This window comes from Staurois parvus, unplaced genomic scaffold (assembly GCF_062004578.1).
Source record: "Staurois parvus isolate SC_StPar_1 unplaced genomic scaffold, SC_StPar_1.0 ptg000657l, whole genome shotgun sequence".
In the NCBI taxonomy this organism is placed as follows: domain Eukaryota; kingdom Metazoa; phylum Chordata; class Amphibia; order Anura; family Ranidae; genus Staurois; species Staurois parvus.
Window position 1 is genome coordinate 107067 of NW_028318453.1, and position 72089 is coordinate 179155.

Genomic DNA, 72089 nt, shown 5'->3' on the forward strand with positions numbered 1-72089 from the left:
CCTTGCCCATTTAGTTTATCCCCCCCTTTCCCTGCACATTTTACAACCTCCAATCCACAACTGTCAGACATTCCTGTCATCCAATCTCCTATCCGCTATCACTACCATCTACCCTACTCCTAGTTTAGTCACAGTTTTCCATCCTTTGCAACCACACTGTGTCCAATTTAAAGGTCCCCTTCTGCCACCTAGCAACTTTCCAACCTTCACCCCCCCCCCAGCTGTCACATTAGCTTCCAGCCCTGTCTACCTATCCCATCCCTCAACCACTCATCCCACCCCAAGCCTACACCCCTGCCCCTCTATCCTAACCTCCACCCCCCTCCCAACCACAGCGTGATTTCCCCCATCCCTTGTCCACAGCTCCTTTTCCACTTGCCTTTCTATGACAATAGGTATCTGCATCGGCGTGTACTAGAAAAAAGTATCGGTGCTCGGTGTTAAAAAAATGGTATCGGTGCACCCCTACTGACAACACATCTCTGCCTGCCCAGTGGTCACAGAGGTTTGGATGAATTCTGAACCTTCAGAAATCATCACTGGAAAGAACTCATCACCTGGAGAATCTCCGTCTGCATCTGGGTTTTAGGCCAGAGGGTTCCTTCTTCAGGAGAAGCTTTAGACCATCTGGTCTCTCGTACAAACCTTTTAATCAAGAAGCCATCTATCTCTTTGCTTCTGCATGAGAGTCTTGGGTCTGATGGTAGAGTCCTTTGAGGCAGTTCCCTTTGCCCAATTTCACTCCAGACATCTGCTATGTACTTTTCTGTCATAGTTGGACAAGCAAGTCTGGTCTCTGGACAGGGTGATTGGTTGACGCCAAGGACCAGACTATCCCTGGCTTTGTGGTTCAGGAATCTAACTTGGGAGTTGGAAGTCCTTTCTTCCCATCTTTTGGAAGATTCTCATAATGGACACTAGCTTGTCAAGCTAAAGCAGGAGGTGGGGAAAGTCTTGAAGCTTGAAGTGATTTGAAGAAGTGCATGTATGGAAGTCCGAGGGCTTTAGAACATGTTTATTTTCACTGGCTGCATGTTTTTTCTGGGGCAGTGACTAGTTTCTTTTGAAGGGGATCTCTGAGTAAATGTTAAAATCATCCTTTAGGACTTATTCAACCATGTCAGTTAGTTGCAGTTTTTTTTGTGATGATATTTTCCGTAGTGCAGAGGTTCAATTTCCCCCTAATAATTGTTTTTACTCTTTTTGATGTTTTTGTACATGAGAACTTATTTTCCCTTGCTCAGCGGTAGGTGTGGAGGGCAGGTTGACTCCCACAGACTTATGTGGTTTAGCGTTGTATAATGCTCCCCCTCCTATTAAAACCACTCACAGTTGGTTTCCAAGAATGTCTTGTCATTGGTGTTTTGAGTGTTTGTTTTTGGGTTTCTTTTTTGCCACTCCTCTCCCATAACTCTGAGCAAGGGCATGTACTAATATGGAGGGTTTCCTGTCTCCTACTTATCCCCAGTACTCATAGGAAAATGGAAGTCAACGTTCATATTCCACCTTCACTTCCACGTTCTTTTGTGTCTGATATTGGGGACTGCTTCTTCCAGTGAACAATAGTATGTTTTGGTTTGTTTTCAATTTTATTGCACTCTTTAGTTGTCATTAGCAGTACAGCTATGTGTGCAAACATTGACTAGATGGTGAACACACAAAACATGTTCAGCCCAAATTCATGCACTTAAGATCTCAGATCAGCCCAATATATAAACTTCAATCCTCAGATCGCCCCCAGTTCCTGCACCTTCACACCTCAGATCACCCCAACGTATAAACTTCAAATTTCAGAAACTCCCCAAATTCCTGATCCTTTACGTCGCAGATCAGATCCAATTCCTGCACCTTTACTCCTCAGATCACCCCACTTCCTGCACCTTTACACCTCAGATCACCCCAATTCCTGCACCTTCACACTTTGACCCAATTCCTGTACCTTCATACCTCATATCAGTCCCAATGTATAAACTTCAGATCATCCCCAATTCCTGCACCTTCTCGCCTCAGATTGGACCCAGTTCCTGTTCCTTCACGCCTGAGATCATTCCAATCCTTGCACCTTCACCCCTAAGATCATTCCAATTCCTGCTCCTTCACACTTCAGATCACCCCAATTCCCGCACCTTCACCCCTGAGATCATTCCAATCCCTGCACCTTCACACTTCAGATCACCCCAATTCCCGTACCTTCACCCCTGAGATCATTCCAATCCCTGCACCTTCACCCCTGAGATCATTCCAATCCCTGCACCTTCACACTTCAGATCACCACAATTCCTGCACCTTCACACTTCAGATCACCCCAATTCCTGCACCTTCACACCTCAGGTCACCCCAATTCCTGCACCTTCACACCTCAGATCACCCCAATTCCTGCATCGTCACGCCTCATCAGATCACCCCAATTTCTACACTTTCCTACTGCAACCCAATTCCTGCACCTTCACTCTTCATATCAGACCCTTTACCTTTAGGAAAGCAGCGTACCTCCTGTAGATGGGCTTTTAGTGACCACAGGGAGGTGGGTGGGCTCAGACTTTGTAAATGGTCGCCTAGTGAGCTGTCAGTTTGCAGCCAATGACAGCAGATGCCGACACAAACAGCATTGTTTTCTTGCCTGGGCACATGCGTCGGGGATAGCCAATGCCTGCTTTAAAAGGACTGAGTGGTCCATGTGGGTATTTTGACATATTAGTACTGAGGAAACTACTTGAGTAGTGAAACTAATAAGGTTTTTGTTTATGGGGGTCTGAATCGAGTATTACTGGCCAAGTCAATTTTAGCAAATTTTAAAGCATTTGTAACATTTTTTTTTTTTTAAATAGCAAACATATTATACCTACCTGCTCTGTGCAATGGGACCTTCCTCCACTGGGGCCCCCTGCTGGTGCTCCTGGCTCTTCCACTTCTCAGTGTGCCACCATAGGAAGCTGCTTGTGGCACACCTGTGGGCAGAATTCCCAAGCGCACGCTGCCTGCGTCTATAGACAGAGACAGTGATGCGGGGCCCCGCCCTCCGTTCCCTCTTCACAGGATTTGAGTGACAGCAGCGAGAGCCAATGAATCCTGCTGCTCTCGGCAAAGCCTGTGAAAGTGGGAAGAAGGGTAGAGAGCCGCTGCAGACAGGCACAGCGCTGGATCGAGATCAGGCTCAGGTAAGTCTAAGGGGGGTGAGGGGGTGATACCAGGGAATGCATTAAGGTAAAAAAAATGTTTAGGTTTTATAACTACTTTTATCCACCTTGAGGCTGAACGCACCCTTTGTGTATGTGGGTTGCAGCCTGTTTCTTTGCACCTTAACCACTTCAAGTCCAGACACTTTTACCCCCTTCCTGTCCCGGCCAATTTTCAGCTTTCAGTGCTATCACACTTTGAATGACAATTGCGCTGTCATGCAACACTGTACCCATATGAATGTTTTAGCATTTTTTTGAGACAGATAAAGCTTTATTTTGGTGGTATTTATTCACCACTGGGATTTTTATTATTTTTGCTATGTAAATGGAAAAAGTCCAAAAATTTAGAAAAAAATGTTTTTCTTATAAAATTTTGCAAATAAATAATATTTCATCATAAATCTTGGCCAAAATTTATTCTGTTATCTTTTTAGTAAAAACAAAATAACCCAAATGAGTTTATAACTAAAAATTATAATTTGTAAACTTTTGTTTATGTTTTTATTATTATTTATGTTTTTTTTTTTTTTTTACATACTGTCATCCTAGCAGTACAGTGTCACCATGGTGACACTGTACTACTTGTGGGGGGTGATGAATATTTTTTTTTTTTTACACTGATTGCTTTTACACCCATAAAGGCTGTAAAAGCAATCATTTCTCCTTCTCTCTGGCTGCATTCTTGCAGCCTTTGAGAACTACTGTGTGAGCTGTGATTGGTCACAGCTTCTCACATGGTACAAGGCTGTTGTGAATAGCCTTGTACCATGTGATCTCTGTGATCATTCACAGATTTCACACGTAGTAAGCAATGATGTCAGAAGTGACATCTTGCTTACTACTCTGCATGTGATCAGTGATTGGCCCATCTCTGCGAGTTCCCGTACGACGATCAGTGTTCCACTGTGTTCCAGGGAGCGCGCACAATCAGGGTGCGGGGAGGCCGTTTAGAAACAGCCACCCGCCTCTGCACTGCTACCGTCCGGCTGTTTATATACAACGGCCGGACGGGAGGTGGTTAACCGGTATGTGCTATAGGGTGCATTGCCATGCAGCACACATACACGGAAAAAACAATGCATGTAATAAATAACACACATGGCCTAACACCGCCTTACAATGCACTGAAACTCAGGTCCATTTGCCCTTACGGGGAGCTGGAATAAAATAGGTGAGTATTTGTTATCCTATGAATCCTTTTGGAGGGCACACGTGACCTTGGATAGGCAAGTTTGATACAAATTGTGTCACCGTGCCACAAAAAAGAAAAAAAAAAACACGTAAAACTGTCAATGGGCCCTTATGGATCGGACCAAATGGATCAGTGCAACCTCTCTCCAAAAACTTCTGTCCAAACTGTGGGACAATCAGAACCGTTGACGTTGAATGTATTTGAAAGATGACGGCCTTGACTGTCTTGATGAAACGGAGGCTCAGGACTAATACGGAATTCCAGCATGGTCATTAGAAAGTTGGGTAACAATTCCAACCATCCAAAGTGTTGATGTAATAATGATTTTTGGGCTGCTAAATTCCTTGTTTGATGTTACAGCCGGGATACTCGAGCTGATTCTGGTCTCTGTCATCCATATCATATTTTGTAGATTCCTACAATGCTCAAAGGTGATAAGTTGAAACTAAACTTTGGGAGATGTAAATTCTGTATATTATGGCAGCTCCGTATTTATTTATGCATCAGATTTTTTTTCAAATATAAGCAGTGTAAATACTTGAATTTGGCCTCTTGCAATCCACCTATACAGCAGAGTGCAGACTGGGAGAGGGTGAAGCAGCACAAGATGCCAATCAATTATACTGCAATACTTCTATATTAACAAGGTCTTGTTGATGAGAGGAGAGAGCATAGTAATAGAGAGGTGAGCTCCTTACTGTGCCGCTTTCCCCTTTCACTGTCCAGACAGAGGCTTGAGGAGGAACAAGACCTTAGGGGTTACCTAAAGTGTTACTAAAACTACAACAGTAAAAATCAGTCTGTATATGCAGTAAAGCATGCTTGTTATACTCACTGTGGAATCTAAGGGGTTAATCCTCTGCATTGTGTAAAAAGGATGTTTGATCCTGTCTTCTCTGATCCTCCCCTTCTACTGTCCCCAGTCCATCTGCTAATAGAACAAAGCCTTGGGGGTAAGCTGCATATGATCCCTTTGGTATGTATTGCTAGAGTTTTTTTTTTTGGGAGAGTGCATGTTATCAGCACAGGGCCAATCGGCGCTGTTCAGACAGAGGGTCAGGGGTCCTGCAGCCTCATAGAACAATCCTCCTACAGGCTTTAACTAGTGCTCTGCTGGACACTGATAGAAGTCACAAGACTGCTATATACAGCTGATGAGGAAAGGTATTTAGCAGTTTGTATTTATGAAAATAATAGCATTTTTATGTTCTGTGTACTGTGGGAGGCCAGATACAGTGAATGCAGGGGCCTGGGAGATCAGATATAGTAAATGCAGGGTTCTGGGAGACCAGATATAGTGAATGAAGGGTCCTAGGAGATCAGATATAGTGAATGCAGGGGCCTAGGAGATCATATATAGTAAATGCAGGGTTCTGGGAGACCAGATATAGTGAATGCGGGGTCCTGGGAGACCAGATATAGTGAATACAGGCTCCGTGGAGACCAGATATAGTGAATGCAGGCTCCGTGGAGACCAGATATAGTGAATGCAGGCTCCGTGGAGACCAGATAGAGTGAATGCAGGGTCCGGGGAGACCAGATATAGTGAATGCAGGCTCCGTGGAGACCAGATATAGTGAATGCAGAGTCCGTGGAGACCAGATATAGAGAATGCAGGGTCCTGGAAGACCAGATATAGTGAATGCAGGGTCCTGGGAGACCAAATCTAGTGAATGCAGGGCCCTGGGAGATCAGATATAGTGAATGCAGGCTCCGTGGAGATCAGATATAGTGAATGCAGGCTCCGTGGGGACCAGATATAGTGAATGCAGGCTTCGTGGAGACCAGATATAGGGATTGCAGGGTCCTGGAAGACCAGATATAGTGAATGCGGAGTCCTGGGAGATCAGATATAGTGAATGCAGAGTCCTGGGAGATCAGATATAGTGAATTCAGGGTCCTGGGAGATCAGATGCAGTGAATGCAGGGTCCAGGGAGACCAGATATAGTGAATGCAGGGTTCCGGGAGATCAGATATAGTGAATGCAGGGTCCGTGGAGACCAGATATAGGGAATGCAGGGTCCTGGAAGACCAGATATAGTGAATGCGGAGTCCTGGGAGATCAGATATAGTGAATACAGGGTCCTGGGAGATCAGATATACAGTTGTGAATTCAGGGTCCTGGGAGATCAGATGCAGTGAATGCAGGGTCCAGGGAGACCTGATATAGTGAATGCAGGGTTCTGGGAGATCAGATATAGTGAATGCCGGGTAATGGGAGACCAGATATAGTGAATGCAGGGTCCTGGAAGACCATATATAGTGAGTGCAGGGTCTGGGGAGACCAGATATAGTGAATGCCGGGTAATGGGAGACCAGATATAGTGAATACAGGGTCCTGGGAGATCAGATATAGTGAATGCCGGGTAATGGGAGGCCAGATATAGAGAATGAAGGGTGTGGATCAGATATAGTGAATGCAGGGTCCTGGGCTTAGTAACACTTTAAAGTGGTTCTAAAGGCTCAAGGTTTTGTTTTTTTTTTACCATAGTCATATCATTCTATGCATTCTGCATGCATTTTCCCCCAGTCCCCCCCATACTTACCTGAGCCTGATCTCATAGGATTAAAGACAGCAGTAGGAGCCATGGGCACGGCCATGTAGCGCTCTATGTGTCAGTGGACACATGAAGCACGACTTGGGAGAGAGCCCGCATGAGTGCCCCCATACCAAGCAGCTTGCTATGGGGGCACTGGCAGGAGACTGGGCTGCTCTGGGCAAAACCATTTCACAGAGCAGGTGAGTATAACATGTTTGTTATGAAAAAAAAAACCTTTGGTAGCTAGAACAGCTCCCATGTATATTTTTTTCTGTGTATTTAGCTGTCTGCCTGGAGTTCTCCTTTAAACGAAGAGCAAAATAGCTTCTGATTAGTACCTATAATGTGTTTGCTTGTTCTGGTCTTATTCAATATTCAGTACCGTATACATGACTTTCATGACATAGGCAAATACACTCTTTTCTTTTTTTTCTTCAAACTTAGGGCCAGTTCACACCAGAAAGCAGAACAGGAAAGGCGCGTTTCATGCAAATTTCCCGCACTGCAGGTGAACGCGCTGCCCTTGCAAATGTATTGTTAATGGCATCCCAAATGCAGCTTGCAAACGCAATGCATTTGCAGCCACAAAATCGCACGGTACTGCAAGCACTGCTTTTCCCGTGGTGCAGTGCCTATTCAAATAAAACACACCGCAGTTAGTCAGCAAAACAGGATGATTGTTGTACGCTGCACCTTAGCGATTAGTAGAGCCACAGGCATGCAAATATGCGGCCCCATGGAAAAAAGCCCAGTTCTGCAAGGCTGCATATTAGTGTGATGTCACTGCCAACGGGTTGAGTAACCCCCTTTTACATTTTATAATTAACTGTCTGCTGGTGACCTGTTTAACCACTTGCCCTCCAGAGGATTTACCCCCCCCCCCCCCCCGACCAGGCCATTTTTTGCGTTATGGAGCTGTATTACTTTAACTGACAATTGCGTCGTCATGCAATGCTGCACCAAAATGAAATTGATATCCTTTTTTTCCCACGAAGAGCTTTCTTTTGATGGTATTTGATCACCTGTGCGGTTTTTTTTTTTTGCGCTATAAAAAAAGGCAGACACTTTTTTAGAAAAAATAATATTTTTGACTTTTTGCTATTAAACATGTCCAGTAGAGAAAAATTTAAAAATCAAATTTCATCATAAATGTAGGCCAAAATGTATTCTGCTACATGTCTTTGCTAAAAAAATCCCAATATGTATTATTATTGTTATACAGTATTTATAAAGCGCCAATAGTTCGCTCAGCGCTGTACATTACAAAGGGGGACAGATTAGGTGACAGAACAATAACAATACAATGCAAAACATGAGGGGATTGAGGGCCCTGCTCTTTCAAGCTTACAATCTAGGAGGGAGGGGATGGTGGCACAGGAGGAGAAAGCTGTGGGGGACGGAGTGGTAGGAGGTCGGCAAGTTAGCAGGGGGTGGGGTAGGCTTCCCTGAAGAGGTGGGTTTTCAGGGTGCACCTAAAGGAGAGGAGAGTAGGTGATAATCTGATGGGTTGGGGCAGGGAGTTCCAGAGGATGGGTGACACCCTGGAGAAGTCCTGGAGGCGGGCATGGGAGGAGGAGACCAGGGAACTAGAGAGAAGGAGGTCTTGTGAGGAGCGGAGTGTGCATGCTGGGTGGTACTTGGATATTAGGTCAGTGATGTAGTTCGGGGCAGTATGGTGGACGGCTTTGTACGTCAGTGTTAGGATTTTGAATTTGATCCGTTGCGCAATTGGAAGCCAGTGGAGGGATTGGGAGAGGGGGGTGGCGGACATGGAGCGGTTGGAAAGGTGAATGAGTCTGGAAGCCGTATTCAGGATCGACTGAAGCGGGGATATGTATAAATTAATTCGTTTACGTGAAAGTTATATAGTTTACAAAAGCGGTATATATACTGGAATTGTTTTTTTTTTTACTAGTAATGGCGATGATCAAGGACTGCGGAGTTGCGGTGGGCATTCTGACACTGGGGGGAACTGAATTGCTGTCACTGACATCCCCAGTGATTAGTGCTAAAAAAAAGCACTGACATTGTACTAATGGCACTGGGCAGTAAGGGGTTAACATGAGGGGCGATCAAAGGGTTAACAGTGTGCTGTTTCACTGTAAGCTCTGTGTGTGCACTTCATTTTAATCACAGCAGTGTGCATGAGCTGACAGGGAGGTGAATTGTATTATTTACATACAGTTCTCCTCCCTGTCGGCAATCCTCGACAATCACCAGCTGGGACCCGGTGATTGACAGCCAGGCGGCCGTGAATGGTTGCGCGGGTAGGGGCGCATGCCCCCTACCTGGAAATGAAAGATAACGTATATATACAGTTGCAAGAAAAAGTATGTGAACCCCTTGGGATTACGTGGATTTTTGCATGAAGTGGGCATAAAATGTGCTCTGAACGTCATCTAAGTCACAACAATAGAAGAACACAGTCTGCTGAACATAATACTACACAAACATTAGATGTTGCCATGGTTTAATTGCACATAACATGTAAACATTCACAGTGCAGGGAGGAAAAAGTATGTGAACCTTTGGACTTAATAACTGGTTGACCCTCTTTTGGCAGCAATAACCTCAACCAAACGTTTCCTGTAGTTGCAGATCAGACCTGCACAACAATCTGGAGTAATATTGGACCACTCCTCTTCACAAAACTGTTTCAATGTAGCAATATTCTTGGGATGTCTGGTGTGAATCGCTCTCTTAAGGTCATGCCACAGCATTTCAATCGGGTTGAGGTCAGGACTCTGACTGGGCCACTCCAGAAGGTGTATTCTGTGCTGTTGCAGCCATTGTTTTGTTGAATTACTTGTATGCTTTGGGTCATTGTCCTGTTGCATCACCCATTCTCTGCGGAGCTTCAGTTAGCGGACAGATGGTCGTACGTTTTCCTGCAAAATGTCTTGATAAACTCTGGAATTTATTTTCCCATCAATGACAACAATCCGTCCAGGCCCTGAGGCAGCAAAGCAGCCCCAAACCATGATGCTCCCTCCGCCATGTTTTACAGTGGGGATGAGGTTTTGATATTGGTGTGCTGTGCCTTTTTTTCTCCACACATAGTGTTGTGTGTTCTTCCCAAACAACTCAATCTTGGTTTCATCTGTCCACAGTATATTTTGCCAGTAGTGCTGTGGAACATCCAGGTGCTCTTTTGCAAACTTCAAACGTGCTGCAATATTCTTTTTGGACAGCAATGGCTTCTTCCGCGGTGTCCTCCCATGTACTCCATTCTTGTTTAATGTTTTCCTTATTGTAGATGTGTCAACAAAAATGTTATCATGTGCCAGAGATTTCTGTAGGTCTTTAGCTGACACTCTAGGATTCTTCTTTACCTCATGCAGCATTCTGCGCTGTGCTCTTGCAGTCATTTTTACAGGACGACCATGCCTAGGGAGAGTAGCAACAGTGCTAAACTTTCTCCATTTGTAGACAGTCTGTCTTACCGTGGACACAAGAACATCAAGGCTTTTGGAGATACTTTTGTAACCCTTTCCAGCTTCATGCAAGTCAACAATTCTTGATCGTAGGTCTTCTGAGAGCTCTTTTCTGCGAGGCATGGTTCACATCAGACAGTGCTTCTTGAAACCAGTAAACCCAAAACAGGTGTGTGTTTTTTAAGGGCAGGACAGCTGTCAGCAACACATCCAATATCATCACACTGATTGGAGTCAAGGTTGGCTCACTCCTGGCTCCAATTAGCTCTGGGAGAAGTCATTAAGCTAGGGCCTCACATACTTTTTCCTCCCTGCACTGAATGTTTACATGTTATGTGCAATTAAACCATGCATCTAATGTTTGTGTAGTATTACGTTCAGCAGACTGTGTTCTTCTATTGTTGTGACTTAGATGACGTTCAGAGCACATTTTATGCCCAATTCATGCAAAACTCCACGTAATCCCAAGGGGTTCACATACTTTTTCTTGCAACTGTATACGAGATTTTGCACACCCGTATCGCCCTGTAGCAGTGTATCTGCTATAGGGCGGTCGGGAAGCGATTAAAAAAAAAAGCATTTGATCAACACTGATCTTGGTGTGATTGAATGCTTTCAAAGGCAGAGGAGGGATTTGGGGATCTTATTGACTCCAGATCCCTCCATAACCCATTTTCATTTTCCACAGCGTTTTGTGTTTTTCAGAAAGGCACTACAGTCCATTTAACATGATTTCCTATGGGACAGGTTCACATCTCCACATTTGCATTTGATGGGATTGTAAAAGGGTCAGGACGCAAAAATGTTTATTTTTTGGTTCTATAGACTTCAATGGAAATGCTGCAGAAAAGCATGTAGTGTGTTTTTGATGCATTTTGCGTTTTAAATCTGTCCAGCAACAAAAGAAAAACCCGCAAAACACATCAAAAACGAGGCAAAGTAGATGCTATAACTTTCACACAAAGCAATCAATATACACTTATTTGCATTTTGTTACCAAAAACATGTAGCAGAATACATTTTGGTCTAAATTTATAACTAACTTTGAGTTTACTAAATATTTTTTATAGCCGAAAGTAAAAAATATCGTTTTTCTTCAAAATTTTCGGTCTTTGTTTATAGTGAGAAAAATAAAAAGCACACAGGTGATCAAATACCACCAAAAGAAAGCTCTATTTGTGTGAAAAAAAAGGACGTAAATTTCGTTTGGGTGCAGCATTGCATGACCGCGCAATTATCAGTTGAATTAGTGCAGCGCCGAGTAGCAAAAAGAGGCCTGGTCATTAAGGGGAGTAAATCCTCTGGCGGGCAAGTGGTTAAAGGGTGACATGTTTTGTATCATCATCTCTTATATTTTACCAGAAAAATTAGTTGTTTTTTTTGCATTAAAATGTTAACTGTATTTTTTTTTTTAATTTGCATTTGATAAAACAGCTGCGCAAATACTGTGTGACACCCACCAATTTATGCTCTAGGACCTCTGCTTTTAAATCCCCTCCCCCCAAAAATAAATAATAATAATAATATATATATATATATATATATATATATATATATATATATATATATAAAATATTTGGGGGCTCTAAGAAATTTTCGAGCAAACTGATTGTTCCATGACACCAAAAGTGCCAGAAAAGCCTTGGTCTTTAAGGGGGTATATCGTGTTTTATCAATACGCATGAAATCCCGGTAACTTCTATGTGCGGTACCAGCTGCCATCATATTCCCCTCATAACAGCTTTTATATCCTAAACTTCCAATTAAGCAGGCTGCACAGTGTAGAAGCTTCTGCCAGTACATAACATGGCGCTTCTAGCACCCTGAAGTATGAACGTGGCTCAGCACGCGATCGACCAATGAGCATCGGAGACTCTAAGGCGCCAACCGTCCCCTCATTGGCCAGAGACAAAGCGGAACTTAGCTTCGATTAGCTGGAAGTTTTGGGCACGAAATTCAAAGGTTTTTTAACTCGTCTGAGCAGCTGGCGCCTTTTATATGACACAGGCAGACAGTGCGGGCAGTGGACGGGCTTCTCTGGAGTGCGCGGTCAGGGGCGAAACTCCAAGAATCGCCCATAGGCATTTGTTTTATTATTTTATTACAGCCGCGGGTTTTAAACAGTGATATTAATTTTATATGAAAGGGGCAGCATCTGATCACAGTGCCATCCGGGATTTAATCCGAGCCGGGGGGGACGAGCGGGAGTCTTGTAAGTGAATTGTATTTCATTTTTATTTTTTTTGCAGCTCCAATTTTATTTGCTAATTCTAAGGGATTTAATTATTATTGATTTTTTGAGAAGTCTCCTAATACAGAGGAAGGAGGGAAAGTGATGTTGGGGCTCCTGCTGGTGTCTCTGTGTATAACAAAGCCTGCTCCCCCTCTGATCACATCACTCACACCCTTTAACCCCCCCCGATCTCTCCTCTGTCCCCCCCGATCCTCTATAATCCGCCTTGTATTGGTAGTATTGATGAAATGTCTCCCACCCGCCAAAACATTCCCTCCACCATCTTGTGATCCCGTGATGGGGGAGGGGAGGTGAAGTCTGCGGGTGTACTCTGCCTCTTTCTATACTTCATAACCCCATTCATACACATCCTCTGACACTCTTCATATGTTGGAATATTTTTATGGTTTATAATCGAAGTGTATATGGAGAGACTGTGGGGGAGGGGGGAGTCTCGGCTGTCTGGTGTATATTGATAACAGGCTGACCCTTCCATGGACATTTCTTTCATTATAGACAGCTTTAGTATCTGCTCAGGCCTTTAACAAATGTCTTTTTATTTTTCTACTTATTAGATTGTAAGCTCCATGAGCACAGCCTTCTGTATTGTAATTGTACTACCCCCCCTTTGTATTGTAAAGTGCTGTGTGACCTGCAAAACAAAAAAAGTATCAAAACAAAAAAAGTGACAAAGCAAAATCCGGGCAGACTCGATGGACCATTTGATCGTTTTTTTTCTGCTGTCAGTTTTCTATGTAACTGTTGGCGCAATATAAATCCTGTATGATCATTTATACAGCACCATCGGTTAGCACATCGCTTTACAATCTACACAATCAGTACAATGAAATACAAGAGGGGCCTTGCTCAGAAGAGCTTACAATCTAATAGGGTGCTGTCACGCCCTGTGGTTTTTGTTCTGCTCTAACCTTCCATAAGAAAAGTCCAGTCAGTATGTTTAGTGCTGAGTCTTCCGGACCCAAAATATAAACATGTCTGTGCTAGACATTCCAGGTCCATTCCCACCATTGTCCTGAGGTAACATTTACCGCCAAAATGCTTATGTTCCCCAATGTATTGCGCCTTCTGTGCTGTGATCAGAAGACAACTGTCCCGTTTGTGTGTTTCAGCCCCTTCATCGTCGGTGGGGTGTATGAACGTATGACTATGATGTGGTGTTTTAGGGTTCATTCACTTTAGGGTGCATAGAACGTAAATTCCGGCTGGATGCGATGTACAGCTAGCTATGGAAGTTTGTGGCTGCACACACAAATATACACACACTCACTCTTACCTAAACACGTCTGCGTACAGATGTATAACTGGAGGGAAATTTCTGCTTCCAGAGCTATACACCCACGTGATTGTGCCACTACTTGAAAATCTTTATTATTACAGGTACGTATGTAGCGCCACTAATTTATGGAGCACTTTACATACCGTATTTTTCACTCCATGAGATGCACATGACCATAAGACGCACCTAGATTTTAGAGGAGGGAAACAAGAAAAAAAAATATTCTGAACCAATGGACTGCAGACATAGTACAGGAGATGGCCGGGAGGCTGCGCACAGGCTACAGGAGATGGCCGGGAGGCTGCGCACAGGCTACAGGAGATGGCCGGGAGGCTGCGCACAGGCTACAGGAGATGGCCGGGAGGCTGCGCACAGGCTACAGGAGATGGCCGGGAGGCTGCGCACAGGCTACAGGAGATGGCCGGGAGGCTGCGCACAGGCTACAGGGGATGGCCGGGAGGCTGCGCACAGGCTACAGGGGATGGCCGGGAGGCTGCGCACAGGCTACAGGGGATGGCCGGGAGGCTGCGCACAGGCTACAGGGGATGGCCGGGAGGCTGCGCACAGGCTACAGGGGATGGCCGGGAGGCTGCGCACAGGCTACAGGGGATGGCCGGGAGGCTGCGCACAGGCTACAGGGGATGGCCGGGAGGCTGCGCACAGGCTACAGGGGATGGCCGGGAGGCTGCGCACAGGCTACAGGGGATGGCCGGGAGGCTGCGCACAGGCTACAGGGGATGGCCGGGAGGCTGCGCACAGGCTACAGGGGATGGCCGGGAGGCTGCGCACAGGCTACAGGGGATGGCCGGGAGGCTGCGCACAGGCTACAGGGGATGGCCGGGAGACTGCGCACAGGGGATGGCCGGGAGGCTGCGCACAACACAGGATGTCCGGAGACTGCAGACCTTTGGGGAGCGGGGTGACCATGTCCGCGGAGTTGTCCTCCCTGTAGTCTAGTGGGACATATGGCAGGTCCCAGAAGACTACAGGTGGCTATTCACAATGCGCAGCGAGCACCCAGCTGTGAAGCCACAAGCTGCCACAGCCGGGTGCCCACACTGAAGATGCCGGAGAAAGCAGGACACCGCTGGACCGAGGAACAGGTAGGACCAAGACCAAGGAGCAGGTTCTTCTGCACAGTAGAGCCGAGTGGCTGGCCCGGTATTCTAACACGGCGGTGGGAATACTGGGCTGGCCACTCCATATTCACTCCATAAGACGCACAGACATTTTCCCCCATTTTTGGGGGGGAGAAAAGTGTCTTATGGCGCGAAAAATACAATATATTGTGCATTCACATCAGCCCCTGCCCTCAAGGAGTGTAGAAACTAAGGTCTCTAAGGCAGGCCATAGATGATGCAATTTTTTTTTTCCTGCAACCATGCTCAATTCCCCCATCAAAACAGTTGATGGGGGGGAATACCTCCCAGAGAGTTATTGTGTTCTCCTCGTAGGGGGAGAGCTTGGATTGACTTGGGTACAGTCAGCCTGCCCATTCATGGAGTAAGGCCCCTTTCACACATGCATTCCGTTTTTTTTCCAAGCATACCATGTTGCACCCTATTGTCCGCAATTACAGCGGTCATATCGGTGCGGTTCTGATTGGGTTGGAGCCGCACTGATTTCTAAAGTATTGCGTGCACTACTTTTGGTGCGAGTTGCATAGACATCTGTGTCAGGTGTCTTGTAAATTACAACTGAAATCGGTAAGTCACCCGACTTTGAAATCGTGCAGCTTCACTGTAAGTCGCACGATTTCAAAGTTGGGTTTGATGTGACTGGGGTGTTGATCTCAGCCGGTCTGTGCTGAACTGGCCAAGATTTGAACCATTTCTGGCTCTAACTTACATTCATGCATACACATCATGCTAGGATTCATTTCTAATTGAGACAGAAGACTACTAAAGGCCCAATCCTGCAACAACCCCCCCACCTTAAAGTGACTGTAAAGGCTCAAGGTTTTTTCCCTTCATGCATTCTATGAATGAAGGTAAAACCTTCCGTGTTTATCAGCCCCCTTAATACTTACCTGAGCTCCAACGGGAGACAGCGATGTGCATGAGAACCTCAGCTCTGCAGAAACTCTCATATTGGCTGAGACAGCAGTGAGAGCCATTGGCTCCTGCTGCTGTCGATCACAGCCAGTAAGCCAATAAGGATGCAGAGCGGGCCAGCTTGGGTTCCCCCATAGCCAGCTGCTTGCACTTGGGGTAGGAGGGAGGGGGCGGGTGTGCCGGCATGGTATCTAAGAAGAGGAGAATCAGGATTGCTCTGTGCAAAAGTACTGAATAAAGTAACCACCTGTGTGCATCAGCCCCCCCTAATACTTATCTGAGCCCCATCGGGAGACAACACTGTGCGCAGGAACTCCCTCATATTGGCTGAGACGGCAGAGAGCCATTGACTCCTGCTGCTGTCAATCACAGCCAGTGAGCCAATGAGGAGAAGGCCGTGCTGCAGCTCTGTGTGTGAATGGACAAGCAGAGCAGCGGTGAGGCTGCTTGGGTGTCCCCATAGCAAGTGCTTGCTCTGGAGGCAGGAGAGAGGGGCCAGGAGTGTTGACAGGGGAACCAAAAAGAGGAGGATCAGCTTGCTCTGTGCAAAACCACTGAATAGAGCGGGTAAGTACATTTTTTTTCTTTATGGAGAGAAGCAGTTGACAACAGCATTGGCTCGAGATTGGGCTTGTGTATTTGGGGAGTGAGGGGGCAATACTTAAAAAAAAAAAAAAAAAAAAAAAAAAAAAAAAGCAAAGCTTTAGTGTCACTTTTTCCAAAAATAACAAATATGCCTATACTTAACTGCTCTGTGCAGTGCTTTTGCAAAGAGCAGCCCCGATCTTTTGTTTTTTGGGTCCCTGCCAGTGCCTTAAGCCTTCACTTCGGCAGGCAGTTGCACTATGATGTCATCATGTGATCGACAGCAGCCGCAGCCAATGGGCTCCTGCTTCTGTCAATGAGGATGAATAGTCCCCAGACAGCAGAGACTGTCGAATGTCGCTGGATCGGAGGGGGTTTGGGTAAGGATTGTAGGGGCGGCACTGCACACCCTCATGCAGACAGCGATGCCACGTCTTGGCAGGCAGGTGCTATGTTCACAAATAACTTTGAAACCATAGGCTTAATTCATTAAAGCAGAGCTCCACCCAAAAGGGGAAGTTCCACTTTACGGACTGCTCCCCATTAAGGATTGGCACCTTTGGGGGGCGGGGGGAGTAGGTGCGGGAATTTGACAGGTACCTGCTCCCACTTCCGGTCCGATCACCTAGGCAATCGGAAACAGAAGGTGTCCTCCCTCCCTGTAGTCTTTTGGGACACATGACAGGTCCCAGAAGACTACAGGACCATTCATGCAGCGCTACTCGCTCATGCACAGTAGATACCTGGCTGTGAAGCCACAAGCTATCACAGTCAGGTGCCCACACGGAAGATGCCGGCCTCCTGAAATGCAGGACGGCCAGTAAAACGGGCTGCGGGGACACACCGAGGGACAGGTAAGTGGCTGTTTTTTAAGTCAGCAGCTACAGTTTTTGTAGCTGCTGACTTTTATTTTTTGACAGGGTGAGTGGAACTCTGCTTTAAGCTATAATTGATTGCCATAAAGGCCTTTATTTTCAGCAATGATAGCCAATAAAAGTTGCTGTCTAGAATCTTAATGTAGTACTTTTAGGTCCGATTCACACTGGAATGCTGTGCGGGAAAGGAGCATTCTGTGTGTGTTTATCTCACTGTTTGGGAGATGTGCACAAGTACCATTAATTGTTAATGACACCCCAAACGTAGATTTGGCAGCCCATTGAAATGAATGGTCTGTCAAACCTGAAACACATGAATGAGTGCGTTCTTGTGTGAATTGGCCCTTGCACCTCTGCAGTTAAACATCTAAGGATTGTGCAGGTTTATATTTTATCATGTGGCATCTACTCAAGTTAACCAGTTTTAATTTTCTTTAACAGGCTGTTACTAGTGTTTTACACAACTACAAATATGAAGTGTGGATATAAATCCCCAACAAAGTTGTCACCTTCAAAATCCAGGCACAACTCCAGTCCAACCAAGCAGCATGACTGTAGTCCAACCAAGCATGAGCAAGAACCTTGCAAAGAATATGGATCTCCTCAAAAACCTGACTGCTTGGAAACAAATATTGAGCACTTGTCTCCAACAAGGGTGGACAGCTCTAAACAAGACAGACCAGTCAACAACAAAGAAAACTTGTTAAGCAGACTTGAAGCAGCTGAAGTGAATGATGTAGATTGTAGTCCTTTACAGGACAGTGGCTATGCTTCAATACTGCACAATGACTCCCAAAGCCAAGATGAGGAGGATGAGTTCAGCAGCTCATGTCTTCCATCATTCGAAACGCCAAAGCAGCTTAGCCTGCAGAGTGAGAAACCTGCATCAGTGTTCACAAGCATGTTGCCAGCGCTGCGTTTTGAGGAAGCCGTTTGTTCTACCTTGAAGAAAAGCTGTAAGAGAAGTCCCAGGTTTGATTGGGACGCTATTGAAGAAGTCGCCTCCAGGGAAGCCTATGGTCTTGATAAGCTGATTGGCAAAAAGATGGGTTTGGAAAGACTGGATATCCTTGGTGAACTTTTCAAAAGAGATTTCAAGCATCTCCTCAGCAACATTTTGAAGCATCTTAGTGCAATTGATTTAATAAAGTGAGTTTGTCGGTTTTTCTAATAGTGGCCAGCATATTATTAGGACCAAAAGTCATCGTTTCAAACCATCCCTCATTGTTGCTTGTGCAACCTGGTAGTTTTACACCAGTATTTCTGATTTTTGCATAGGTTACATTTGAAAAACCTTTTGTATATATGTTGTATGTAACTAAAAGATTTGCAAGTCTGTTAACCACTTTATGTCCGGACACTTTCACTCCCTGTCCAGGCAAATTTTCAGCTTTCAGTGCTGTCACACTTTGAATGACAGTTGCGCGGTCATACAACACTGTACCCATATGAATTTTTTAGTATTTTTGTAAACCAATAACTTTATTTTGGTGGTATTTATTCACCACTGGGATTTTAATTTTTTTTGCTATATAAATGAAAAAGTCCAAACATTTTGAAAGTGTTTTTCTTAAAATTTTGCAAATAAATAATTTTTCTTCATAAATGTATTCAGTTATCTTTTTAGTAAAAAAAAAAACGAACTCAAATTCGTTTATAACCAAAATTTATAATTTTTTCAAATTTTTTTTTTTTTTTTTTAATTTATTTTAATTTTTTTTAAACATACTGTCACCCTAGCAAAGTGTCACCATGGTGCCACTGTACTACTTGGGTGTGATAAAGATTTTTTTTTTTTATTTTTTACACGGATTGCTTTTACACCCATAAAAGCTGTAAAAGCAATCTGTTCTCTCTGGCTGCATCCTTGCAGCCATTGAGAAATCCTGTGAGAGCTGTGATTGGTCACAGCTTGTCACATGGTACAAGGCTGTTGGAAATAGCCTTGTACCATGTGACCTGTGATCATTCACAGATTTCACAAGTAGTAAGCAATGTCAGAAGTAACCTCTTGTTTCCTACTATTCATGTGATCACATGAATCAGGACCTCACACAGAGGTCCTGTACAGCGATCGGTGTTCCGTTGTGTCCGGAGGACACAGGCACCGAATCGCGGTGCCTGTGTCCGGAGGACACAGGCACCGAATCGCGGTGCCTGTGTCCGGAGGACACAGGCACCGAATCGCGGTGCCTGTGTCCGGAGGACACAGGCACCGAATCGCGGTGCCGCACGCTCCCAGGGAGCGCACACAGGCTGTGAATGCCGGCTCCGTTTAGAAATGACAACCCGCTCCTGTCCGGCCATTTATGTACATGAGCCGGACGGGAAGCGGTTAATCCAGTTATATAATTGTGTACTCGTGCAGCATTGTGCAGTCCAGCAAGGGGCTGTCCTACTCCCTGGTTCTTTGGCATAGTTTACGCTCTGCCATAGGGTCTGGCAACATTTTATGTTTTGAGGCTCTCTGGGTACTTCAATGTACATTAACACATCATCTGATTACAGCTGACAGAACATGGCTTAGTTTTAAATGCCCAGTCACACTAACATTGCTAGGAATTTATCACGGAGTTGTGACATAGATGTGACAAAGGGTTCTCTGTGGTTTGATCTACACAAACCACATGCAGTGGTGATTGATCACGCAATGCTCCAATGTGTGTGTTGGTGTGAGAGGTTAACTGCTACCTGTGTAGATGAAAATACAGAAAGCAATTTGTGGCATTTGCTGCCGCTAGCAATTTTATCACGATTGTACTTCAGAATGGTCAGAGATAGATATATTATAAATTTTTTTTTGAGCAATATAGACATTGTTTAAAAATGTATTGTTTTGTATTTGTCATTGTGGTTCCCTAACCTTATTGATCTTTCCTCTTAGTGTAATCTGTGTGAGCTCAACATGGAGGAAGATCCTGCAGAGGGATAGCTGGGCTTACAGCATTTATCACAAGTGCCACAAAGAAATATGTGTAAGTTTTTCCACTCTTAGACTTGGGCTGAATTGTGGGATTTAAAAAAGAGAAAAAAAAAACCCTTGCAGTGGAGGGCACCCTCACTGCAGGAGTTACGTACTCATTCAGTCTAGGGGTAGAGTTATAACTGTAATCGTTTTTTCCTGCCTGGCCCTTGCGTACAATACAGAACTACTGGTCTTGCTTTGTATGTGACGACTATCTGCCAAAGTGAAGGCTTCAGGTAACTGGTAAATATTACCTTATTTCTGTACCCCTAGACGTATCAAGCATTTAACCCCACTGCAAGAGTAGGTTTTCTGCTGCCTAGAGTGGGGCTTAAACTGTTTGATGACATTCCAGGTTCATCTGATTTGCAAAGTGCATTATTTTTTTTTTCTCTTTTTTGCAGTTCGCTGCTATATAAGCAACAAAGTGCTGACAGCTAGAAAATGTGTCTTGTTTCAAATTTGAGTTGATATTCAATCATTTATTTTGTCTCAAACAGGAAAAAGAAGCAAGGAAAGAGGAACATACTGCAACACGTGATTCTTCATTGTTCCGGGTACCACTTGCCTCTGTTCAGAAAGTAGCCAGTGCTGCGTGTTGTATTTCGAAGAAAAAATGTTATAAAAAGAATTCATCAGCCCCACATAGTCGACACACTGAGTTTAATGAGGTAAGCCTGCCAGGGTGGAGGGAATACGTTGACCTATGTGAACTGTGTTTTTGGTTTTCCTTTCCTTTTCTTGCTTACTGTAACTTATAGCATTTCATAGCCTAGTGCTGTTCTGAGTACAAGTAAAAATGACTAGTTACCTGAAATTTCTGTTCAACTTAAAGGATAATAAACACAAATTAACTTATTGCAGCTTGGCAGTCCTTGGATGTGATTGCTGTGGCAGTTTTCCTTTTTTCAGACTTTTTTTTTTTTTTATTCCTTTTCACCTGGTTATTCTGCCAGTAATACAATTCTGTTTTAGCGTGACAATGCTCACTTGTAGCAGAAGACTGAAATAACCTTCTCTGGTCCATAGTATTTCATAGAAGTGTTCTGTAGTTTTCAGGCAGCTGCAGGGGTGTATGTACCACAAGGCACTTGCCTAGGGTGGCATTTTTCAGGGGGACAGCACCTTCCACCAGAAGAAGGGATAAAAGAAGGGACACATGCGCCATGGGATTCAAGAGACTGTGGGCTGCTTGATGGTGTATGTAGAACCGGACTCGGGAAGATGAGTGGGGGTGGGGAGGAGGTTAGTCGAAGCCTCTTCCGGGTGGGTGCAGGGGTGTTGTTAATCAATGTCAGACTCTGTCTGCGGGAGGGGGGGTGGTGTTGGTCGGTGTCCGTGGGGGCGGTGTTGGTCGGTGTCCGTGGGGGCAGACAATTTTTGTGTTCTAGGGCAGCACAAAGCCTAAATAAATCACTGGGTAGCTGGGAACAATGTAACTATTAAGATTGCAGTAAAGGAATTTATAGCTTTCTGGAAGAATCAACTTTTTTTTTTTTTTTTTATGTATATTCCTTCAAATTTCACTACCTCCAAGTGTCTGTCAAGACATCTTTGGCATAAATAACAAAAACAAGCGTGCGTCACTGCTACAGCTACCCTGATAAGCATTGATTGAAGTGATTTGCACATGTAAATGTATAATCATGTTTGATAATTGACAACCTTATTATTTGTGACATGTAAAAGTACATTTAACAAGTGTGCCTGTTTTTATGTTAATGTGGAGTTCAATGCTGACCACATAAAAATTGTTCTGGAAGCATTTTTATGGTAGTCACATAAACCTATCCACATCCTGGATGCCACTGAATTTTGCTGTATATTTTCTGAAAATATGTAGCTAATAACTTTTTAGCCCCCATTTAAGATAATGGTGTTTTTTACATTACAAACATATTGACGTTTTTCTTTTAATTTAACAGGTTGGGAAAACACTAAATAATGACCAAAGCCTTAAAATTTGTAGAGACTGTGGTTCTCCCGCCAAATATGATTCCTACCTACACAGAGCAATCTGCACCCGGGCAAGCTGTCAGTTGGACTTTTGCACACTTTGCAACTGTGAATATCACTTTTCCAAAGACTGCATGATCAGTGTAACTCGAAATCATAAATACTTGTCACAACCTCTTCCTGGAAGTAAAAAGAGCAAGCAAAACTTGAGAAGGCTTTAAACCATACAGAGACTATTTCCTAACAGCAAAAAAAGCAAACCACTTGTTGACTTTTTTTTTTGGATTTTATTTATTTTCATCTTCTAAGTGATGCCAAGGGTGCTGGCTGTTCACTTGTCCCGCACAATGCAGATTTAAATAAGATTTTAAGTGTAAGTGTTGGAGAGACTTTTATAAAGTTTGTTTTATAGGAAAACATTTTGATCGTTTTTAGAAATTGCATTGGTAGTCGTTTGTGTACGTATAGCCCAAACATTTCTGAATTTTGTATAAAGTGGGGAAGGGTTAAAACCCCGACACATCGTTCTCCTCCTATTTGGGAAATTCTTCTTGCTTCCTGTCCCAAAGACACAACTGGAAGTTAGAGGAAACCTCTTAAAATGTGAAGAATATCCTTGGTCAGTTACTTGGAACAGTTGACCCAATTAGGAAATATCCCCTTGCCTCTTGTTCTTGGAACAGTCTTAACATATTGATTTACCCTTTTCTTTCTTGGCAACAATGACCACCATACTAACAGTCTTCCCAATGGGGCCACATCATTAAAAACTAACCCTTTCCCCCTCTATCTGAAACAAAGGTTTTACTTAAAGTTAGACTTTAAGTTTAGCTGTGAGCTAAAAACTTCACTTTTTTTTTTTTTTTTTTTTTTTTAGACCTTTTTAGTTGTGATTTTACACATTGAATCTGCCAGAATTTTTAGCTGGCCGCTCCCTCTGTGGAGTTGGGCTTTTTTTTTTTTTTTGCTACTTTAAGCTTCCTCTCCAAGTACTTTTTATCGGTTTCTAGCTTCTGCCCCAGTAAAAAATGTCATTTATTATATGTTTAGTTTATAAGTTCAACTGCAATGACACATTATTGGAATTTAAAAAAAAAAATGCACATTTTAAGGTTTTGCTCTTGAGGATTTTTTTGCAAAACAATCCAGTGCTGTAAATACTGTAAATATTTTCTAAATGTATGTCCCTTTTTTTTTTTGTCATGTTTGAATTTACGTGTGCAGTATTTATTTTTGCACTATATGAAATAAATTATTACAAATTTAACAGTATTGTGCCTATAGTTTCCTAAAATTGTTCCAACTGCTTTTTTTTTTTTTTAACCACTTCAATACTGGGCACTTTTACCCCCTTCATGCCCAGGCCAATTTTCAGGTTTCAGTGTTCTCACTCTTTGACAATTGCATGGCCGTGCAACACCGTACCTAAAGTAAATTTTTAGCATTTTGTTCACACAACTAGAACTTTCTTTTGGTGATATTTAATTACCACTGGGGATTTTATTTTTTGCTAAAATAACAAAAAAGTCTGCAAACTTACAACAAAGAAAAACAAAACACGTTTTTCTTTGTTGTAAGTTTGCAAATAATTGTTCATAAATTTATGCCAAGATATATTCTGCTTCATTTCTTTGAAAATAACCCAAATCAGTATTTATTATTTAGTCTGTAGGAAAGTTAGAGTTCTCAAACTATTTGTTATATCTGAAAATTGATCAATCCTGAAGTACTGACAGCCAATCTGGTTTCTTGAGGCTCAAAAATGTTAGAACGGTACAGATATCCCCAAATGACCCCTTTTTAGCAAAGTAGACAGTCCAATGTATTTCATAAGAGGTGAGTTTTTTCAAGTTTTAATTTTTTGGAAAATGAAGAAATTAAAAACTTTTTTTTTTTTTTTTTTTTTTTAACTAGTGCAGTACAGCGTCATCATATAACTGGCGTGGCAGAGATCACAGACACTGACTGGTGACAGTACGAATTATTTTTTTTATTACATTTTTTTTTATAAATATATTACACTGCCCAAAATAGTATGTTACCATAGTGACATTGTACTACTTTGGGGAAGTGTTTTTTTTTTTTTTTTGCATAATTTGCTTATAGCAAAGAATTTCTTTGCTATAAGAAAGCATTTAACTGAATGAATTCGATTCATTCAGGTTTTTTTGTTGTGATTAGCTGTGATTGGCCACGGCTAATCATATGACACGGGCTGTGATTGGCCCAGCCTGTGCTTGTGATTGCTGTGACCACAGCTAGACACACTTGTATACAGTGGATGGCATGAAAGGAAGCCCTCCATTTGTATACAACTGTCATGTGGCCTGCTGTGATTGGTCACACAGCTCTGTGAGGATGACCGCGAGACAGCTGGGGGAAGAAAAGGCTCTTAACCTCCCTGGCGGTATTCCCGAGTGTAGCTCGGAGCAAAGTTTCAGTACCACAAGCAGTAACCCCGAGCTACACTCAGGAATACCCTGCAGCACTTACCTTGTCCTTCGCTCCCGCGATGTCCCTCCTGCAGCATCTCCGGCAATGTCCTCCGGCGGCTGCCGGCATCTGTCTTCTGGGTTCCGTTCCCAGCGACGTCCGGACGTACGGGGGACGGAACGGCGGGAAATTAAAAAATGTGAAAAAGTGAGATTCACTAACGACACTAAAATCACATAGTAAAATATTACTGTATCAAAGCATTTCACATACATTTTGTTCCTCTGGAGGGCAAGTGGTTAATATCACTTTATGCTTTTTGAGAAAGTGTTTGCTGTGGATTGTGTATATTTATAGTAGAGAAACCATTCTCCCTCCAGTAGCTTCTATAGATACCCATGTATGTACATGGAGGGTGTGGGAGGAAGCGCTGAGCCCTCTGGGGTTGGTTTCTTGGTCAACCCTAAAGGGAACCTGTACTGTGGAAGCTTGCCCAAAACAGACAAACAGATGGCAAAGGACTAATCCCCACTATTGTCTGTATCCTCCACGGAGCTGAGCTCTTCTCTGTTACTGACTTCCTATGCCTGGCTCTGTACTGTGCCTCTGGGGAGTAGTCCATCTTGGTAGAGGGGTGGAGCCTTGCTTCCTCATGTCAGAGCTCCTCCCCTGATTACTTGGGAGGTAATGGTCTAGGAACAGCAGGAAACATGGATCTAAGGTCCCTAACTCACATTCATACACACACATACTAGGACCAATTTAGACAGGAGCCAATTAACCTACCAACATGTCTTTGGAGCGTGGGAGGAAACCAGAGTACCTGGAGAAAACCCACGCAGGCACACGGAGAACAAGTAAACATGCATTTAGCCACTGTGCTGCCCATGCAAGTTATATGCAAGTTATTTGCCATAAAAGGGGTATGGGGACTCGGGTACTGCCCTGAGGGACATGAATCAGGAAAGAAAAGCATTATAAAAAGTAAAATTTTTAAAGCGGCAGTCATTTTAAATTGCTTAAAGTAAAAAAAAAATTGATAAATTCCTTTAACCACTTGCCTACCAGCCAGTTATACCCCCTTCCTGCCCAGGCCAATTTTCAGCTTTGAGCGTTGTCACACTTTGAATGACAATTGCACTGTCATGCAACACTGTACCCATACGATATTTTTATCACTTTTTTGAGACAGAGCTTTCTTTTGGTGGTATTTAATCACCTCTGGGTTTTTTATTTTTGCTAAACGAACCAAAAACAACTGAAAATTTTGAAGAACAAAAAGTTTTTGCTTGGTTTTTGTTATAAAATTTTGTAAATAAGTGATTTTTCTCCTTAACTGATGTGCGCTAATGAGGCTGCAGTGATGGGCACTGATAGGTGGCACTGATGGGCACTGGTAGGTGGCACTCATGGGCATTGAGAGGCATCACAGATGGGCACTGAAAGGTGGCACTGACTGGCACTGATAGGGGACACTGAAAGGCAGCTCAGATGGGCACTGATATGTGGCATTGATGTGCACTGGTAGGCACTGATATGTGGCATTGATGGGCACTGGCAGGTGGCACTGCTGGGGCTACACTGATCATCAGGGCACACTGATCATCAGTACCCTGATGATCAGTGTACATGTCCTCTCTGTGGAATGCCGATTACCGGCTCTCCTCTCCTCACGAGCTGTCAGCGTGACAACTTGTGAGGAGAGAAATGCTGATAACCGGCATTTCCCTATTTACTTGCGATCAGCTGTGATTGGACACAGCTGATAACATGACCGAGCCAATGTTTTTGGCTCTTTCCGTTGATCGGTGATCCGTTGTGTCCGAGGGACACAGCGCACCACCGATTGCCGCGCTGCGCGGTTAGAGTGGGAGAATGTCATATCTCCCAGAACGAGAGACTCGCCTTGCACCCGTCATTTCCTTTTATCTCGGGTGGGAGGCGGTTAAATATCATACCTGGGGGTTCCCCTTAAACTACCTGCAAAGTTGCACATCTGTGCAATGTAAAGAATCTGCTGCAGCAGGACTGACATTTAAAAAAAATTACATTTTTATATAAAAAAAAAACCACAACAAAAAAAACAAAACCGCATGGGGTCCCTCCTCCTAATCTACCCTTTAGGTCTGCTAGGAAGGTTAGGAGGGAGCCCACAGTAAAACGTTTTTATTTAAAGTGTGTGGGGTTCCCTCTAAAGGCCATACCAGACCCTTTAGGCCTAGTAAGACTTTTAAGGAGAAGCCCACCTCCAAAAATTAAGGGGGGGTGCATTAGGTTCCCCTAAAAGCCATACCAGACTCTTTAGGCCTGGTAAGACCTTTAAGGGGAACCCCACCTCCACAGAATGGGGGGGGGCATGGGGGTCCTCCCTAAATTCCTACCAGACCCCTGATCCGACCATAGGCCTGGCAGGCCAGAAAAAGGGGGGACGAATGAGTGCCCCCCCTCCCTGGGTCTTACCAGGCCTTGTGTCCATGGCACAGGACGGTGTCCCCATGCCGATGAGGACAAGGGCCTCTTCCCCACAACCCTGGCTAGGCAGTTGTGGGGGCCTGCAGGCAGGGGGGCTCATTAGCATCAGGGTGCAACTTTAAATAATGAGGCACCCTGATGCTGCCCCCCCCCCCCCCTTGTGAATGAGTAAGGGGTACTTGTACCTCTACCCATTCACTAAAGGGTTAACGGTGTGAAAAGATAGAGACCAGACTTTTGAATAAATCCTTTATTGAACAAAAAAAGAGTTTTTGACAAGTTCTTTATGGGAAAAAAAATGGTTCCAGCGTTGTAATCCATCTTCAGTTGCCGCGCCCAGCGTTATCACGCCGCCGCCGCGTTGCTGAAATAAAAAACCTGCCAAGAACTCGCCGCTATCTGACATTTGAGAGTCAAGAGGTAAACAATTGGGCGGAGCTAGTGGTGATGTCACCGCTAGCTCCAGCCAATTGTGTACGTCTGACTGGAAACTGTCAGAACTGTCATCCACAATTGGGCAAAGCTATCTATGACATCACCGCTAGCTGAGACTTTGGCCAATCATGGCTTTTATTGTGAACTCAGCTGTGATTGGTCAAAGTATTGCACCTGACCTGTTGTCAGGTGCAATGCTTTAGCCAATTACAATGCGCCGCCAGAGCGCATTGCATTGTGGGGCATGTGGGTGAACGGCCCAGATGTTTGTGTGTTTAGCAAACACACAGCCAATGTTCGACATATAGACCATCCCTAATATACAGCTAAAAGGCAGAAGGTACCACAGAAAGTGCCTCTTTTTTTGTTTTAGGAGGGACGGACTTTGGCTATTGGGAGTAGAAAAGGTCCTGATGTGAGTGGGAATAGACAATGCACCATGGTGTTGTCAGAGAAAGAAATAGCACCCCATCGTTGGTGTAATTGGGAGGAATTGTGACCAATCGTTGGTGTCATTGGGAGGAATTGTGACCCATTGTTGGTGTCATTGGGCCCCATTACTGGTGTCATTGGGAGGAATTGTGACCCATTGTTGGTGTCATTGGGCCCCATTACTGGTGTCATTGGGAGGAATTGTGACCCGTCGTTGGTGTCATTGGGCATAATTACTGGTGTAATTGGGAGGAAATGTGCCCCTTCATTGGTGCAAGGGGGGGGGGGGATTATGTCCCTTTCTTGCTATCAGTGGATGAAATAGTGCCCCAAGGGCTGGACAAGGGGCCGCAGTTTGGAGACCACTGCTGTAGAAGATGGAAAACCTTCCCTTCCTGAGATCAGTTCCACTGTAAAAGAATGAGGTGTGTCACCAGATTCCATATTTCCTTTCAATCCAAACAGCTGAATCTCTATGCCTGGAGGAGAAAAGACATGACAATGTATGGGGGTCAAGGTCATCACTCAGAGACAAGTCTACACCCCCCACAGGGGACTGGGGTGGAAGGGGAGGAGCCAGTGCCCCCCCACCATCTATACACATGCCTTACTTCTCACCATATACACTGTACTCCATACCAATCCCGGGATCTTTTCATCCATCCTCCCCTCCCCTCCCCCATCACACCACCCACCACAATGACCCCCCCATTCTGTATCTACAGTATGGGGGGCTCATAGGGAACCCCGGAAACCATCCTACCCTATGTTTTCCACTGCACCCAATGGGCCCCCCTGTGGTCCTTATATACTCGCCTATACCCCACAGCACACTCCATGTACCGCAGTACACTCTCCATTGTCCCCATACACTTTCATATACATAATAGCACACCCCATATGTTTCCTATATACTCTTCTACATCACAACGCACTCCAAGTGTCCCCCATACACTCTCCTATACTCCACAACACTCCATGCGACCCCCATAAACTCTCCTATAACCGATAATGCAACAAATGAGTCCCCCATACATTCTTCATAATACATTCGATGTGTCCCGCATACACTCTCCTGTACCCCATAACACACTCCATGTGCCCCAAAACACTCTCCATAACACACTACATGCATCCCACATACACTGTCCTATATCCTATAAAGCACTCCATGCACCCCCCCCCCCACACAGTCTCTTATACCCCATAACACACTCCATGTGTCCCCATACACTCTCGTATACCCTGTAACGCACTCCATGGGGTCACTTGGAGTGTTTTGGGGTATAGGAGAGTGTATGGCGGACACTTGGAGTGCGTTGTGATGTAGAAGAGTGTATAGGAAACATATGGGGTGTTCTATGGTGTATATGAAAGGGTATGGGGACACATTGAGAGTGTACGGGGATACAGTCACTCACCTGTCCCTCGATCCTGCGGTGTCCTCTCTGCAGCCCGTTTCACCAGCCTTCTGGTGTTCTCAGTTACAGCATCTTCAGTGTGGGAACCTGGCTGTGACAGCTTGCAGCTTCATAGTCGGGTGCTCACTGTGCATGTGCGAGTAACACTGTGCCTTGTGAATGGTCCTGCAGTCTTTTGGGACCTGTCAGCTGAAGTGGGAGCGGGTACCTGCCAAATTCGGGTACCTGCTCCCCCCCCTGCAAAGGTGCCAACCTTTAATGGGGAGCGGGCACCAGTCTTTAATGTGGACCTTCCCCTTTTGGGTGCAGCTCCGTTTTACTATTTCAATAAATGTTTTCATAGCTGTCAATTTATTGGCCAGTTCCAACTTCACAATTGTGTGAATTCTGGTGGTCGATCAAACTCATAGTTCATTAGTTTCAGATGACTATTTGCGATCATATGTGCGATTCCTTTGTGGAAGGAAAGTGGATGAAATTCCCCAGAAATTGGCTTGTGTTTGGTCAACTTTCTTGATAGGGTAATCATACAAAATTGTAGTTTTCAATTTCTTCCACTAGATGGCAGTCTGATGACAGTGAACACGATATTCAGTACACTGTCATTGTTCTATGAGTACTCAGGGTTTCTTTCTAGCTAAGTTGTTTGCATGGGGGGAGAGGATCATCATTATTGTGGATTGGGGGATCGACATTATTGAGGATGGGGGAGTGGGGGATCGACATTATTGAGGATGGGGGAGGGGGGGATCGACATTATTGAGGATGGGGGGGAATTGACATTATTGTGGATGGGGGGGGGAATTGACATTATTGAGGATGGGGGGGAATTGACGTTATTGTGGATGGGGGAATCTACATTATTGTGGATGGGGGAATCTACATTATTGTGGATGGGGGGATCGACATTATTGTGGATGGGGGGAATCGACATTATTGTGGATGGGGGGATCGACATTATTGTGGATGGGGGGATCGACATTATTGTGGAAGGGGGGAATCAACATCATTGTGGATGGGGGGAATCGACATCATTGTGGATGGGGGGGATCGACATTATTGTGGATGGGGGGATCGACATCATTGTGGATAAGGGGAGTCCACATCATTGTGAATGGGGGGCATCGACATCATTGTGGATGGGGGGAATCGACATCATTGTGGTTGGGGGGATCGACATTATTGTGGATGGGGGGATCGACATCATTGTGCATGGGGGGAATCGACATCATTGTGGATAAGGGGAGTCGACATCATTGTGAATGGGGGGCATCGACATCATTGTGGATGGGGGGAATCGACATCATTGTGGATGGGGGAATCGACATCATTGTGGATGGGGGGAAATCAACATTATCAAAATTAATCGGCATGGGGGGGGGGTGTCGACATTACTGCGGATGGGAGGGGGGGAATCAACATTAATAGGGATCAGGGTGGGACTCGACATTATTGCAGATGGGGGGGAATCGACATTATAGATTGTAAGCTCCAAAGAGCAGGGCCCTTAATCCCCTCATGTTTTGCATTGTATTGGTATTGTTCTGTCACATGTTCTGTCCCCCTTTGTAATGTACAGCACTGAGTGAACTATTGGCGCTTTATAAATACTGTATAATAATAAATTGAGGGTGGGGGGGATCGACATTATTGCGGATGGGTTGGAATTGACATTATTGCGGATGGGGGGGATCAACATTATTGTGAATGGGGGGGATTGACATTATTGCAGATGGAGGGGGGGAAATCAACATTATTGTGGATGGTGGGGGATCGACATTATTGCGGATGGGTTGGAATTGACATTATTGCGGATGGGGGGGATCGACATTATTGTGAATGGGGGGAATCAACATTATTGCGGATGGGGGGGAATCAACATTATTGCGGATGGGGGGGAATCAACATTATTGTGAATGGGGGGGGGATCGACATTATAAAATCTTTGTAGCACATTGCTGTTCCTTCGAGGAACAGTCCATCCAGGAACTGAAGCAGAGAGCTACTTTGAATATTTATGACTGATTTTTTTATACTCCTTTAAACTTTCCATTGTGACTTCCTGTAAGTATGAAATCCATGAATGGCCTGGTTTTTGTCCGATTCCCTTGCAAGGAAGTTTGTAGCTCTCTAATTCCATGGAAATCTGCTTTTTTGCTCAGTTGTATAGCCATCACAAGGATTGAAAGGGGTGGGGGGTTGCCAATTCAAATGCTGACTTTTAGAAAATCAGTCATTGCGTAGGGTGGTGGTCAAAAGCAAACATTTATTACTGTATTGCAGCTTACCAATTCTTAGATGTGGTGGCTGCATTACTTTTCCTATTTATGCATTATTTCCTTTAATTTCACCTGGTGATCCTACCAGTAAGTCTGTTGTTTTTCAAAAGAACAAGCTCTCTTCCAGATGTAGCAGTTAGAGGGTTAAGACAAATAAATTACCACTGACAGGGGTGCTTACAATGATCAGCTTTTATTTATTTATATAAAACCTATATCCCAAAAGGGCAGTTGCTTTGCACCCTGTCCCCCCAACCCCCCTATCATGCACATGTGTAAATATACAGATTTGTTTTCAGCGGGAACGTGGGGGGAATGCAGTTCTGGCACCTCCAGCACTAAATGTATGTAATGGCAAGAGGCGCTGGAAGGCCTATTGATGCTGGCTAGTAATGGCGACGGTCAGCAACTTATAGCGGGACTGCGGCGAGCATTCTGACACTTGGAGGGAACTAACGGCCACTGACATCCCCAGTGACACCAATACAGTGATCAGTGCTAATGAAAAGCACAGACACTGTGCTAATGACACTGGGCAGGAAGGGGTTAACATCTGGGGAGATCAAAGAATTAACTGTGTTGTGTTTACACTGTGCTGTTTCACTAGGGGGACATGCTGCTTTTTCTCTCTACACAGCAGAGAAATACAAAGCAGCATGTCCATGCTGAAAGGAGAGATATCTGTGTTGTTTACATACACATCTCTCCCCTCTCAGCTTTAGAGGCGGATTACCAAGTGCGAGCCGGGACCCAGTGATTGACATCTGCTGTAATCAATAGCAGCGCAGGTAGGGAGGCACGCAAGTTCTCTACCCGGAACTGCAAAATCGTGTATATATGGTTTTGCGCAGAGCGGCCCCCCTGTAGCAGTATATCTGCTATAGGGCAGTAGGTAAGTGGTTAATAAATCAACTATTGACTAAATCTGTCAGATCACCGATGTCCACAGACAGGCCGACTGTGGTGCCTAGTACAAAGTGATCACTAGTAGATATCCCAGCACCACATTGGGCATATGGCTTGACTTCTTTCTGAATTGCCACGCCTACCACAACATTTAGCCCCACCTCCACCACTGGGGTCCGAGGGTGCAGGCGAGGGGACCCGCGCGGGGTCCGAGGGTGCAGGCGAGGGGACCCGCGCGGGGTCCGAGGGTGCAGGCGAGGGGACCCGCGCGGGGTCCGAGGGTGCAGGCGAGGGGACCATTTGAAAAGGGTCCGAGGGTGTAGGCACCGGTACCCTTTTCAGGATTCGAGGGTGCAGCCACCGGTACCCTTTTCATGGTCCATGGGTTCAGGCACCGGGACCCTTTTAAGGGTCCGTGGGTTCAGGCACCGGGACTCTGAAAAGGGTCCGAGGGTGCAGGCCCCGGGACCCTTTTCATGGTCTGTGGGTTCAGGCACCAGGACCCTTTTAAGGGTCCGTGGGTTCAGGCACCGGGACTCTGAAAAGGGTCCGAGGGTGCAGGCACCGGGACTCTGAAAAGGGTCCGAGGGTGCAGGCACCGGGACCCTTTTAAGGGTCCGTGGGTTCAGGCACCGGGACTCTGAAAAGGGTCCGAGGGTGCAGGCCCCGGGACCCTTTTCATGGTCTGTGGGTTCAGGCACCAGGACCCTTTTAAGGGTCCGTGGGTTCAGGCACCGGGACTCTGAAAAGGGTCCGAGGGTGCAGGCACCGGGACTCTGAAAAGGGTCCGAGGGTGCAGGCCCCGGGACCCTTTTCAGGGTCCGTGGGTGCAGGCCCCGGGACCCTTTCAGGGTCCGTGGGTGCAGGCCCCGGGACCCTTTCAGGGTCCGAGGGTGCAGGCCCCGGGACCCTTTCAGGGTCCGAGGGTGCAGGCACAGGGACCCTTTTCAGGGTCCGTGGGTGCAGGCCCCGGGAACCATTTCAGGGTCCGTGGGTGCAGGCCCCGGGAACCATTTCAGGGTCCGTGGGTGCAGGCCCCGGGACCCTTTTCAGGGTCCGTGGGTGCAGGCCCCGGGACCCTTTTCAGGGTCCGTGGGTGCAGGCCCCGGGACCCTTTCAGGGTCCGTGGGTGCAGGCCCCGGGACCCTTTCAGGGTCCGTGGGTGCAGGCCCCGGGACCCTTTCAGGGTCCGTGGGTGCAGGCCCCGGGACCCTTTCAGGGTCCGTGGGTGCAGGCCCCGGGACCCTTTCAGGGTCCGAGGGTGCAGGCCCCGGGACCCTTTCAGGGTCCGAGGGTGCAGGCCCCGGGACCCTTTCAGGGCCCGTGGCTGCAGGCACCGGGACCCTTTCAGGGCCCGTGGCTGCAGGCACCGGGACCCTTTTCAGGGCCCGTGGCTGCAGGCACCGGGACCCTTTTCAGGGCCCGTGGGTGCATGCATCGGGACCCTTTTCAGGGCCCGTGGGTGCATGCACCGGGACCCTTTTCAGGGCTCGTGGGTGCAGGCACCGGGACCCTTTTCAGGGCTCGTAGGTGCAGGCACCTGGGACCCTTTTCAGGACCCATGGGTGCAGGCACCTGGGACCCTTTTCAGGGCCCATGGGTGCTGGCACCGGGACCCTTTTCCCCCATCCTCTGGAACTTTCTACCCCAATTTATCACACTATCGCCTACTTTGCTCACTTTTAGGTGATCTCTGAAAACCTATCTGTTCAGGGAAGCCTATCCTGCCCTCAGATAATAATGGAATCTTCTACTCTTCCAACTAGTCCTCCCCCACAGTTACTACCTTTTGTAGCACTAGACCCTCCCTCCTAGATTGTAAGCTCCAAGGAGCAGGGCCCTCCTTTCCCTCTTGTATTGAATTGTATTGTTGCTGTATTGTCTCCCCTTATATTGTAAAGCGCTGAGCAAACTGTTGGCGCTATATAAATCATGTATAATAATAACAATAACAGTAGCAGGAGAGGGAGCAGAAGGAAGAGTGAGACTGAGGTGCAGAAGCTTGGGAGGGAGTCCAGGCTGGAAGGAGCCCATCTCCAGAAGTAAAGCTGAAAAGGAAGAAAGTTGTGGACTTCACTGGCCCTCTGAGAGGACCACATTGTGGCAGAGAAGGAGAGGCCCAGCTGATAGGCCTGGTAGTAGCCACTGACCCAAAAGCAGCACAGGAAAAGGAATCAGTGAGTACACCTACACCCCCTGGGCCAGAAAGAGGAGAGAGCATTTGGGTGGGAAACCTAATCAGCTGGGACTAGTACCCTTCTAGTGGTAGGTATTACTGGTTCCCCTGTCCAGGGATTCCTCCATACAGCCGGATTGAGGTACATCTGGGGTTGGAGAGGTACATTGGGAGATGCTGGCTAGCTCTCCAGAAGAGGATTTCTGTGTAAAGACTTGTAATATAGTTCAGGAAGTTCGTCCTCATTGGCCATTCCCTTGGACATCCCATACACCCCTTACCTCATCCGAGTTCTAATAAAGCTCAAGGACTGGTATCTACCTCCTGGTACAAGTCTGAATGGAAAATGGGTGTTGCCTGGCTGTGCAGGAGTATAGGGGGACCCAAATCTCTAGCAACTCCCAAGGGGGTAGTGCTACACTATGGTAACATTGTACTACTCTAACAGTATTTTTTTTAATTAAATTAAAAATAAAATAAAACAAAAAATATTGTATTGAGAATTTACAAAATAAACATTTTAAGAGTTTTTTTCTAATTGCCGACCGCCTGCCAGCAGTGTGCGGGCGAGCGGTGGCTCTGGGCAAAACAAGGTACCCTTATGTTGCTTTCTATTTTGGGGGTGTAAAAGCACCTGCACCCCCTGCTATCCCCCCTGTTGGTCCAGGAAGAGAAGAGAGAACACTGCACTGTGAGTTAAAGCAGTACATTTTACACGCACACACATGGTATATTAGCACATTTAACCCTTTGATCACCTCATTATCCAGCCAGTTCCATTAGTACACTGTATATAGCATCAGGGTCTCTAAGTTCCCTTTTCAGCCAGGGTCAGCTAGCGTTAGATTGCCTGCACACTATCGCACTCACGCTATAGGTCACTGATCACCGCCATCATCATTACTAGTATAGTGTTTGTACACATCAATATATCTATACCAGTGCCTCCTTAGTATAGTGTCCCCAAAAATGCAGTGTTAGCAGAATAAGCCCTGTTTGCTGCCAGCACTAGCGTTTAGCCCCTCCGCTGTTTTTCACGGAAGATTTTTAGCAATTGATTGTGGACCAAAGCAATTTATACGCACAACAATACATCACCGCCCACCCAAATTCAGCTCCTGCCAGACCATGTGCATGGAAACCTATCACGGTTTTTGAATTGAAAACCTTTTTGCATTACAAAAAAGAATGGATTGCGGTCATATTGGGGGCACCCAGGCAGACACACTGCCAGGCCGCAGCACTGCGTGTCCATTCACACACAATGGCCCCATCCTCTCCTGACTGGCTCACTGGCTGTGATTGACAACAGCGGGAGCCAGTGACTCCTGCTGCTGCCTCAGCCAATCAGGAGTGAGAGTCCCCAGAGAACTGAGGCTCTCATGGACATCACAGGATCGGGATAGGGCTCAGGTGAGTGTCTGCACACAGAAGGTTTTTTTACCTTCATGCATAGCCTGTATGAAGGTCAAAAAACCTTGAGCCTTTTTTTATCAAAGGAAAACTGGCCCACAATAGTAAAAAAAAACCCAAAACATTTTTTTTAATTTAGCAGTATATTTCTATGCTATTACCATGACTTACCACCAAAGAAAAACTCTAAATAAATTCTGCTCCTGACGATCACAGCAATACCACACATGTGTATGTTGTTTGTACCTGTAGTACAGCCCAGAAACAATAGTGTGCGATTTGCTATCTTTTATCCTACCTAAAAGGCAATTGTTTTTCAAATCCTACTGAAAATAAACTGACCCTGACCTTTGATCCTGGCTTTGTTCTTTGACCCTGACCTAGATCAAATCTTAACCACTTAAGAACCGCCCTATAGCAGATATACTGCTACAGGGTGGTACCTGTGCGCAGAATCACGTATATATACATAATTTTGTATTTCCGGGTAGGGTGCACCACCATTCGCGCCCGCGGATGTCAATCACCGGGTCCTGGCCGGTAATTACCCGCCGGTGCCCGGTGATTACCGAGCATCTCCGATAGGGAGAAAGATTGTTTTGTTTACAAACAATCCTCCTTCCTGTCAGCTCGAGCACACTGCTCGGGATGGCTGTGCACAGTACAACCATCCAGATCAGTGTGCTTACAGTGAAGAACACATCCCCCTGTCCCCTAGTAAAGCACTCCCAGCACACAGTTAACTCTTTGATCGCCCCTCACATTAACCCCTTCCTGCCCACTGTCATTAGTACAGTGTCAGTGCTTTATTTGCTTTTTTTTAGCACTGATCACTGTATTGGTGTCACTGGGGTGCCAGTGACACCAAGTTAGTTCCCCCCTAGTGTCAGAATGTCCGCCGCAGTCCCTCTAAAAGTTGCTGATTGCCGCCAGTAATAGTAGGGGAAAAAAAAAATCCCATTATATATACCGCCATTTGTAAACACTGTAGCTTTCACGTAATTCAATTAATTTACACGTATTGGAATTTTTTTTTAGCAAAGACATGTAGTAGAATACATTTTGGCCTAAATTTATGACAAAATTTGATTTTGAACATTTTTTTACTGGACATGTTTAATAGCAAAAAGTCCAAAATATTGTTTTTTTCTCAAAATTGTCAGTCTTTTTTTGCTTATAGGGCAAAAAATAAAAAAACACCGTAATAAAGCTCAATTCGTGGGAAAAAAAGGACGTAAATTTAATTTGGTGCAGCATTGCATGACCGTGCAATTGTCAGCTAAAGTAATAGAGTGCCGTAACGCAAAAAATGGCCTGGTCATGAAGCGGGGTACATTCTCAGGAGGGCAAGGAGTTAATCTAGCTATTTTCTTTATTTTTTTAATTTTATTTTTGTTACACACTTTTGTTTGTTCACATCTTTATCCCCTGCAAGGGGAGAAAAATACAATGTATCTTTCTCTCCATTCTAAAGAGAAAGTAAACACAGGTGGGCTGCACTTTGACTGATCACTGAGCCAATCAGAGCAATCAGGTGACCGGGGAACCAGGAGTCCTGGGTTCCGATCATTAGTACAAGACTAGGGCTGTCGGTGAGGGCCCGGTCTCTGTTGGGGGAGTGCGGTGTAGGGAGTGCAGTGTGAGGAGCATGGTGTGGGGAGCACTGTTTGAGGAGCACGGTGTAGGGAGCATGGTGTGATGAGCATGGTGTGGGGAGCGCGGTGTGGGCAGCGCAGTGTGAGGAGCATGGTGTGGGGATCGCGGTGTGGGGAGTGCGGTGGTAGAAGCGTGGTGTGGGGAGCGCTCCCAGCACAAACACAAGAATGTTTATATGCAGCACCCAGGACGCCGCATATACATGTCACTGTGTGGATTAAACTGGGAAATGATAGAAGCCTTGTATAAATCAGTCCATTCCATGTTATTCACTTTTCAATTACCAGCTGAAGGCAGGCTTCCAACATTGCCACATGTAGGAACTCTTGAACAAAAGCCCTTTTTTGTTTTAGATAGAATTTGGAAGGGTTAAACCCTCTGCTGGTTTATTTTTTTTGCTGTCTGTGTACCATTGATGAGATTTCCTCTGATTTCCTGTCCCAGAGATACAACAGGAAGTTAGAGGAAATCTCCTAAAGCTCCTAACTGGAGCTCTGTTGTACAGACTATTATTAAAGTGGTTATAAAGCCCAACCATGTTTTACCTTAATGCATTCCTTGTTACTAAACCCAGGACCCTGGATTACTATATCTGGTCTTCCACAGTACACACAACATGGAAATGCAATTATTTTAGTAACTATAAATTGCTAAACACCTTTTCTCATCGGCAGTTTATAGCAGCATTGTGACTTCTAGCAGTGTCTGGCCAAGCACTGGTTAAAGCTTGTAGAAGGAGTTTTCATGCTCCTCTGACTGTCCTATGAGGCTGCATGACCCTTGACCCTCTGTTTGGACAGCACTGATTGGCCCTGTGCTGATCAGAAGCACCCTCCAAAAAAAAAAAAAAACTCTCCAGCAACACACATCAAACTGAGCATGTGCAGAGTGGCTCCTAGGGCCCTGTACTATCAGCAGATGGATTGGGGACTGTGAAAGAAGGGGAGGATCAGAGAAGGCAGGATCAAACAGCCATTTTACACAATGCGGAGGATTAACCCCTTAGGTTCCGCAGTGAGTATAACAAGCATTCTTTACTGCATATACAGACTGATGGCACTGTTGTGGGAGCTGGGGGCAGGGCTGAGCCCCGATGTCTATGTCAATGAACACAGACAGTGAGCCTGCACAAGTGCCCCCATAGGAAGTGGCTTCCTATGGGGGCACTGGAAAGAGGAGCCAGGAAGGATGGCAGGGGCTTGAGAAAAGGCGGTTTGGTGCCACTCTGCGCAATCTTACTGCACAGGGCAGGTAAGCATGAACCTGTTTTTTTTTTTTTTCTTAAATTAGGTTTTTAACAACTTGCCCTCCAGAAGACTTACCCCCCCTTCCTGACCAGGACATTTTTGTGATACGGCGCTGCATTATTTTAACTGACATTTGCACGGTCATGCAATGTTGTACATAAATGAAATTTATGGGGTTTTTTTCCCCACAAATAGAGCTTTCTTTTGGTGGTATTTGATCACCTCTGCAGGTAAAAGGGGGACGAACGAGTGCCCCCCCCCCTCGGGACTTACCAGGCCTTGTGCCCACGGCACAGGACGGTGTCCCCATGCCGATGGGGACAAGGGCCTCTTCCCTACAACTCTGGCCTGGCGGTTATAGGGGTCTGCAGGCAGGGGAGCTCATTAGCATCAGGGTATCCCTTTAAATAATGGGGCACCCTGATGCTGTCCCCCCCCCTTGTGAATGAGTAAGGGGTACTTGTACCTCTACCCATTCACTAAAGGGTTAAAGGTGTGAATAGATAAAGAGACCAGACTTTTGAATAAATCCTTTATTGAACAAAAACAAACGTTTTTGACAAGTTCTTTACGGGAAAAAAAAATGGTTCCAGCGTTGTAATCCATCTTCAGTCGGGGCGTCCAGCGTTATCACGGCGCCGCCGCCGACTTGCTGAAATAAAAAAAACCTGCCAAGAACTCACCGCTATCTGACATTTGAGAGCCAAGAGGTAAACAATTGGGCGGAGCTAGCGGTGATGTCACCGCTAGCTCCGGCCAATTGTGTACGTCTGACTGGAAACTGTCATCCACAATTGGGCAAAGCTATCCATGACATAACCGCTAGCTGAGACTTTGGCCAATCATGGCTTTTATTGTGAACTCAGCTGTGATTGGTCAAAGTATTGCACCTGACCTGTTGTCAGGTGCAATGCTTTGGCCAATTACAATGCGCCGCCAGAGGGCATTGCATTATAGGGCATGCGGGCGAACGGCCCAGATGTTCATGTGTTTAGCGAACACACGAAGAGCCAATGTTCGACATATAGACCATCCCTAATATACAGCTAAGAGGCTGGAGGTACCACTGAAAGTGCCCCATTTGTTTGTTTTAGGAGGAATTGGGGGGACGGACTTTGGCTATTGGGAGTAGAAAAGGTCCTGATGTGAGTGGGAATAGACAATGCAACAAGGTGTTGTCAGAGAAAGAAATAGCACCCCATCGTTGGTGACAGTGGGAAGAATTGTGACCCATCATGAGTGTCATTGGGAGGAATTGTGACCCATCATGAGTGTCATTGTTGGGAGGAATTGTGACCGATCATGAGTGCCATTGGGCCCCATTACTGGTGTCATTGGGAGGAATTGTGACCCATCGTTGATGTCACTGGGCATAATTACTGGTGTCATTGGGAGGAAATGTGCCCCATCATGCCAGTGGGGGGAATTCTGTCCCTTTCTTGCTATCAGTGGATGAAATAGTGCCCCAAGGGCTGGACAAGGGGCCACAGTTTGGAGACCACTGCTGTAGAAGATGGAAAACCTTCCCTTCCTGAGATCAGTTCCACTGTAAAAGAATGAGGTGTGTCACCAGATTCCATATTTCCTTCCAATCCAAACAGGTGGATCTCTATGCCTGGAGGAGAAAAGCAATGTACGGGGGTCACTGCCATCACTCAGAGACAAGTCTACACCCCCCACAGGGGACTGGGGGGGAGGGGGAGGAGCCAGTGCCCCCCCACCATCTATACACACCTTACTTCACACCATATACACTGTACTCCATACAAATCCCAGGATCTATTCATCCATCCTCCCCCATCACACCACCCACCACAATGACCCCCCCCATTCTGTATCTACAGTATGGGGGGCTCATAGGGAACTCAGAAACCATCCTACCCCATGTTCTCTTCTGCACCCAATGGGCCCCCCTGTGGTCCTTATATACTCTCCTATACCCCACAGCACACCCCATGTACCCCCGTACACTCTCCATTGTCCCCATACACTTTCATATACACCATAGCACACCCCATATGTTTCCTATATACTCTTCTACATCACAACGCACTCCAAGTGTCCCCCATACACTCTCCTATACCCCACAACACTCCATGGGACCCCCATAAACTTTCCTATACCCCATAATGCAACAAATGAGTCCCCCATACATTCTTTATAATACAATCCATGCATACACAGTCTCCTATACCCCATAACAAACTGCATGCGTCCCCATACACTCTCTTATACCCCATAGCACACTCCATGTGTCCCCCATACACTCTGCTATACCCAATAGTACACTCCATGCATCCCCATACACCACTATACCCCATAAAACGCTCCATACTTCCCATACAGTTTCCTATACCCCATATTATACTCCATGGGTCCCCCATTTATTTTCCTATATCCCATAACACACTCCATGCATCCCCCATACACTCTACCCCATAGAGCAATCCATGCGTCCCCATACACTCTCCTATACCCCATAACACCCTCCATGCATCCCCAAACACCGTGCTATACTCTACTCTCCTTGTGTCCCCTATACACTCGCCATAACACACTCTATACGTCCCACATACACACCCCTACACCCCATAACATACTATGTGTCCCCTATACACGCTCCATAACACACTCTATACATCCCACATACACACCCCTACACCCCATAACATACTTTATGTGTCCCCTATACACTCTCCATAACATACTGTATACATCCCACATACACACCCCTACACCCCATAACATACTTTGTGTCCCCTATACACTCTCCATAACACACTGTATACGTCCCACATACACACCCCTACACCCCATAACATACTTTATGTGTCCCACATACAGTCTCCATAACACATTCTATACGTCCCACATACACACCCCTACACCCCATAACATACTTTATGTGTCCCCTATAACACACTGTATACGTCCCACATACACACCCCATAACATACTTTATGTGTCCCACATACACTCTCCATAACACACTCTATATGTCCCACATACACACCTCTACACCCATAATATACTATGTGTCCCCCATAAACTCTCCTAAACACGGAACGCACTGCATGCGTCCCCCATACACTCTCCTATACCCCATAGCAGACCACATGCATCCCCCATACACTCTCCTATACCCCATAGCGCACTCCATGTGTCCTGCATTACACACTTCATGCGTCCGCCATACTGTCTCCATAACACACTCCTTGCGTTCCCCATACACTCTCCTATACCCCATAGAAGACTACATGCGTTCCCCATACACTCTCCTGTAACCCGTAATGCACTCCATGCGTCCCCCATACACTCTCCATGACACACTCCATGCGTCCCCCATACACTCTACTATACCCAATAGAACACTCCATGCATTCTCCATGTACACTACTATACCCCATAAAACGCTCCTTGGGTCCCCCATACATTCTCCTATGCCCCATTACACACTCCATGTGTCCCCCTTAAACTCTCCTATACCCAATAACACACTCCATGTGTCCCCCATACACTCTACTATACCCCATAGCGCAATCCATGCATCTCCCATACACTCGCCTATACCCCATATCACACACCGTGCGTCCGCCATACACTTTTCTATACTCCATAACACACTCCATGCGTTCCCCATACACTCTACCCTATAGAGCAATCCATGCATCCCCATACACTCTGCTATACTATACTCTCCTTGTGTCCCCTATACACTCTCCATAACACACTCTATACGTCCCACATACACACCCCTACACCCCATAACATACTTTGTGTCCCCTATACACGCTCCATAACACACTCTATACGTCCCACATACACACCCCTACACCCCATAACATACTTTGTGTCCCCTATACACTCTCCATAACACACTCTATACGTCTCACATACACACCCCATAACATACTATGTGTCCCACATACACTCTCCATAACATACTCTGTGTTTCCCATAAACTCTCCTAAACACGGAACACACTGCATGCGTCCCCCATACAGTCTCCATAACACACTCCATGCGTCCCCCATACACTCTCCTAAACCCCATAGCACACTCCAAGTGACCCCCATACAGTCTTTTATACCCCATAACACACTCAATGCGCTCCCCATGCACTCTCCTGTACCCCATAGTGCACTCCATGCTTCCCCCGTACACTCTCCTACACCCCATAACTCACTCCATGCATCCCCCATACACTCTCCTATACCCCGTAACGCATTCCATGCATCTCCCATACCGCATAGTGTACTCCATGATTTCTCCATAACACACTCCATGCATCCCCCTGTGACAGTAGGCAGGTAAAATCACCTGGTTGCATCCTTGATGGACGATACGTTTGTCCAAGGTTTAGGCTCTATGTGGATTTGTTCTATTAGGGGGAAGTGCTGAGTCCTTCAGCAGTGAGGTAATGAGCCCAGCTGAAGTTAGTGGGCTCCTTAAGACCTCTATAAAACTTCCTAGCCTGCTTAGAGAGTTGCTCCATCCTGGAACCAGATTTGTTCCTGAACTGATTGGGGAGTACCAGATTTATGCGAGTCCGGTGAGACAAAGGCCTATGTGGCTAGCCTCCAACTGACAGGTACTGGGCGTAGCAGAAGGCTGTATTGGATAGCTAAGGAAGCTATTGTATAGTGAGTGGCCAAGTTGGCAAGGATTTTATTTCATGTTTATTTTTGGTTTGATGTTCTCTTGTAAATAGAGTAAATCGCACCCTTTTTGTTTTTCACCTACACTGTTGTGCTGTGCCTGTGTTGTGTGCTTCCCCCCCCCCCTTTTTCTTTTTTTGTGAACCCACCCAGGGGGTCACATACACCCGCTGCCACGCAAACCCTGTTACATATGGTGGAGGACCGTGGGCACTTCGTGGTAAAAGGCCAGCATGGAGGAGATAAGACCATTGGCTCTGGCATGCCAATCAACAGACTAATGCAAGTCTCCAGCAGAGCATTGCAGCCCAGCAGAAAGCCCTGGAGGCCATAATGAAGCCGCTCCAGCAGACTGAGGCTGGTCGTGATTCTGGTAATACACCATCATTTTGTGTGGGCCATTTGTTGCCAAAAATCACTGGAGATGATGATCCTGAGGTGTTTTTAACCACATTTGAATGGACTGCTGAAAGGGAAAAGTGGCCTAAGGAGCAGTGGGCTGGATTGATGGCCCCATTATTAACTGGCAAGTTGCAGAAAGCTTATTATGACCTGGAGCCTGACCAAGCCAAAGACTATGGTGTGCTGAAAGCAGAAATTTTGGCACGATTGGGTGTTACCCTCGCTGTCTGTGCTCAGCGTGTGCATAATTGGACTCTTTGGCTTGGGAAACCTCCCAGGTCACAGATGTATGATCTCATTCACCTGAGCAGGAAATGGCTGCAGCCAGAGACTTTGACCGCCCCAAAAATTGTGGAACGTGTTGTTATGGATCGGTTCCTGAGATCTCTTCCTAATGCCATTCAAAGGTGGGTCAGCCATGGAGACAGCAGACAAGCTTGTGGATATAGTTGAGAGGTACTTGGCTATGGAGAACCTGACATCCTCTTCCAGAGACTCATACTTTCCACCCTAAGACCAGACCATCCCCAGTGGCGGGTAAGATGATACCAAGGGGTGAGGGTAGAGAGGGTGGGAGTATTTCCCAATGTATGGGAAGGTCAAGGCCGCAAGAGGGTGCAAAAAAGATTTGCTGCTGGCAAGAAGGACATATTGAAGCCAATTGCCCAGTGGTGGATGAGCCAATGCAATGTGACTTTCTAAGTGACAGATGTCAGTCGCTGTTTGCGACAGTCGCATGCAATGCCAGCCGGGGCACCGAGAAATATTTATGTAAAATGTCTATTAATGGAAGTAATGTTGTGTTGCTGCATTCAGGTAGCTTGGTAACCTTGATAAGAGGAATTAGTCACTACAGACGTCTCTGGGCATAAAAAGGTGACTGTTATTTGTGTGCATGAAGATACCAGGGAGTATCCAGTGGCAACTGTGGGTTTTTTTTTTTTACCCCCCAAAAAGTAACCTGTTTCCATCAGGTAGGGTTGGTGGCTCTTGCCACATGATACCATTGTGGGGAGGGATTTTCCAAAATTCTGGGATTGTCCTGCGCCTCCCCGTCTCCCCTTCAGACCAGGAAGATGAATCCCAGAAATCCTCTGAGTGTGGTGAGGACTCTCCCAAGTTCCCCTTGTCGGTACTAGCAGGGGAGACCCAAGGAACTGGGGAGGAGCCCACCTCTTCAGAAGAAAACCTGCCGGCTGTTGAGTTTCCGGACTTAGAGGTTCGTAGGGAAAATTTTGCCACTGAACAGTTGAAAGACCCCACACTGCTAAAAGTATGGGAAAATTGTGGTAAATCTAGATGGCGAACTAGTGAGCCCAGATAAAACTTATGCTTATCCGTACTTCCTTGTAGAAAGGGACCTACTCTATCGAGCCGCTCAAGGGGCAGAAGAAACCGCTGAGCAACTGGTGGTGCACAGACCTTACAGGAAGTTGGAGTTGGCTCATGGACACATCCTTGGAGGTCATTTGGGTGCAGAGAAAACACGGGAATGAGTATTGCAGCCCGGGGTCATTAAGGAGATAGAAAATTACTGTTTCTCTTGCCCTGTGTGTCAAAAAGCCCCTATTCCCCATTTCCGGAGTCCACTTGTATCTCTTCCCATCATTGAGGTCCCTTTTTGAAAGGATTGCAATGGATTTGGTAGGTCCACTGGTGAAGTCCACTAGGGGGCATCAATACATGTTGGTCATACTTGACTATGCTACCTGCTATTCAGAGGCGATTCTGCTCCGAAATACCTCTGCCAAGATGATAGCTAAGGAGCTATTTCTCGTTTTCAGCCGAGTGGGTATTTTCGAAGGAACTGCTTACGGACCAAGGAACCCCCTTTCTGCCCTGGGTGATGAAAGAGCTGTTCAAAGTAAAACAATTGCGCGCCTCTGTGTATCCTCCCCAAACAGATGGGTTGGTTGAAAGGTTGAACAAAACCCTGAAACAAATGTTACGGAAGGTGGTGGATAAGGATGGAAAGGGTTTGGATTATCTAATACCCTATTTGATCTTTGCCATCTGGGAGGAACCCCAGTCCTCTACAGGTTTTTCACCTTTGAGTTGCTCTATGGGAGACACCCAAGAGGGCTGTTGGACATTGCCAAAGGAACTTGGGAAAGTGAGTTCTTCCCACCGGAGTGTGATTGAGCACGTCGCCCAAATGCAAGATAGAATTGCCCAGGTAATGCCGATCATAAAAGAACATTTGGCCCTAGTGCAGCAGAGGGTGTACAATCGGGGGACCCAGACCAGGTCATTTGCTGAGGGACATAGCGTGCTAATCCCTATAGTAGGTGAAAGCAAATTCCTGGCCAAATGGCATGGCCCATATGAGGTAACAGAGAGTGAGCGAGGTGAACTACAGGGTCAGACAACCAGGAAGGCAAAAACCTGAACAGATCTACCACATTAATCTGTTGAAGGCCTGGAGAGACAGGGAATCCCTAGTTGCAGAGGCTTTGTCACTAGTGCAATCTGACTGCTTGGTTCCAGAGGTTGGAATAGCAGTCACGCTATCTAAAACTCAACAGGAAGTTAGAGTTTGTGCTCCACAACACTGACCTTTTTCTGAGCTGCCGGGACAAACTTCTGGGGAAGAGCATGACATTATCAACCCACCGGGTGAAAGGGTAAAACCAAAACCCTAAAGGAATCCCAGAGGCCCGTTGGGAGGCAATGTGTGGGGAAGTGCAGAGAATGCTGGGGGTCATAGTCCCAGAGTGACTGGTCCAGCCCCATAGTGTTGGTGCCCAAACCGGATGGGAGCTGGCGATTTTGTAATGACTTTCGACCGTAAATAAAGTTACAAAATTTAACACCTACCCCATGCCAAGGATAGATGAATTAATCGACCAACTGGGAGCAGCCTGGTACATGACAACGTTCGATTAGACAAAAGGTTATTGGCAGATTCCCCTAGCTAAGTCCGCAAAGGAGAAGACTGCGTTTGAACATCGGATGGGTCCTTCCGGTATAGAAGAATGCCGTTCGGGTTACAGAATGCATCGGCCACCTTTCAGGGAAAAATGGATCAGATTCTTCGCCCCCATCAGAAGTATGCTGCAGCTTACCTGGACGATGTGATTGTCCATAGCGCAGATTGGGCCTCACATTTGTCAAAAGTTCAGGCTGTACTAGATTCAATATGGAAAGCTGGGTTTACGGCCAACCCAAAGAAGTGTACTATTGGACAGGAAGAGGCCAGGAACCTTGGGTACACTATTGGGAGAGGAGTAATTAAACCCCAAATCAACAAAGTTGAAGCAATACAGAGTTGGCCACGCCCAAACAACAAGAAGCAGGTACGTGCTTTTCTAGGAGTTGCTGGCTACTATTGGCGATTCATCCTGTGGCAGGCGCAGTGCGTTGTGGCATCAGAAAAATTATGCAATTGCTGATTCTTTTGTTTGACTAGATTGACTTTACTCTGTGTAATTCCTCCAATGCCGCTCTATGGATGCAGTAGGTTTAAAGAGCACACCGAATACTTTAGTTAACTTCTTTAATAAAGTCAATATTCTTCATATAACACTGCTTACAATGGCTTGTTTCGTTTATCTTACAGTAGCTTATTTCTTTCATATTACAGTGGTTTAATTCGGTGGATTATCGCTAACTTATTTTGTTCTGTATATTTTGATTACTCTACAGTGAATTGATTCGTATTTACTTTACACTGGGTTGATTCGATAGCTTATCTCGGTGGAACTACAAGTAAACACACACAACAGTTTTTACATACAGATCTACTTGCACTGCTAAACAGAGGAAAACACAAGTGCATTAAATACCTATTTGGCATTCTCTGCTTCCATAGAGCTTCTCTGACTGGAACTTTGTCTGTTTCCTCTTCTGTCTGGTGAGCAAGTGTCTCTAGAACAATCTAGCAGTGAGTTTTACACAGGCATAAATGTGAAACTGGTTGGGATTGGTTAAGGCTCTGTACAGTGTGAGGCTGGCTGTGATTGGCTCACCTAAGTACTGACTCTTAAAGGCATATTTTCCTTTTCGGCTTTTGCTAACACAATGAATATATAAATATCATATAACATTCAAAGACATAAATTACAGCAATGATTCTGCTTTTAGCTTTACATATGCACATATACACTGTACTGAGGTTATTGGCAGGTTTGGTATACACATATATGTGAACCATATTGGCAACCGAGGACCGGTCTTAGCTGGCCAGCTATACATCCCCCATTTTGCTTCTCTGGCAGTGCCCCTAACCAACTTGACAAAAGGGAAGGAGTCTGTCATGGTTAAGTAGTCCCCAGAGACTGAAGCAGCATTTCAGTCTTTTAAAAGGACCTTGTATAGCCAGCCAGTTCTATACTCACCAGACTTCTCAAAAGACTTTGTGGTCCAGATGGATGCATCCAATGTTAGCTTAGGAGCAGTAAATAAAAAAAAGTGTAGCGCTCATAAATAAACTAAATCTGTATGTGTGTGTGTATATATATATATATATATATATATATATATACACATAATGACATATTCGTGAACAAACGTGAATCACATTGAAGAGAAAAAGAGCAACACAATGGTGCTACAAGTGAAGATAACCATTAATAAGCCCCTATATCAGGGGATGTATCTAATAATGATAGTGCTCAGTGTCAACACACTATTCATCAATATAAATTACAACTAAATCATAAAAATGCAATAAGTGAACACATTCAAAAAAAAAAAACTTGATATATAAACAAAGTGCCACCAGTGTCCACATCATAAATACACATGAAGGTGAATCTCGTGTTTTGATAGATCCTGGTGATAACAGCACACTCAGCTAGATTGACCCCTCACCTCCTTGCTGCGACCCTGAAAGGGCCTAAATGCCTTATGGATATCTCCTGGATCCTCCTTGGTAAAAGCGTATCCACCAGCAATATCCTAAATGGCTCTTATCCAGACATATCAGCTCCCACATAATCCACAAAGAGAGCCTCCATAGTGCATTATTTATTTATTGTTACAGTAAGATAACATATACAGGACACTCACATTTTTCCTCTTAGGCTCTAGGCTAGGGAGCAGTGTTGTCCCAGGTTTGGAAGGGGGAGGAGCATCCGGTAATCTACCTGAGCAGAAAGCTTAAGTCTCACAAGGAAAATTACGCCATGATTGAGAAGGCGTGTTTAGCAGTAAAGTGGGCTCTAGATTCCCTGCGGTACTATCTGCTAGGCAGACATTTTGACCTGATAGGTGGTTCCTGGCCCTGCAAGAATTTCACTTCACTGTGAAGCATCGCTCTGGGGTTCAGATGGGGAATGTGGATGCTTTATCCCGGGTTCATGCCTGCCTGACTACGAGGCCCTGATTTACTAAGAATTGAGTCTACCAGCAGACGCTGAACATTCAGGCAGATTCAATCAATCAAGACCTGTTAGTCTTCAGAAAGGCGTCTAGTCAACTCCTTTACTTTCCTGTTAGTAAATCTGGAATCGCGTCTGGCACATTTCTAGATGCAATGCTGTATATGTTCGCTAGGTGGCGCGCAACCGCAGGCTTTATCCCGTTGGCGTAAAATAAAAACAAAATTTTATATATATATATATATATATATATCTTTTTTTTTTTTTTTTTTTTTTTTTTGCTGTTTCTCCAAAATGATCAGACAACTAATGCATTTCCTAATGACTGTCATACATTCTATATTCAAATGTTAAACATTTTCACACTTCTATCTCAAATAATTGGGAATGTCTAGTTCTAAGTTCCCAATATAGTGATATATCTTCCTTCTCTTTAATCATGTAACTATTCTATGTTAAAGTAATAGTGCAGCGCTATAAATGCATGTTAGCAATCATAAACGCATGTAAAATCCAAAAAAGTGCAATAATGATGTAAACTGGTAAATGTTGCTAAAAAATGTTCATATCATTCCTGAATAATGGAATGCCCTTTGTGTGAGTGCCAATGAATGGCATGTGTGGTTTATCCGTGACGAACAGTAGTGCATGAACTCGTGAAAGGTAATCCACCTTTGGGATGGGTGTACACTCACCAGAACAAAAGTATTAATGCGCATAGGTTATACACATCTGGGGGTGCAGCAGTATGCTGGCAGCTATGGGTTAGTCATCCAGCTCCATCCATCCATCAGGGTGGGTGCCAAAATGGTCCTGGGGAGGAATTAGCTCAGCCACAGGAGCCAGAAAGGTACTTAATAGTGTAGTACTTTATTATAATGGTTATGAGTAACAATTTAAAATATCCACATGGAGTGATAAAAATAATAGCAAAGTGAGTACCAAGATGGCCACCGATCCTCGGTGGCGTCGGCAATAGGGCTCCACCCAATGCGTTTTCGTGTACCAACACGTCCTATTGGTGTGCCCCTGAGGACGTTTGATTGTTAACATGCATTTATAGTGCTTTAACATTATTCAGGAATGATTAATGAGATTTTTTTTTTTTTTTTAGCACTATTAGTTTACATTATTGCACTTTGTTGACTTTACATGCGTTTATGATTGATAACATGCATTTATAGTGCTGCACTATTACTTTAACATATTTCTATTCTGGGACTGTTGCCAATACTAGCTTCTACCTTCATATATATATTTATCTTGTGTAATACCATTTTAGTAGTCTATATAATTTTTACCAGCGCTCCCTTTATCATTATTTTTAAACAATGTAACTATTCTATATTGCAGCTCAAACTCCGTCTCCTACAGTGGCTTAGTGCTTAGAATTCAGAATTTACAGCTCTTGGGTCATGGGTTCTAATCCCAGTCATGGCTGCACCTGTCTGCATCCCAGTTTGCATACTTTCCCTGTATGGATGTGTTTTCTGCCAACGCTCCAAAGACATGCTGTTGGGTTAATTGGGCCTAGTACATGGCTGAGTTTCTGCCTTTAGATAATAATCTTGACATTTGTGAATGTAAAAAAAAAAAAAAATGGAGATCAATTTTCTGGGTTGTGTCAGTGCCAGGAATATTGATCGATCAATTAAGATTTTGGCTAATGACTGGAAAGGGGGTGAATCTTCCCTGCGCTCTGTTCTTCTGACAAGTTTGAAATGTACAAGTTTCATGCTGTGTATATTTCATTGTAACTTGTTTTTCTCTTCTTTTTAAACCTGTCTCCTTATACAACTTGACCCCCTCCCTGTCATCACCTGTTCCATATGCAAATCTATGGATCACCGCCCCACTCTTTTTAACTATTTATTTACTGATCAAGTGAATGTGTCCTCATTTTCTATCAGCTACAGCTCAGATCTCACATTATTATGATTCCTAATTGTATCTCACCACTAGTCTGATTGCATTCACAATTCCTGGTCAGTCCCGTTCCTTTACCTATAATAACCTTTAGGGCCAGTTCACACTACATGTTTCAGTTGCTTTTTCGGCATCACAAATGCACAGAAAGAAGGTTATATGGTTGTCAATGTCATCGTTAACATCAGCGCTTGCATTTTCAGTGCATTGCAGGTGCTGTAAACTAAGTTGAGCACACTGCATTGTTTCTGCACAGAACTGTACTGGAACATATTGAAACGCCCTTGAATGAACTAAAACGCACATGTCCCTAATTAAACTGAATAAAAAAGTAGAAAAAATTAACTGGAAGGGATACAAAAATGCACTGCAACGTATCCAAAATGTACTGGAACACAATAAACGTGCATGCCAAAAGGGCATGCAAAAACGCATCTGGAACACATCTAGACTGTTTCTATAGTGTGAACTGGCCCTTAGTACTTGTTAACACCATTTTGTTGTGCAGAAATGCATGCAAGAACACACATTTTTCCAGCAAAGAAATGCAATGCCCTCTGCAGATGTGTGCAGGTACTATGATGCAAAGTTAATTGCACCTAAACACAGACCCATTCACAGCCACAAAAACGCATGGCACCACACTACTGTGCGGTTAGGTGCAATACACTTTGAAAATAATATGCCTGCAGTATTTTGGCATGTTACCACATGTTAGACAGCCCATTGAAATTAATGGGGTGAGGAAAAAAAAATAAATGCCACATTCACACAGGTACTCTGTCCTGTACAGCATGAATGAGTGGGTTGTTCATGTGGCTGGAGCCACCTATTACACTATGGGGAAACAGTAGCTGTATGAACACAGGTTTTAATGTGACGGGGAAGTGGCCCTGAATGCTCACGGTCTGTGTTCAGGGCTGTACACATGCACCCATATGCTTGTCAAATTAGGATCTGCAGCATTCCTATAGTGTAACATAGGTTGCCTGCAAATGGCAACAGCCACAAAAACCAACCACTGATTCACACTCTACAGGCCACAGTACCCATGTGAATGAGCCCCAAGACCTCAATTCCACACACATCTTTATTTATGACCTCAGTACAGTTTTATCATTTAGATTTAACAGGAATTTGTTTGGGATTGTGTCCATTAAGAAAATGTTGAGTGTATTTTTACCATAAAGATAATTGGGATATTTTGGCTGGTGGTGGGGGGCTGTCGGGAAGGCTGTACAAGGCCCCGTGATATTCAACAGTGGCCCTGGGTGTATGCTTGTGTCTGTGTCACCTGTATAGTTAAGCAAAACAATAACTTCTTCTATGGAATATCTTGAAGCTCTGCTATGTACCTCAATGCATCTAGGGATCGGACATGTTTTCCAATGAAAATCCAAACATTATTAGTAATGTTTCCCCTGAAGCAAGCATGAACTAACCCCTTAGTATTTTAAAGCATCCCGAATTCTCATTTTCCCTAATGTACCCAATTATGCATAGGCCAGATCTGTGTGCCCAGATAGGACCTCCTAGTGGCTATTCTATGAACAATGTACACTTTTCTGTATGCCTGATCTATGTTGAGCTGCAATAGTCAATACGTTGCAAGGGCTAGAAATATTTGGACACAAACCACATGAGCTCAGGTATCCAAAATGTGAATGTCCCTTCATAGCAAATCTCCATGGTGTACTATATGGGCCTGGCCCACTCCTAAATGAATGCCTTGTTGCGGTAGCTCCTTCTATTACAGACTTTAGCTACATGTGGAGGAAATTGCACTGACTTTTCATCAGATTGCATATTATCTGGCCAGCTCAAGTCTCAGCAATAGAATCAAGAGGATATGACTGTTTTAGGAAACCAATAAATAGTCTTCATTCAACAAAACACAAAAAAAGGCAAATACATGGCCTGATGGAAAGATATAGCTGCCAGCTCCCAATTGTGTAAACCAAAAACTGCCCCCACTGTTTGCCATCACACAGCTCAAACATATCTAGAAAATATGGGGACTTTGATATCCTGTGAAAGTTCGTTCAGGAATGAGAAGCAATTGAGCACCCCCAAAAGCAGCATAGAGGACAGGGATGGTCAAGTTGCTGTGCTGCTTCCAAACCACCTCTGGCATGCCAGGGTCTTTATGCAGGTCCCTGAGGCCAGTTCTTGCCTGGTGCCACAAAATTTCCACTGGCCACAAATGAAGGTGAGTGGAAGACATGAAGGTGGATTCCTCCCAGCTTGAACCGCAAGCAGTACCACTCCTGTAAAATGAGAGCAAATAATCATTGATACGTCATCATGACAGTAAATTCTCAGTGCAGGCTATCTATTGTGTCTTTTTGCCTTTTTAACCATTTCAAGAGTTGACGTAAACATTCTTGGAGCATTTACTGTGTTTGGAAATGCACAAGGTCCCCCCCTTCCCCCAGACACACTAATGCTTATTTGAAGTAGAGCCCCATTCTGATTTCAGGATGGGCTTGAAAAGCTTGCCTCTCGTGTCCGTGGCTCATGAAGGAGTCTTCTTGGCTCACACCAGAACAAGGTGCTTGTTCTGGGGGCAATGGACAGGAGAGAGGGGCCAAGGCATGCTGGCGTGGGAGCACCTAAATGAAAGATCTTGGCTGCTCTGTGGCAAACAACTGTTCAGAGCAGGTAAGTCTTACATGTTTGTTGTATTTTGGAACAATTGTTAAGATCACTTTTCCAAACCCACCTGTGATGCCAGACAGCTAATCCCAACAGGCTTCCCAGGGTCTCCATCTGCCTTGTACTCCCGCAGTTAATCAGCTGAAAGAAAAATAAAAACATTTAGATACATAGCATAGGTTTTTTTTCTTCAGAAATCTACAGGTGCCACAGACAATAGGCCAAACTGGCTAGCTGTTCTACTTCCTCTTCACTCTCTTGCCCAAAGCCACAGCATATATTCATGTAATGTTTGAGTGGGCATAACTTGTAATGTTGACTACACACTGGCTAAAATGGAAACCAATGCTTGGCACCCACCCTCTACCCAATATCCTGCTACAGGGCGTCATGGTTGCGCCTACCTTGGCTGTGTTGCCTTTTTTTTCCTTGGCTGTCAATCCCTGGGTCCTTGCTGCCAATTACTCGGCTGCGCCCGCTGATTCATGAGCATCTCTGATGGGGAGGATAACTGCATGTAAACAACACAGTTCTCCTCCCTGTCAGCTTGTGCATACTGCTTTGGATGGCTGTGCCCAGCACAGCCATCCTAAGCAGTGTCCTTTACAGTGAAGCACATAGACACAGCACACGGGTAACCCTTGCCTTGCCTCACATGTTAACCCCTTCCTGCCCAGTGCCATTAGTACAGTGCCAGTGCTTTTTTTGGGAGCAGTGATCACTGTATTGGTGTCACTAGGGATGTCAGGAACACAAAGTTAATTTCCCCCCCAGTGGCAAGAATGTATGCCGCAGTCCCACTATAAGTTGCTGTTCGCCACCATTACTAATAAAAATAAAACAAAACAGAATATATTCTGCCATTTGTAGACACTCGAACTTTCACATCAACAAAGTAATTTACACGTATTGGGTTTTTTTTTTTTTGTTTTTTTTTTGAGCAAAGACTGGGAGCAGAATACATTTGGCATTACAGAAATGGACATGTTTAATTGCAAAAAGGGAGAAATATTGATTGGGTCACAAAAGTGAATGACTTTGTGGATCTAGTGCAAGTAATTAAACAAACAGGTGACCAAATAACTCTCAAAGAACTCAAATTCTGGGATACAATTACAAGGATATAATTTCATTTGGGGGCAGCGTTGCATGACCACACAATTGTTAGTTAAAGCAACACATCGCTTTAATGCTATAAATGGCCTGGTCAGGAAGGGGAAAAACCCTCAGGAGGGCATGTGGTTAACATCTGTGTCCATGGGAGGGAGAGTCTGCAAACTTGCCATTTATTGCTGTTGAAAGGCAACAAGTAAATCAGTTGATACAGCAGGGTGTTTGCTACAAGGGGTCACTAATGGTAAGTCATCTCACAAAGGATGTTCTCACATAGGTCACCCCTGTGATTTATGGAGGTCAAAAAGCAGGTGCCCAGACTTCCGAGTGGTGTGAATGTGCATAATGGCTGATTTCCTGCCAGCAAAAGGGAGGCCCATGTGGGCTGTGATGCTGCCCTGGGACATGAAGATTCCTGCCAATACAGTGGTCCCCCCTGGTGGAGCCAATGACCTACTTCCTGGAGGGTTCAGGGTAGCAAAGTACTTCCTGGGGTTTGGAAGTGATGCTCCCTTCTAATTTCAAAATTGTAACTCCTTGGCCAGAGAACAACAATATGGGCCGGTTTACAAGCATTGAATGGGTGTTGGTTTTCCAGTAGTATAAAACTCATTGGCAGATTTAGCCCCTCTTACCATTTTCGAGCCAGAGACCAAACATATACTTCAAGCTGAGCTCCACCCAAAAGCTGAATTTCAACTTTAATGCATGTCCCCCGCTCCCGGTTAAGGATTCACCTTTGTGAATTGAGTCTCTGAATGTGACGGGTACCTGCTCCCACTTGTGCTGCGATTGTTGTTGTTGGCGATTGGATATCCCCCCCCCCCCTTCCATCGTAGTCTTATTGGACATTTGACCGGTCCCTGAAGACTACGGTACCATTACCAAAGCGCAGAGCTACTGAAGAATGTGTAGTGGGCACCTGCCTGGGAAGCCACAAGCTGTCGCAGACAGGGGCACACACTGAAGATGGTGGCACCAGGGAGAGAAGATGGCTGATAAAACCAGTCATGGTGAGGACCCTGCTGGATGGAGGAACCGTTGAGTGTCTGTATTTGTCAAGTCAGCAGCTACTTTTTTTTTTTATTATATCTGCTGAGTTTGATTGTTTAACAAATCAAATGGAAATCCTCTAACTTTGAGGACGAACTTACATTAGGTCTAATCTTTGCTCTCGGATTTCTATATGCTCTGTCAAACTGTTACTTGTTCAATAAATAAGACCTGGATTTGGGTATCCTTGTGTGGATTATTCTTGGAAATATTGTAGTCTGTTACTAACATTAATATTGTCCGACCTCAGATATATTAGCCAATTCTATGGATTGAAAAGATTTTTATATATATATATATATATATATATATATATATATATATATAAAACTTTATTTAAGATAACGATTGGTCAAGACCAAAACAAGGACCCAATTGATTGCAACTGCAACAAATTTAATCTCTACCTACGGTAGAATACGTACATGTGAAGTAGCAGGCGATAAGGTCAGCTCGCATGGCCATCCTGTCGTTGGTATTCCACCTTCGGGAGACCCACAGTTGACGGACTTCAGGCGTCATCTCCCAGGAATAATTCCTCGCCTGGTGTAGGAGGCAACAGGCGAGGATGATCCTGGAACACTTCGGAGGAGAGTATAGTAACTAACCCCCAGGCCTGGCCAAACACAAAAAGCGTGACTTTAGAAATCCTATTGTCTGCTCCACAATAGCTTGGCTTTTGGAATGAGCCTTGTTTATAATTTGTTTTGGCTATGCTCTGGGGGTACCTGACTGGAGCCATCAGCTGCGGATAGGCGGCATCCCCTGTGGGTGAAAAAGAACAAATGTGGTCAAGTAATTACATTAGTATGGTTATATATTATATAGAAGTTCAAAACGTCCATTATTTCTAAGGTTGGTTTCTACCTAGACACAGTTGATAGCCTTTCTCCATTTTACACTGACCAGGCTTTGTACAATGTGAATGTCAAATCACTTTTAGGGCATGAAGTCAGTGTTTGGAATATACAGTTGTGTCCAAAATTATTCAACCCCCACTGAAATTGAGTGTTTTGGCCAGTTTGACATTGCTTTTGATCATTCAGTCATCTTGCTTACATTTACATTAAAGAGGCACTTGTAGGTCAGACAAATATAACATAACAGTTATAATGAAATAACCACAAATGTCTTTTCTGTGCTCACAGCATTATCAGTTTTATTCAACCCCCAAGTGACATTCAATCTTAGTACTTAGTACAGCATCCTTTTACAGTTATAACAGCTTTTAAACGTGAAGCATAGCTTGACACAAGTGTCTTGCAGCGATCTACGGGTATCTTCGCCCATTCTTCATGGGCAAAGGCCTCCAGTTCAGTCACATTCTTAGGCTTGCGCACTGCAACTGCTTTCTTTAAGTCCCACCAGAGGTTCTCAATCGGATTTAAGTCTGGTGACTGCGATGGCCACTCCAAAATGTTCCAGCCTTTCCTCTGCAACCATGCTCTAGTGGACTTGGAGGTATGCTTGGGATCATTGTCCTGTTGAAAGGTCCAACGTCTCCCAAGCCTCAGGTGTGTGACGGACTGCATCACGTTTCCATCCAATATCTCCTGGTACTGAAGAGAATTCATGGTACCTTGCACACGCTGAAGCTTCCCTGTACCTGCAGAAGCAAAACAGCCCCAAAGCATGATTGACCCTCCACCATGCTTCACAGTAGGCAAGGTGTTCTTTTCATCATAGGCCTTGTTCTTCCTCCTCCAAACATAGCGTTGATCCATGGGCCCAAACAGTTCTAATTTTGTTTCATCAGTCCACAGAACACTATCCCACAACTTTTGTGGTTTGTCCACATGGCTTTTGGCATACTGCAGTCGACTCTTCTTATTCTTTGGAGACAGCAAGGGGGTACGCCTGGGAGTTCTGGCACGGAGGCCTTCATTACGCAGTGTGCGTCTTATTGTCTGGGCTGAAACTTCTGTACCCACATCTGACAAATCTTTTCTCAGTTCCTCAGCAGTCACACGGGGACTTCTCTCCACTCTACGCTTCAGGTAGCGCACAGCAGTCGAAGTCAGCATCTTCTTTCTGCCACGACCAGGTAGCGTTTCAACAGTGCCCTTTGCCTTGAATTTGCGAATGATGCTTCCTAAGGTGTCTCTTGGTATGTTTAACATCTTTGCAATCTTCTTATAGCCATTGCCCTTCCTGTGAAGAGAAATCACCTCTTCTCTTGTCTTCCTGGACCATTCTCTTGCCTTCACCATGTTTGTAACCACACCAGTAAATGTCTAGAAGGAGCTGAGTATCACAGTCATTTTAAAGCTGCCTAATTGGTGCTTATTATGCTTGATTGCTGCTCGGTGACATCCACAGGTGTTTTCAATACCTGATGGAAAGCACCTGTATGAACCTCTGTTCTTCAGAGTGGTAGTCTTTAAGGGGTTGAATAATTGTGGCAATGAAGAAACCACATAAGAACCATTTACTACTGTATTACATAAACAATTGATGTCATTTTAGTTGCATTTGGGTAGTTACAACGTCCTTGTAGGATTTGATTCTGAATACAATTCCAAATGTACACTATAGTCCCTAAACCCCTTTACAGCATTGGGGGTTGAATAATTTTGGACACAACTGTATGGACCTTACTTATCTCTTTTCCACATTATCTGCTGATTGGTACATATATGCATCCTCTTGTTTTTGTTTTAGGGCCTAGAGTCCACATCTATGTGGCGTAAGGTGAACCTTTTGCTGGGCTGAGAGGGTGTTCCCAGCACAGTCCTCAGTGGGGCCAGAGAAAGGGCTGGATGTATGCGTGCAAAGGTTAGCTTTAGGATCATGTTATTGCTTTTATTGGCAAGCACAGTGGCCTCATAACTGCAAAGCCTGGGCCTGTCATCTTTGGTAACGTGCATGCAATATTATAGTTCATGTGGAGCCACAAACACACAATACCTTACCAAGATGCCAGCCGTCTGGCATTTGCCCACTATGGAACTTCCGGTACACACCCGACTGGTGGACTATAAAGGCATCATGGCACGACCCTGGAAAACCTGAGTGGACACTCATGATACGCTGTCTGGCTTCACAGAGAACTTGGATGTTAAGTGAGTGGTACTGCTTGCAGTTGCGAAAGTCCACTTTTTCTCTCCTGGGGGCTCTGATTGCTACATGGGTGCAATCGGTTGCACCTAGTATTTGCAGCGTTTGGACACACAGGTAAAAACCCACCTTTATACCATTCCACTCCTCTTCATTTTGTGGCCAGTGAATAAGTCGTGGCACCAGGTCAAGAATGGTATCTATGACCTGCATAAAAACCCTGGACACAGTTGGTTGACTTATCCCAACAATAAGTCCAGAGGTGGTTTGGAAGCTCCCATGACCCAAAATATAGAGGGTCGTCAGCAACTTTACCATCCCAGGTAGAGCATGACTGCGCCGTGTGGTGGGCACAATATTTTCCTCTATGAGGTGATAGAGGTGCATAATTGCATCTCGTCCTAAACTAAACCGACGCCGGATATCAGAGTCCTGCAAATTTTCAAGATATGTGCGTTTGACAAAGAGCCGTGGCTCATGTAAGCGCATCAAAGGAGCAGGAACTGGAGCAGGTTCCTGATTTGCAGCAGGATACAGAGCACGAGGTTCAGCTGCAGCTGTATCACGCAACAGTTGTAGGAAAACTGTTAAAGCTGTATATAGACATTCCTCATATGCATCATTCACATCCTGGTTCATCATCTCCTCCGCCATCTCAGCAACCAAGTACATGCACGAGACTGGACGGCTTTTGCGCGTGTATATAATATACACTTTACGGCAATGGCGCACACATACGCGTCATCGCCGCCTGACTATAAATGAGAGCACATGGACGGTCAGTCTTCTCATACAGCAGATGTGGCATGAGAGCATCTCTAAGGTAAGCTTACAATGTTGTTAGAGTACATTTTAACTGACATTTGTTACTATAAATGCCAAAAAATGTGCTATACAACACTATTACGTGTAAACAAATTTATCCTTCTCTACTTTAATTTGCCCATGTTTTGGATTGTATCTGTGCTTTTTATTTAGCTCACTTTCAGCTGTTTGTAGCACCTGTAGTGTGCCATTGCCCAAAAACATTTACTTATGTTATAATGTGTTTGGCCAAACATAATATTTTTTGCCCTTTTTGTCTTTTTTTTTCTCTTTGGAGTATTTCGACATTTACAAGGGCCATTTATATTTGGTAAGTGTGGTCCCCACTAGGGCATGTGCTGTTGTTGGCGGCCAGAGCCCTGACTTTGGCCCTTCTGTCTTTCTCTTTGCAGTTCTCTGACGTATTTTCCCTCCCACACCCCCGGAGAGGGGCAAGTTTCGATTTGGTAAGTGTGGTCCCCACTAGGGCATGTGCTGTTGTTGGCGGCCAGAGCCCTGACTTTGGCCCTTCTGTCTTTCTCTTTGCAGTTCTCTGACATATTTTCGCCCCACAACCCCGGAGAGGGGCAAGTTTCGATTTGGTAAGTGTGGTCCCCACTAGGGCATGTGCTGTTGTTGGCGGCCAGAGCCCTGACTTTGGCCCTTCTGTCTTTCTCTTTGCAGTTCTCTGACATATTTTCGCCCCACAACCCCGGAGAGGGGCAAGTTTCGATTTGGTAAGTGTGGTCCCCACTAGGGCATGTGCTGTTGTTGGCGGCCAGAGCCCTGACTTTGGCCCTTCTGTCTTTCTCTTTGCAGTTCTCTGACGTATTTTCCCTCCCACACCCCCAGAGAGGGGCAAGTTTCGATTTGGTAAGTGTGGTCCCCACTAGGGCATGTGCTGTTGTTGGTGGCCAGAGCTCTGACTTTGGCCCTTCTGTCTTTCTCTTTGCAGTTCTCTGACGTATCCACCCCCCCCCGGCCAGCAGCAGAACAATTAATTTTATTTTTTTGGTAAGTGTGGCCCTTCCTCCAGGGCATGTGCTGTCTTTTGAGGTCAGACAACTAACCCTTACCCTTATGTCACTTTTTGTGTTTCAGATTTCTACACTTGTCCAGGGTTCCTGCTGCTGCTGCAAACAGCACCAAGCCAGACCCCCTGCCCACTTGTCCTCCCATGGTGGGCCGAAGAGGCCGTGGACCCAGGGGGGGGCGTGGTGTCCTGCGGGGCACTGGGCCTTCCCCTGGGTCAGTTGGCAGGGGGGCCCAGGAGGTTTTTAGGGCAATGGAGGGCCGGGGGTCTGGCTCTGGTGTGAGGGGGCACCAAGCTGGTGGCAGAAGGAGCCAATCTTCCTTCCGAGAAGAGGCGGAAGCTGTGACTGCTGCCTCCCCTTCTAGTCCTGAAGAAGGGACATCAAGGGGAGGCAGATGGGGCCGGGCCTGGCCCCAGGCCCCGACCAAGCCAAAGTTTCCGCCCTTCTCCCGCGATGAGAACTGGGCCCTTGTGTCTGCTTTTATGGAAAGAGCAGACCAAATTTTAGGGCTCCGGTCCTCCCGCAGCGATCAGGCGGCCAAGGACTGTCTGTGGGAGGAAATCGCGGTGGCCGTGAATGCAGTGGGCAGGATGATACGCCGGAGCCTCCCAAACCTCAAGAAGCGTATGCGTGATCTGAGACGGAATTTAAAGTCGAAGTTGGCTGAGTGGGCTGAGCAGGGGCATGTTACCATCGGAGGTGTGGATCCGGACCATCTTCAGCGCCTGTCTCGGGTAGAACGAGCACTTCTGCCAGTCATCAGCATGTCCACGATTTTGGGGGTGACGGCTCGTGCAGATTCTGATGACTTGCAGAGTGGTAAGTACACTACACATGCCCATATTGTCTTTAAAGTTGTGTTATCTTTTTGTAAAGCAAAGTGTGTGAAATAGTGTAGCTTTACATTTGTTGTTCATTTTGTCTTGTGTTGTAGCCCGTCCCGGGCCAGGTGCTGCCCCTGCCAGCCCCTCAGATGACTCGGATCACGCATACGCTGATCCAGAGGTGTTCCCTCCTGGTAAGCACTCATTGGGAATGCACCCTGTAATGTTGAGCAGGCTCCTAGAACATCAAACATCATCTCACATGTCAATGTCCTATTCACAGCACAACATCAGCAGGAGGAGGAGAGGCTCCCCCCACTGCAGTCAGGCCAGGAGGAAGATCTGGGTATGTATTAATGTGCTTGCCTAGAACAATCATAATCACTCAAGATAAGCCTATGAGCATCCTTTTTAGGAATGCAGAACAAACCAACGCTAAACTCTGTGTGAACACAAATATATCTCCACAACACGCTGTATTTCTTTGGGGCTCCTCACTGTATTGCACTCAAACCCCTAGAGAAATCAATGTGAAAAACTGTTAAAATGCAGAAATGTCTAATCCCTGCCAAATGTTGTGGGCCCAGTTTCCCCAGGCCAATACAAGCAGGTAACCCCACCAAACCAAATTGGGGAGCTAACTGATGAGAGCAATAAAGTTCCAAACATCACTAACTAGCTGACATCTCCTGAGCGTTCAAAATCAGACTCGCCTGTGCAACTTCAGAAATTCTCCCAGACACAAAAACATTCCACGCATGTAAACACATACATGTAATCTGACCAATGTCAAAATGCTCATCTCTGACAGTCCCAGAATATCCAATGTGTTTGGTGTTTAGTGCCATGCATATATCATGCCTGCTCAATATACAGGAAGTGATGTGCTCCATTACCTCCCAATCGTGCCGCTCAACTTCAGGTTTGAACCGCACAAAGGGAAGGCCAAACACACTTTGGCCAACACTATGGTTGGCAGAACTAGCAACATTCCTTAAATTCTCTTGGAATCAGTAAGTATCATTTTAAGGCTGCAGGTCTCCAGGCAAATCCTTGTTAAAAGTAAAGCCTAAAAGAGCTCATGCTTGTTTTACATTTCCATTCAATGAGTTTATTGGCCCCCCTTAAGGATGCAGATTTTCGGAGTAGTGTTTAAACACTTGTCACCTGCACTGTAGTTGTCATTTGTCTACAGTCCAGGGAGAGCATCAAATGACGCCCTCCCGCGTGCTCTTGGGGGCTCACAGCTGCCGATCTCTGTAGCCTTTTACCACGTGATCACGGCAGATCAACGGTCAATGTAATTGCCAGTTATCGGCTGCACTTTCTTCATGCTGTCAGTGTGAGGAATGTACTGCAGATAACCAGCAATTTGCAGAGGATGGCTCGCCACCGATCATCAGGGCACTGATTATCATTGCCCTGATGATCAATGCCCAGCAGGGCCACCAGTCAGTGCTGCCTATCAGTGGCTATCATTGGTGCAGATCAGTGCAGCATCATCAGTGCTGCCTATCCATGCCACCTCATCAGTGCAGTCTCATCAACAGCTCAGTGAAGGTGAAAAGTTACCTCTTTGAAGAATTTGATAAGAGAAAAAAAGAGAAACACAGTTTTTCACATTGTTAGGTGGTTATGTATTTTTAGGGCAACCAAAAAAAGCACACCCAGCAGCCATTAAGTATCCCCCAAAGCAACCACTATTTGTGTGAAAACAATGTCATATGAGTACAGTGTTGCATGACCACAATTGTCATTCAAAGTGCAACAGCACTGAAAGGTGAAAATTGGCCAGCCCAGGAATGGATTTTAACTGGCCAGTAGGCAAGTGGTTAAAAAAGCTGTGCTGACAATGCTGCCAGTGATATCTAGTGGGCTCTCTCTCCTGACTTGTTTCATCATGTGATCTGGGACTTAAGCATAGTAAAACTTTAGAGGTCAACATCAAGAAATGTAGCTACTCACCCAATTGTCAAGTTCAAAGTGACTGCGTCCATTTTACCATAGCTCAAAATGCAGGGGCAAAATCAAAGATATACCAAGACTGAGTATTTTTGGAGCCATTTTCCCAAAGCCAAAAAACCCAGCCAGATCACAATTAAAAGCACACACAAATGTCAGTTTTCTAAGTCCCGAAAAAGGAATCTCCAGGGGCAAATCATTTTACCGTGCCCCCCCCCCCAAAACAAAGTAAATGAAATAATGCTTTACGCCTCTCATGTAAACATGGGGCCAATAGACTACTTGAGTTTGGCACAAAACATGACTAGCAGGAAGATCTATTCCTTTGCCAGACCTATCCACCCAGATTCTCGGCTTTGAAGTTGCCTAAAGCCCAAAAGGCATCATAAAGACTAAATTTATTGTTCATTGACAAACACACTATATTGCCAACACTGTTGGGATACCTTCCTTTCTGCACACATGAACTTGAATGGCGTCTTAGTCTGTACGGTTCAATATTGACGAGTCCTGCCGTTTGTAGCTCAAACAGCTTCAAATTGTCTGGAAAGGCTGTTTAATCTTTTCGGCTATTCTTAGGCTATTCTTAGACTGGCACATGAGAATTTTCTTTTTCACATTGAGTTGTCATGAGACTTGCGGTTTAAAAGTGATTAAAGGAATTTTGGATGCATTGGTCTTGATCTCTTCAGAGCCACAGTTATATAAATTCTTTGGGATGCATTTACATGCGTTGGGCTTTGGCAATATTTTGGGGCTGGGGCACATTTTTATATTTGATTGGAGCATTTTGGGTTGGCATTGAAGCCTTTTTGGAATGTTGCCTTAACGACAAATGTTATATCTTTTGGATTAAATGTTTGAAGCCCAAGGTCTGAAAGCCTGCAGTAGCTTATGGGCATATTGTAGCCATCCTAACACATCTGCCTCCTTGTTTGGCAGGAAAGGTGGCCACTAATTCTTTTGGCCCCTGCTCCTGAGCCTTACCATGCCTCTTTCTACTCTCAAGCAGTCTCGTGGCCTGTGGGTGCCAGTGTCCTATTTCTCTGGATAAACTGTTGTGAAAAACATAACAATGAGCAATCCTTCAAACCCTGGTCAAAAATGTCAGATCATACATACAGCCTAACGTGTATCTGTTGCTAATCATCTTGAAATCTATTTTCAGATCTTTTGGACCTGGATGCCCCAGCTGGGGGAGAACAGTCTGCATCTGATGTTGGGGTATGGGAACTGCTGTAATGGGGTGGGGATGTTCAAATGCATGTTGCATGTGTATTTGGGAAATGTAATGCATTTTTTTTGTTTTTGTGGTGCAGAGAATTTCAGACACTCCAATATTCCATCAAAGTCCGTCACCTACACCTGAGTGGCCTGAACCTCCGGTGAGAAATGCTAAAGATGTTATCCCTAATGAGTTACCCATTTAGAGTATAACTCTGTTCCTGGCTGGGTAGGATTTGGCACCTTGATGTGTAACTTACTTTTTTGGGATCATTGCTTAGTCATGAGCTGGAGAGAGTGATGTGCATGTGACAATTCAGCATTTTAGCATTTCACTTTGTCTAAATCCAAATCCAATCACATTTCAGAGCAGGAAGGTATCAGTCTGGGTAAAGATGCCAAATCATTCATTTCAGGAAAATGTTCATCCAGTGTAATGTGTCAGGGAAAGGCATTTGCCAATACCTGGTCCTAGGGGTGGGACATGAGCTAGTGTTTGGTGTCAGACGAGCCCCCTGTCCTACTGTATGCTTGTGCTGTGTGTTAAACACTCCTTTAATATATTTTTTTTGTTTGTTTCTCCTTGCAGCCAACATTGGATGCAGCTGGATCGGCACCCCATCCACCTGGACACAGCCCCCATCTCGAGCTTGGGGAAAGGCTGTTGTTCCATATGGATAGATTATGGGAGCAAAGGAGGCTTTCTAATGTGCCCACTAATCTAGAAAGTTTACTGGGGCTCCAACAGACAACCCTGCTTGAACTTGTCACTGCAGTCCGGGCTCACACTGCAGTGCTGCAGGAAAACACTGCAGTGCTGCATGATATCCGGGCCTTATGTCAAGCAGGGCTTGATCAACATGCACCTTCAACCAGAGGCTCACAACCCCTGTGCAGTAGTTGTTTGGAGCCAATACCAAGGGTGCCACACAGTTCTCCTGCTGAAAGTGGTGGGGAATCAGCAGGGGAACAAGCTTTGGAGGTGCCGATTTGGGAACCACCCACTCTGGTGCAGCCCCCTCAAGAAACCACAACACAAGTCCAGTATGCCTCCTTCCCCATGCCTCACACTTCTGCACCTTTCTCACATTCAACTTTGCCCCTTGACCACACCCTCACTTCCACAGCCCCTCCCCTTTTTTCTACACACCCCTCCTCTCAATCCCGTTTCCACCCTTACCTTCCACATCCTGCACACATACACACGCACTCCAATGCCCCTCTCAACATTCTCCCTACCCACATACCCCTCTTCACCACACATTCAACCCCTTCTCCAGCACTCCCACCCTATCACTCTTTCCCAGCCCCGCAACACTTCTACCCTGCCTTACATCCCCACATTTCCTTCACCCCTTCACCAGCCCTCTATCCTCAATACTATTTCCGAGCCCCTCCACACCCAGTACCTCCAACCCTCACACCACCTCCCCCTGCAGCAGCAGCATCACCTGCTGGAGCCACCGCCACATCCTCCTCCTCATCCCCCTCCTCCCATTAATTATTTAGTTCAGGTACTTATGTAGCGCTGTTAATTTACGCAGCGCTTTACATATATATTGTACATTCACATCAGTCCCTAACCCTCAAGGGGTGTATGATCTAAGGTCCCTAACGCACATTCATACATACACATACTAGGGCCAATTTAGACAGGATCCAATTAACCTACCAGCATGTCTTTGGACTGTGGGAGGAAACCGGAGTACCCACGGAGGCACAGGGAGAACATGCAAACTCCAGGCAGGAGGTGCCATGGCTGGGGTTTGAATCAACGACCCTAGTACTGCCAGGCGGAAGTGCTAACCATTTAGCCGCTGTGCTGCTCGTTAATGTGTATTTTCTCTGTTTATTTATGTTAATAAATATTTTTTTTAAAGTGGCTGAACGTGTTATGCATATTGTCAAATGTGTTTTGGCTAATAATAGTGAGTTGGTCATGTAGGGAATCCAACACAGGTTTTTTTTGGGGAGTGTTGCTACCAGTAGATCTAAATAGTTAACACTCAAACAATCAGCACATCCTAAATAACATTGAAAGTTGTCACTTCCCACTTCCCAAGGCATTGGTGGTTATACTCTTTGGCCCTTCTGCTGTTTTTTACCTGCTGGTCTGTCCTTCAAAGAGTTCTAGCTGTTCCACATCAAACAAGTTCTCTGGCACATGTACCAGTTGGCCCTTATCTGCTATCAATTTGGCTGTCCCAAGGGAGCTTAGAATTATCAGTGGACTTTGTGGGCAAGGCTAACTTTCCCAAAAATGGGAAAACACAATATTGCAGCTTGTCTTCAAATTGTTGGCTAGCTTTGGTCTTTGATGCAGGAGTCTTCTTCAAAATCCGCATCCCACAAACACTTGCCTCCCCAGAGACTGACACTGCTGTCCAAATACGTTCCCTGTGCTACTTCATACACACACACACACACTATAAAAGAAGTGTGTCAATAGCCAGGCTCACCAGGTGAAAAACCAGGCCACAACTTACAAACATTAAGCCTGCCAAGGAAAGCTAGAGACACCTAAAGTTGTGAGAATAAGAAAAAGGACTTCCGTTGTTTGGACTATCATTATGCTTGACTAACTTGACCCAGACTAAGTTTGCTTTACACACCGTGTAACATCTTGCCCTGAGATTGGTTGGGGAGCATAGGATCTTTAGCTGCCTGATTCTAGACATGTGTGTGCGCCTATGGAATTTATGTGCCCAGTGGACACTTGTTCCTCCATTCCCTTCCCAACTCCTGTTGGCAAAACACTGATATGTGAATGAGCAACAAGTTGGATCCAAGTGGTATGTGGTGAGCAGATAGTCAATTTGGCCATTAGGGCCTCTGCTGCGGTAAATTGCATGTAAGTGGTCTCATCCATAACTGATAGTCCTTCCAAGAGCAGCTTTCAAGTCATGTGGCTTCTGTGTAATGCCAATCCCAATTAGAAATGAGGTGAGAAGAAACATCTTGACAGAGTTGGCCCACAGGATCCACCCACACATTATCTACTTGGTTGCACCTCCCTTTTTGCCAGTCTTCACAACTACACTCCACCAAGCTATGTAGAAGTCCCTGGATGGAATGAAAGAGCAAACTTAAACAATGTAACGTGAATGGAGTGTTCTGTGTAAACTATTGATGGATTTCACAAGCAGCAGCAAATTAAGATTGGGAGTAGCTGCAGACAACTTCAATCTTTATATATCCGAGTTTAGGATTGAAGAAGCTGGTTTACCTCTTTGAAACATGCAATCCTAAAGCTGGACTTGCCAGAACAGACTTTGTTTGGACATTACCAAAAATTCAAGGTAAGCAAGACTGGCCACTGCAGTTGGAGCTAGCAGAGTACTGCAATGCTATAGGGACATGCAGATCAGCTCCAACTGCAATGAAGAAGATTGCCTACCTGCAAAGGCTAAAGAAGGCCACAACACAGTGCACTGTCAAATATAAATAACATTTATTTCTAAAAAAAAAATAAATAAAATTTAAAACCACTACAATTGTTGACGGAAATAGGACACTATGTCTGTCTGGTTCTCGGCTGGCCCCACCCCCAATGCATGTTCCAGTGCTCCTATTCTTTCACAAACCCAGCTCATGAGGCCTCACTGTAGAAAAAGTCAGGAAAAAAAATGTATTAGCTGCAATTAAAAGTGACAAACTTGCTTCCAAAACAAACAACAGCATGCAATACATGTCTAACTTTGTCCATTATCCTGAAAGCACTCTATGCTGTTGTCAACTCATAATTGGAACACAGAGTTACATTTCTTGCCTAGGAGGATTTCAAGGCCCAGGGAGTGAGCTTGGACTCCTTAGGCCTAGAATAAAGTGTTTGCTCACTGACTACAAATTATATCTGTTGGCAACAGTGAAAAGGGCAATCTCGTCAGTAAAGACAACAGATGACTTTGCCACACCTACAGGTAAAACTGGAAAAATTAGAATATCGTGCAAAAGTTCATTTATTTCAGTAATGCAACTTAAAAGGTAAAACTAATATATGATATACTCATTACATGCAAAGCAAGATAGTTCAAGCCATGATTTGTCATAATTGTGATGATTATGGCTTACAGCTCATGAAAACCCCAAATCCACAATCTCAGAAAATTAGAATATTCCATGCAATTGTACATAGAACAATATCGGACCTCTGAAAAGTATAAGCATGCATATGTACTCAGTACTTTGGTTTGGGCCCCTTTTGCAGCAATTACTGCTTAAATGCGGCGTGGCATGGAAGCTATCAGCCTGTGGCACTGCTGAGGAGTTATGGAAGATCAGGATGCTTCAATAGAGGCCTTCAGCTCTTCTGCATTGTTCGGTCTCATGTCTCTCATCTTTCTCTTGGCAATGCCCCATAGATTCTCTGTGAGGTTCAGGTCAGGCGAGTTTGCTGGCCAATCAAGCACAGTAATCCCACGGTCATTGAACCAGGTTTTGGTGCCTTTGGCAGTGTGGGCAGGTGCCAAGTCCTGCTGGAAAATGAAGTCCGCATCCCCATAAAGCTCGTCTGCGGAAGGAAACGTGAAGTGCTCCACAATCTCCTGGTAGACGCCTGCGTTGACCCTGGACTTAATGAAGCACAGTGGACCAACACCAGCAGATGACATGGCTCCCCACATCAACACAGACTGTGGAAACTTCACACTGGACTTCAAGCATCTTGCATTGTGTGCCTCTACCTTCTTCCTCCATACTCTGGGTCCTTGGCTTCCAAATGAGATGCAAAAGTTGCTCTCATCAGGACTTTGGACCACTGAGCAACAGACCTGGTCTGTTTTTGTTTAGCCCAGGTAAGACGCTTCTGACGTTGTTTGTTCATGAGCGGCTTGACAAGAGGAGTACGACACTTGAAGCCCATGTCCAGGATCCGTCTGTGTTAGCTCTTGATGCACTTACTCCAGCCTCAGTCCACTCCTTGTGAAAGTCCCCAACACTTTTGAATGGCCTTTTCCTGACAATCCTCTCCAGGCTGCGGTCATCCCTGCTGCTTGTGCACCTTTTTCTTCCACACCTTTCCCTTCCACATAACTTTCTATTAATGTGCTTTGATACAGCACTTTGGGAACATCCAACTTCTTCTGCAATTACCTTTTGAGGCTTTTCCTCCTTATGGATTGTGTCAATTATGGTTTTCTGCACAACTGTCAGGTCAGCTGTCTTTCCCATGATTGTGATTCCTACTGAACCAGACTGAGAGACCATTTAAAGGCTCAGGAACCATTTGCAGGTGTTATGGCTTAATTAGCTGCTTAGAGTGGGACACTTTGAGCCGAGAATATTGCACCTTTTCACAATATTCTAATTTTCTGAGATTGTGGATTTGGGGTTTTCATGAGCTGTAAGCCATAATCATCACAATTATGACAAATCATGCTATGCATTATGACTATCTTGCTTTGCATGTAATGAATCTATCTCATATGTTAGTTTCATCTTTTAAGTTGCATTACTGAAATAAATGAACTTTTGCATGATATTCTAATTTTTCGAGTTTCACCTGTATCTCCTCCACAGAGTTCCCAAAAACATCTATCCTAGCTTTCTATTGGAGAGCCTTGCTCTTGACAAGAGGAATTGGCTCACACACATCAGCTTAGCTACGCTTACACTACAGTAAGAGTGGGAACACTCATTGGTCAGCCGTTGCAGCCATTCCCACTTTCCTTCCTGGGGTCTACAATAGAGTGACTTCAAGCATCCCGAAGAAAAGGACACAGGTCGGCAGCAGAACTGAAGCTTCACAGGAATATGTCACAAAGTCTATGTCTTTGACAGTCTAGCTGCAAAAGGGCTCAGTCCATACAATATTCCCCTAAGCAAAAACACAAATGCCCCCTCGATTGTTAACACATGCACACTGCAAGGTGGCATTTGTAGCTTGGAGCAGATTGGGAATCACAAAAAAAAATAAGTCTGGTGCCAGCCTTCCCACCCTTTACCCAACACCCCTTATGTAACACCCCCACACATAGGCACTGTCCAAAAGCAAATATTGTAAAGTTGATTAAATTCAAACAAATGGGACATACCTGGCCCAACTGGGCCCTGGGGCTCGGGGGAACTGGAGGACACTTCCCCCTCCTCCAAGGAGTCCTCCTCCATCCATTCCCTCCTGGGGGCTCGGGAGAGCCGCCAGTCCCTTTCTGAGTGCGTTGAAACTTGAAAAAAAACACAAGCAAAAGAGCTCCACATGTCAGTATAATTTGAGGCTTTGTAAAGTTAAGAGTTTACTACAAACACACACAATGTTGAAACCAAGCCTTACAGTCTCTCAGACTTGAAGCACAAGGTACAGACTAACTCCAGATAAGTTTGGATAGTGTATGACTCTAGGGAATTCAAAGAAAGTCGAATGTGAAATTCTGGCTCCTGAACATCTAAATAGAAGAGGGTGCGCTCATGAAAATTAACAAAGTCCAATCTTTATGTTGAATATTTTAAGGGGTTGTGGTGTTAACAGCCACTATACCCTTAGCTGTAACCTTTTCAAAGGTTGACACAAAGGCCTTAACCATTGGATATTAAAAGACACACAACTCGGAACACTTGCCAAACACTAAAAGCTGAGAAGCTCCTCAGAGATAGACTCTCCCACCCCTCTGCTAGTGTATTTTGGGGGCACATATCCTGTGTTGGTAGGTCATTGGAAATTTGAGCAAAAGGCCAAAGTTTCTTGCCTTCATGCATTTGCAGCATGAAGGCCCCACTGCTTGGCATCCTCCCCAGGCCCCAAAAATACTGACCTGCTGCCAATTATCATCCCATGCTGTGCTAGAGAGCAGAACTTGGTCTCAGAAAGGTATGGATGTGTACAGGACTACACATATTGAGCTAATAACTGCCTAGCCACTACACTAGGATCCACATTGGAA

The 72089-nt window shown here is 45.2% G+C and overlaps 1 protein-coding gene and 1 long non-coding RNA gene across 2 annotated transcripts; one reads left to right on the forward strand and one right to left on the reverse strand.

Annotated features, from left to right (window-relative positions):
- The first annotated feature begins 12362 nt into the window (after nucleotides 1–12362).
- Nucleotides 12363–23578, forward strand: FBXO5 (F-box protein 5). Its single transcript, XM_089694239.1, has 5 exons — nucleotides 12363–12558; nucleotides 17832–18539; nucleotides 20275–20365; nucleotides 20856–21026; nucleotides 22281–23578. Exons 2-5 carry the CDS (start codon nucleotides 17863–17865, stop codon nucleotides 22530–22532), a joined length of 1191 nt encoding a protein of 396 aa, XP_089550365.1. The 5' UTR covers nucleotides 12363–12558; nucleotides 17832–17862; the 3' UTR covers nucleotides 22533–23578.
- A 45065-nt stretch (nucleotides 23579–68643) lies between these two features.
- On the reverse strand, nucleotides 68644–71360 carry LOC149448762 (uncharacterized). The gene is made up of 2 exons (XR_016315495.1): nucleotides 71247–71360; nucleotides 68644–68816 (listed from the first exon to the last, which is right to left on the reverse strand). It is a non-coding gene; the product is annotated as an uncharacterized LOC149448762 (long non-coding RNA).
- Nucleotides 71361–72089: the final 729 nt, after the last annotated feature.

Coding starts and splice junctions, on each gene's coding strand:
- FBXO5 (XM_089694239.1), top strand. CDS start 17,863: ATGAAGTGTGGATATAAATCCCCAACAAAGTTGTCACCTTCAAAATCC. Junction 18,540..20,274: donor AGTGCAATTGATTTAATAAA/GTGAGTTTGTCG, acceptor CTTTCCTCTTAG/TGTAATCTGTGTGAGCTCAA. Junction 20,366..20,855: donor AGTGCCACAAAGAAATATGT/GTAAGTTTTTCC, acceptor TGTCTCAAACAG/GAAAAAGAAGCAAGGAAAGA.